This window comes from Aegilops tauschii, chromosome 2 (assembly GCF_002575655.3).
Source record: "Aegilops tauschii subsp. strangulata cultivar AL8/78 chromosome 2, Aet v6.0, whole genome shotgun sequence".
In the NCBI taxonomy this organism is placed as follows: domain Eukaryota; kingdom Viridiplantae; phylum Streptophyta; class Magnoliopsida; order Poales; family Poaceae; genus Aegilops; species Aegilops tauschii.
This window is the reverse complement of record NC_053036.3, coordinates 58,956,500-59,028,588: the sequence shown is the minus strand read 5'-3', so window position 1 is coordinate 59,028,588 and position 72,089 is coordinate 58,956,500.

Genomic DNA, 72,089 nt, shown 5'->3' with positions numbered 1-72,089 from the left:
CTTTTATTGATCAAATGCTAAAGATTATCCAAACATACACATTTTTGCTTTCTAGATGGTTATTCTGGTTTCTCTCAAATACCTGTGTCAGCTGATGATCAATCAAAGACCACTTTTACTTGCCCGTTCGGTACTTTTGCTTATAGACGTATGCCTTTTGGTTTATGTAACGCACCTGCTACCTTTCAAAGATGCATGATGGCTATATTCTCTGACTTTTGTGAAAAGATTTGTGAGGTTTTCATGGACGACTTCTCCGTTTATGGATCCTCTTTTGATGATTGCTTGAGCAACCATGATCGAGTTTTGCAGAGATGTGAAGAAACTAACCTTGTCTTGAATTGGGAGAAGTGCCACTTTATGGTTAATGAAGGTATTGTCTTGGGGCATAAAATTTCTGAAAGAGGTATTGAAGTTGATAAAGCCAAGGTTGATGCTATTGAAAAGATGCCATGTCCCAAGGACATCAAAGGTATAAGAAGTTTCCTTGGTCATGCCGTTTTTTATAGGAGGTTCATTAAGGACTTCTCCAAAATTTCTCGACCTCTGACTAATTTGCTACAAAAAGATATACCATTTGTCTTTGATGATGATTGTGTAGAAGCATTTGAAATACTTAAGAAAGCATTGATCTCTGCACCTGTTGTTCAGCCACCTGATTGGAATTTAACTTTTGAAATCATGTGTGATGCTAGTGATTATGCTGTAGGTGCTGTTCTAGGACAAAGAGTTGATAAGAAATCAAATGTTATTCAATATGCTAGTAAAACTCTAGACAATGCCCAGAGAAATTATGCTACTACTGAAAAAGAATTCTTACCAGTTGTATTTGCTTGTGATAAGTTCAGACCTTATATTGTTGATTCTAAAGTAACTATTCACACTGATCATGCTGCTATTAAATATATTATGGAAAAGAAAGATGCTAAACCTAGACTTATTAGATGGGTTCTCTTGCTACAAGAATTTGATTTGCATATTATTGATAGAAAGGGAGCTGAGAACCCCGTTGCAGACAACTTGTCTAGGCTAGAAAATGTTCTTGATGACCCACTACCTATTCATGATAGCTTTCCTGATGAACAATTAAATGTCATAAATGCTTCTCGTACTACTCCATGGTATGCTGATTCTGCTAATTACATTGTTGCTAAATTTATACCACCTAGTTTCACATACCAGCAAAAGAAAAAGTTCTTCTATGATTTGAGACATTACTTTTGGGATGACCCACATCTTTATAAAGAAGGAGTAGATGGTGTTATTAGACGTTGTGTACCTGAGCATGAACAGGAACAGATCCTACGCAAGTGTCACTCCGAGGCTTATGGAGGACACCGCGCTGGAGACAGAACTGCATATAAGGTATTGCAATCCGGTTTTTATTGGACTACTCTCTTCAAGGATGCCCGTAAGTTTGTCTTATCTTGTGATGAATGCCAAAAAATTGGTAATATTAGTAGACGTCAAGAAATGCCTATGAATTATTCACTTGTTATTGAACCATTTGATGTTTGGGGCTTTGATTATATGGGACATTTTCCTACCTCTAATGGTTACACACATATTTTTGTTGCTGTTGATTACGTTACTAAGTGGGTAGAAGCTATTCCAACTAGTAGTGTTGATCATAACACTTCTATTAAAATGCTTAAAGAAGTTATTTTTTCGAGGTTTGGAGTCCCTAGATATTTAATGACTGATGGTGGTTCACATTTTATTCATGGTGCTTTCTGAAAAATGCTTGCTAAATATGATGTTAATCATAGAATTGCATCTCCTTATCACCCACAGTCTAGTGGTCAGGTAGAATTGAGCAATAGAGAGCTCAAATTAATTTTGCAAAAGACTGTTAATAGATCTAGAAAGAATTGCTCCAAGAAACTTGATGATGCATTATGGGCCTATAGAACTACATATAAAAATCCTATGGGTATGTCTCCGTATAAAATGGTTTATGGAAAAGCATGTCACTTACCTCTCGAACTAGAACATAAGGCATATTGAGCCATTAAAGAGCTCAATTATGATTTCAAACTTGCCGGTGAGAAGAGGTTATTTGACATTAGCTCACTTGATGAATGGAGAATCCAAGCCTATGAGAATGCCAAATTGTTTAAAGAAAAGGTTAAAAGATGGCATGACAAAAGGATACAAAAGCGTGAGTTTAATGTAGGTGATTATGTATTGCTATACAACTCTCGTTTAAGATTTTTTCCAGGAAAACTTCTCTCTAAATGGGAAGGCCCTTACGTTATCGAGGAGGTCTATCATTCCGGTGCCATAAAAATCAACAACTTCGAAGGCACAAATCCGAAGGTGGTGAACGGTCAAAGAATTAAACATTATATCTCAGGTAATCCCATAAATGATGAAACCAATGTTATTGAAACCGTAACCCCGGAGGAATACATAAGGGACACTTTCCGGAACGTTTCAGACTCCGAAAAGGAATAGGTATGTGGTACGGTAAGTAAACTGACTCCAAAACAGTTCTAATGGCAATTTTTCTCTGTTTTGGAATATTTAGAAAAATAGAAAAATAAGAAGCAGTCCGGGAAGGACACGAGGCCTCCACGAGGGTGGAGGGCGCGCCCTACCCTACCTGGCGCGCCCCCTACCTCGTGGGCTCTCCGGACTCCGTTTTCTTGCACGATACGTATTTTGGTCGGTAAAAATTCATTATTTAATCTCCCGAAGGATTTGACTCCTGTATCACGCAAATATCCTCTGTTCTTGTTTCGATCTGTTTTTCTGACATATCTAGATCATCATGATGTCTCCAAGTGCCCCCAAGGACAAGTTCTTCGAGAAGGTCATCAATCCCTATCTTGCGGAGGTGCTGCAACACCCTCAAACCATTGAAATGCATGAGGGGGTGCTGCACATCCGCGATGTTGAGGGACCGAGGAAGACCCGAAGCGTGGAGACAAGGCTCGAGACAATGGAGCAACAAGTTTTCAAGGGCCAGGAGATGGTGGAGCGTGGACTTGACTCCAATCACATGATGATCGCGGAGTTCACCAACAACCACAAGCTAGATGCCAAGGACATTGGGGAGGCCATCTTCAAGCTCCACGAGAAAATCGAGCACCTCCAAGCCCAAATCTATGACCTGCAAAACCAAAACTGTGAGTATGAATATAGATTCAAGAGAATGAGTTTGGCTGCAGATTTGAGGATCCCAGAGACTCGATCATCCTTCTATGATGGTGATCCCATGCCTTGGAAGAGGGACGACAAGCCTGCTTCATCAACAACCCCATCACCACCACTTCTGAGGAAGGAAACATAATCACATGGGTATGGGCACTCCCCTTGGCAACTGCCAAGCTTGGGGGAGATGCCCCGGTATCGTATCACCACCACATCTCTATCTTTACCGTTTTTCTTAGTTCGATCCTATTAGTAGTATCTTGATCTAGTAGAATAAAGTTTTGGTATGGTCTAGTTTTGAGTTTTGCTTTATGATCTTTCTATGTAATCAAGTCCGTGAACTATATATAATAAAGATTAGTGTTGAGTCAAGGGCTTGATTATCTTGCTATGATCTTGAGGGAATAAAAGAAAGAGAAAAGGATAAAAAGAAACAAAGAGATCATATTGATTTTATGGAGAGTAATGACTTCACATAGAAAGAGTATGATGATTAAAAGTTGTTGAGAGTTGACAAACATAGCTTTGGTCATCGTTGCAATTAATAGGAAGTAATAAAGAAAGAGAGGTTTCACATATAAATATACTATCTTGGACATCTTTTATGATTGGGAGCACTCATTAAAATATGACATGCTAAAGAGTTGATGTTGGACAAGGAAGACAACGTAATGGGTTATGTTTTCTTATATCTGAGATAAAGTATATTGTCATGGATCATCCAACATGTTGAGCTTGCCTTTCCCCCTCATGCTAGCCAAATTATTTGCACCAAGTAGAGATACTACTTCTGCTTCCAAATACCCCTAAACCCAGTTTTGCCATGAGAGTCCACCATATCTACCTATGGATTGAGTAAGATCCTTCAAGTAAGTTGTCATCGGTGCAAGCAATAAAAATTTCTCTCTAAATATGTATGATTGATTGGTGTGGGAGAAAATAAGCTTTATACGATCTTGTGATGGGGAAGAAATAAAAGCAACAGACTGCATAATAAAGGTTCATATCACAAGTGGCAATATAAAGTGACGTTCTTTCGCATTAAGATTTTGTGCATCCAACCCTGAAAGCGCATGGCAACCTCTGCTTCCCTCTGCGAAGGGCCTATCTTTTATGTTTATCTTCTACCTTATGCAAGAGTCATGGTGATCTTCACCTTTCCTTTTTACATTTTATCCTTTGGCAAGCACAGTATGTTGGAAAGATCCTGATATATATAATTGGATGTAAGTTAGCATGAACTATTATTGTTGACATTACCCTTGAGGTAAAGGGTTGGGAGGCGAAACTATAAGCCCCTATCTTTCTGTGTTCGATTAAAACTTCGTAACCACAAGTATTGCGTGAGTGTTAGCAATTGTGAAAGACTAAATGATAGTTGAGTATGTGGACTTGCTAAAAAGCTCTGACATAGACTCTTTCTGGTGTTGATAAATTGCAATTGCTTCAATGACTGAGATTATAGTTTGTTAGTTCTCAATAAAGTTTCTGATTCATACTTTGCATTGTGAATAGATTATTACTTGAGCATAAGAAATCATATGACAATATCCATATATGTTGCTGTTATAAGAATGATCATGATGCCCTCATGTCCGTATGTTATTTTATCGACACCTCTACCTCTAAACATGTGGACATATTTATCGTTATCGGCTTTCGCTTGAGGACAAGTGAGGTCTAAGCTTGGGGGAGTTGATACGTCCATTTTGCATCATGCTTTTATATCAACTAGGAGAGTGGCCCGCTCGATGTGAGGGCTAGAATTTTTTAAATATTTTGAATGAGAATATTTTTTACTTTTTAAACTAAAATTGGAATGAAATGTGATCACATTCACAAATATGCTCCTTTTGCAAACATAGTCTTATCTTAGGTCAGTTTGGTTACCTTTAGTAATCAATTCTATTTTTGGTTGCATGGAACACCATATTATGACCATATATATCATTTTTAAATGATATTAGATCAATACATTGAGCTAATGTATAGACATGAGCTACTCAGCAGTTTTCTTGTAATGTTTAAAAAAAGACACGAAAGTTTATATTGCGGGTTTGTGTAACCTTGTAGATTGACCACTTATTCCAGGTTACAAAAATGAGTGTTTAGGAAAAAAATGTCTTCAATATGCAATAGATATGTATGTTATGAGTTATTACTATATATTTTCGCCAGACAATTTCTTGATTTGTACTTCTCTTTGACTAAAATATAAATGCTTGACTACTCCTGTCTAGTAATGGATTCCATTTCTTGACACCACATGATATACGACCATTAGTTGTCGCACATATAGCTTAAACCTATTTTCATGAAATTTATTTTTGTAAAAATTAACAAAATAAAAAGTGTTTATTACTAATCAGTGGTACGAAGTAGGAAAACATGGTATTCACGAATCAAACTAACGCCCACATCTGAGCTAGCAAAGCTGAAATAATAGATGGGCGTGTAAATTGACCACACATTTGAAAAATATGGCTGCACTTAATCGGATAGAAATTTGATGGCTTGAAGGTCATATTGCTTGCAAAAAAAAAAAGAAATGGTCCCTAACTTTGTTAAGTAGAGCTTCTATCTGCATAGGCATGATGACATACCAAATAGTATGATTTTGCACAAATGGAGGAGAAATCAGATCCGATACGCAACAAAAGTGAAATAAAATGATATAGCAAGTACTTGCTCTGTTGTTTCTAAAAGTTCTCTTTTTTTGACATATTTAGAGTTATCCTTGGGAACTTGAAAAGGATAGGCACAAATGTGCCGATGTCCAAAATGGTCTTTTTTTTTGTTTCACCTAAGTTGTGCCAATGCCCAAAATGGAATCTTTAAGACATACGAAGGGAGTAAGAATTAATCTAGTAATGTAATGGAAAGAAAAAGCTTGTATATAATGAATATTTGGGGCTAACTTATGCACGTGTTTATGCATGAAAGCATATTAGGATATTTAAATTATGAACTTTTATTCAAATGACATGTTAGAAGATCAATTTATCAATTTAGACTCACCCTTCTTCTGCAAAAGCCTATCCCCAGTTCCATCTATCCTTCAGCCGCAAAAAAAAGTTCCATCTCTCCTTAAATCAGCATCATGTAAAAAAGGAAACGAAAAAAGTTCAAGACTATTCAATCAACATGTGCTTTATGTGTGTCCAAGTACAGTATTTGTTACCGGCCATGATCTGAAGCAACAATGTTCGTGATGGGTGAATTGGCCCAGATTGCTGAGGCTGGATGGCGGGTAAGAGCAATGTGGAGCCGGCCAGCCCACTTGCATTTGGTAACCAGCCGGAGGCCCCACCTCAGCTCCACTAAGTTCAGCGTCTAACATAAACTTGCCTACATGAGTGAGATCGATGGTCCGGAATTAAATTCAAAGTACAATGAGAAAGACAAAATAAAGAAGAAACTAATTTACAGCTCAAGGTTTCAGGCTGACCCACTCATCATCTATATCACAGATGCCACTAATTGAAACCTCGATTTGTTTGTCCGGTCTATCTCACCAAACTCAGTCTTCCCCTTCCAGATTTTAACATGGATTGATTATTGTTCAGTATTCATTACCAAGTTTTAGGTGCAGGCAAGTCCAGTATTAATTACCCTGTGCTTTCCATGACGGCATGTCAACCATGCATAATACTGCAAATGAACTTTAGAAAATTGGTTGTTCGAGCACCTCTACCTGACCGCGAGGATGCAAATGAACTTCTTATCCACGAAGCGAGTAGTTAAGCAATTTCTGTCATGATGCAACTCTACGTCGATTATGAGGCTGCCAGTGAACTGCTCGTCCACAAGGCCAGGAGCTACAGAAATTCAGCATGTCCATGCGAGCTCTGGGCAACGGGGTCTAGAAATCTCGGAAACTATGGGCGAACAAACAGATAGAGTTGCAGGCTGGCTGGATCACTGCAACGGTGTCAAGAGAAAGGTTTGGGGCTAGATATGGCTTCTATGCACACCTTTTTTTCACCAGGTTATGCACACATGCCATGCATGCAAATGTAACGGGCACACATTAAAGTTTTTTCCCAGCTAAATGCATTCATGCATGCGTATTGAAAGCTAGGCATTAGCACACGCTCTTTTTATTTTTAACTGAGCAGGGCACGTCTTTTTTCTAGCTGCTCAGCACGTGTCCTTTTCTTTAACCTTCAGCGCACGTCCTTTTTTTAAGCTCCACGTCCTTTCTTTTGAAAGGTCCAGCACAGGTTCATTTTTTTAATGTCCAGCGAAGGTTATTTTTGTTTAGGTGAGCGCCCATCCTTTTTTGCGTTAGCTGGAGGGCTGAAACGTGAGCGCTCATCCTTTTTTGCGTTAGCAGGAGGGATGAAACGTTTTCTTTCCAATATAATTGTAATGGCATAGGTGGGTAATTTTTCTGACTTATTAGCTCATCTAATGGCTATAAAATTTAGTCTATTAAATTAACGGTTGGATGTTTTTAATTTTTGTGGTAATTTCTAGTCTATTTCTCTTTTTATTGCATTATGAGCTGTTATTACACATTATGTCACAATACTTATGCCTATTCTCTTTTATTTTACAAGGTTTACATAAGGAGGGAGAATGCCGGCAGCTGGAATTCTGGGCTGGAAAAGGAGCAAATATTAAAGACCTATTCTGCACAACTCCAAAAGTCCTAAAACTCCACGAAAGTTATTTTTGGAAATAATAAAAAATACTGAGCGGAAGAAATATCAGAGGGGGCCCACACCCTGGCCATGAGGGTGGGGGCGCGCCCCCTGCCTCGTGGGCCCCCTGTTGGCCCTCCGGTGCCCATCTTCTGCTATATGAAGTCATTCGTCCGAAGAAAAATCATAAGCAAGCTTTCAGGACGAGACTGCGCCGCCACGAGGCGGACCCTTGGCGGAACCAATCTAGGGCTGCGGCAGAGCTGTTCTGCTGGGACACTTCCCTCCGGGAGGGGGAAATCATCGCCATCGTCATCACCAACGCTCCTCTCATCGGGAGAGGGCAATCTCCATCAACATCTTCACCAACACTATCTCCTCTCAAACCCTAGTTCATCTCTTGTATCCAATTCTTGTCTCTAAATCTGGGATTTGTACCTGTAGGTTGCTAGTAGTGTTGATTACTCCTTGTAGTTGATGCTAGTTGGTTTATTTTGTGGAAGATCATATGTTCAGATCCTATATGCATATTAATACTCCTCTGATTATGAACATGAATATGCTTTGTAAGTAGTTACATTTGTTCCTGAGGGCATGAGAGATGTCTTGCTATTAGTAGTCATGTGAATTTGGTATTCGTTCGATATTTTGATGAGATGTATGTTGTCTATCCTCTAGTGGTGTTATGTGAACGTCGACTACATGACACTTCACCATTATTTGGGCCTAGAGGAAGGCATTGGGAAGTAATAAGTAGATGATGGGTTGCTAGAGTGACAGAAGCTTAAACCCTAGTTTATGCGTTGCTTCGTAAGGGGCTGATTTGGATCCACATGTTTCATGCTATGGTTAGGTTTACCTTAATACATCCTTTGTAGTTGCGGATGCTTGCAATAGGGGTTAATCATAATTGGGATGCTTGTCCAAGTAAGGACAGCACCCAAGCACCGGTCCACCCACATATCAAATTATCAAAGTACCGAACATGAATCATATGAACGTGATGAAAACTAGCTTGACGATAATTCCCATGTGTCCTCGGGAGCGCTTTTCTCTATATAAGAGTTTGTCCAGGCTTGTCCTTTGCTACAAAAAGGATTGGGCCACCTTGCTGCACTTTATTTACTTTTGTTACTTGTTGCTCATTACCAATTATCTTATCACAAAACTATCTGTTACCTATAATTTCAGTGCTTGCAGAGAATACCTTGATGAAAACCGCTCATCATTTCCTTCTGCTCCTCGTTGGGTTCGACACTCTTACTTATCGAAAGGACTACGATAGATCCCCTATACTTGTGGGTCATCATTGTATCATATGCTTTTGTCAACCATCCTCTGCTTCCGAACTTGAGTTATTTGCCACTGGAGTTTGTGGTATACGTTCCTAAGATGCCCCGATGGGTTGAACCTATACTTTCTCTAAAATCGTGTGAACCCGAAAGTTTTCACGAGTCATACTCTTCTGGTACTTCGCGAGATAAAATTTCAACACTACAACTTCTTCGAGGACGAGAAGTGAATGAAAGGTTATGCATTAACGAAGTGGGAGTCGACTTTGAACGTTGTGTTCATTGAGGGAGTCCTGGACTAAGGGGTCCTCGGGCGTCCGGCCTGTTATCCATGGGCCGGACTGGTGAGCTGTGAAGACATGAAGGCCGAAGACTGTACCCGTGTCCAGATTGGACTTTCCTTGGCGTGGAAGGCAAGCTTGGCGACCAGCTATGAAGATCCCTTCTTATGTAACCGACTCTATGTAACCCTAGATCCCTCTGGTGTCTATATAAACAGGAGGGGTAGTCCGGATAGCAGATACTCATTACCATAGTCATACAGGCTAGACTTCTAGGGTTTAGCCATTACGATCTCGTGGTAGATCAACTCTTGTAATACTCATATCCATCAAGATCAATCAAGCAGGAAGTAGGGTATTACCTCCATAGAGAGGGCCCGAACCTGGGTAAACATCGTGTCCCCTGTCTCCTGTAACCATCGATCCTAGACGCATAGTTCGGGACCCCCTACCCGAGATCCGCCGGTTTTGACACCGACATTGGTGCTTTCATTGAGAGTTCCACTTTGCCGTCGACGAAAGGTTAGATGGCCCCTTCGATCGTCTATAGTGACGCTGTCCAAGGAGAAATCTTCCTCCTCGGACAGACTTTCGTATTCGGTGGCTTCGTACTGCGGGCCAACTCGTTTGGCCATCTGGAGCAGATCGATAGCTACGCCCCTGGCCATGAGGGTGGGGGCGCGCCCCCCTGCCTCGTGGGCCCCCGGTTGGCCCTCCGGTGCCCATCTTCTGCTATATGAAGTCATTCGTTCGAAGAAAAATCATAAGCAAGCTTTCAGGACGAGACTGCGCCGCCACGAGGCGGAACCTTGGCGGAACCAATCTAGGGCTCCGGCAGAGCTGTTCTACTGGGGACACTTCCCTCCGGGAGGGGGAAATCATCGCCATCGTCATCACCAACGCTCCTCTCATCGGGAGAGGGCAATCTCCATCAACATCTTCACCAGCACTATCTCCTCTCAAACCCTAGTTCATGTCTTGTATCCAATTCTTGTCTCTAAGTCTAGGATTTGTTCCTGTAGGTTGCTAGTAGTGTTGATTACTCCTTGTAGTTGATGCTAGTTGGTTTATTTTGTGGAAGATCATATGTTCAGATCCTATATGCATATTAATACTCCTCCCGGAGACCTAGATTATGTTGTCTATCCTCTAGTGGTGTTATGTGAACGTCGACTACATGACACTTCACCATTATTTGGGCCTAGAGGAAGGCATTGGGAAGTAATAAGTAGATGATGGGTTGCTAGAGTGACAGAAGCTTAAACCCTAGTTTATGCGTTGCTTCGTAAGGGGCTGATTTGGATCCACATGTTTCATGCTATGGTTAGGTTTACCTTAATACATCCTTTGTAGTTGCGGATGCTTGCAATAGGGGTTAATCATAAGTGGGATGCTTGTCCAAGTAAGGACAGCACCCAAGCACCGGTCCACCCACATATCAAATTATCAAAGTACCAAACATGAATCATATGAACGTGATGAAAACTAGCTTGACGATAATTCCCATGTGTCCTCGAGAGCGCTTTTCTCTATATAAGAGTTTGTCCAGGCTTGTCCTTTGCTACAAAAAGGATTGGGCCACCTTGCTGCACTTTATTTACTTTTGTTACTTGTTGCTCATTACCAATTATCTTATCACAAAACTATCTGTTACCTATAATTTCAGTGCTTGCAGAGAATACCTTGCTGAAAACCGCTCATCATTTCCTTCTGCTCCTCGTTGGGTTCGACACTCTTACTTATCGAAAGGACTACGATAGATCCCCTATACTTGTGGGTCATCATTGTATCATATGCTTTTGTCAACCATCCTCTGCTTTCGAACTTGAGTTATTTGCCACTGGAGTTTGTGGTATACGTTCCTAAGATGCCCCGATGGGTTGAACCTATACTTTCTCTAAAATCGTGTGAACCCGAAAGTTTTCACGAGTCATACTCTTCTGGTACTTCGCCAGATAAAATTTTAACACTACAACTTCTTCGAGGACGAGAAGTGAATGAAAGGTTATGCATTAACGAAGTGGGAGTCGACCTTGAACTTTGTGTTCATTGAGGGAGTCCTGGACTAAGGGGTCCTCGGCGGCCTGTTATCCATGGGCCGGACTGGTGGGCTGTGAAGACATGAAGGCCGAAGATTGTACCCGTGTCCGGATTGGACTCTCCTTGGCGTGGAAGGCAAGCTTGGCGACCAGCTATGAAGATCCCTTCTTATGTAACCAACTCTATGTAACCCTAGATCCCTCTGGTGTCTATATAAACCGGAGGGCGTAGTCCGGATAGCAGATACTCATTACCATAGTCATACAGGCTAGACTTCTAGGGTTTAGCCATTACGATCTCGTGGTAGATCAACTCTTGTAATACTCATATTCATCAAGATCAATCAAGCAGGAAGTAGGGTATTACCTCCATAGAGAGGGCCCGAACCTGGGTAAACATCGTGTCCCCTGTCTCCTGTAACCATCGATCCTAGACGCATAGTTCGGGACCCCCTACCCGAGATCCGCCGGTTTTGACACCGACATTGGTGCTTTCATTGAGAGTTCCACTGTGCTATCGACGAAAGGTTAGATGTCCCCTTCGATCGTCTATAGTGACGCTGTCCAAGGAGAAATCGTCCTCCTCGGACAGACTTTCGTATTTGGTGGCTTCGTACTGCGGGCCAACTCGTTTGGCCATCTGGAGCAGATCGATAGCTACGCCCCTGGCCACCAGGTCAGATTTGGAATCTTGAATTACGTCGCGGATATCTGTGGAGACTTGATCTTCAATGGATTTGAGACCGCGGCAATCGCCCCCCCTCGCTCCGATGAACATGACTTAAATCTGTCATTGGACCAGAATCAGGAGATGGTTCCTGTAACTGCTACGGCCTTAGATCCGGAGCAGATTGCACCATCCGAAGCCACAGAGTCCGCGGAGTTGGAGCCGCACACAGACTCAACACTAGGGAATATCTGCGTCAATGGAATTCCGGACTTGTTTCCGGCTATAAATTCCGAACCGCAGATGCCTGCAGACACCGAGCTGGATCGGTCATCGATCTTCGAGTTTAGCACTGCAGACGTCTTCCAACACTCGCCCTTGGGCGATGTGCTAAATTCATTAAAAAACATGTCCTTGGCGGGGGACTCTCAGCCGAACTATGTACGGTTCGAACTGGAGGCTGATAATGGGGAATTTCACTTCCCACCCGCCACCCACTTCATAGCCACTGTCGAGGACTTAGCCGACGAGCTTGATTATGGCTCCGAAGACATCAATGGTATGGACGACGATGCCGACAAGGAGCAAGGCCAAGACCCGCCATTCACTGGACGTTGGACGGCCACCTCTTCGTACGATGTGTACATGGTTGACACACCTAAAAAAGCCAACGATGATGACAAAGAAGATCCAGTCACGAATAAACCTCCTAAGACACAATCCAGGCACCGGCGCCCTAAACGCCGCTCTAAGCCACGTCGCTCAAAAGATGGCAACACTGGCACCGGAGAAAATAGTACTCCGGACGACACCCAAAACAATGAAGACCCTGTTGGAGTAGCATCTGAATAGGAGGAACAAGACAACGGGCAAGTTAACCCTGATAAACAGGCCATGCCCAGTGACCCAGATGACAATAGTTATCATCCACTCTCCGAGGATGAGGAGAGCCTCGGCAGCAAGGATTTCATCATGCCCGAGGCACCCCTCGAACAGGTGCGCTTCAAGCGCCAGCTAATAATTACTGCAAAAAGCCTGAAGAAAAAGCAGCAGCAGCTTCAAGCCAATCAAGACCTACTCATTGATAGATGGACCGACGTCCTGGCAGCCTAAGAATACGGCCCCAAGCGCCCAGCCAAGAGTTACTCGAAGCGAAGAAGACTACCTCAGTTCGATGAGGAGGCACCGGAGCCCATACCTCCCTCGCGCAATGCGGAACGACCACCACGTGGTCGGGATAGTGCGGCGGACCGACCACCACGCGGTCGGGATAAAATGACAATTCAGGCCGAACAACAGCCCGCCCCACCGCCTCGTAAAAACAGAGACAAAACAACTCGGGACCATACATACGACCTTCGTCAGGACCTGGACAGTAGAGCAGTACACACCAGATCAATCTACGGATCACGAGGACGCTTCCCGACTCGAGATGACGGCTACCTATTCGGGAGCGACAAACCTAGTCACGCCCGGGCCGATAACCGCAGACGGAGTCCACCGGAGGTGCGCCGCGACGCGGCCCGATACAGAGGCGCCGCACACCCTCTCTGCTTCACAGATGAAGTACTGGATCACGAATTCCCTCATGGGTTCAAGCCCGTCAATATTGAATCATACGACGGAATAACCGACCCCGCAGTGTGGATCGAAGATTTTATTCCCCACATCCATATGGCCCGAGGAGACGACCTCCACGCCATCAAATACCTCTCACTAAAATTAAAAGGGCCAGCTAGACACTGGCTAAATAGCCTGCCTGAAAATTCCATCGGTAGCTGGGAGGACTTGGAAGAAGCTTTTCTTGACAACTTCCAAGGTACTTATGTCTGGCCACCAGATGCCGATGACCTAAGTCACATAGTCCAACAGCCGGGAGAATCAGCCAGAAAATTCTAGACTAGATTCCAAACCAAGGAAAACCAAATAGTTGACTGTCCGGATGCCAAAGCCCTAGTGGCCTTTAAACATAGCATTCGTGACGAATGGCTCGCCCGCCACCTCGGCCAAGAAAAGCCGAAGTCTATGGCAGCCCCCACGGCACTCATGACCCGCTTTTGCGCGGGTGAAGATAGTTGGCTGGCTCGTAGTAAAAACACAGTCAACGAGGCAGGCCCCTGCGAGACCAAAAACAACACCGGCAAGACTCGGCGCGATAGACACAAACGCCGAAGTAATGGCGATAACACCGATGACACTGCAGTTCACGCCGGATTCAGTGGCTCCAAGCCTGGCCAGCGAAAGAAACCTTATAAAAGGAACAGCGAGGAACCATCCAGCATGGACCGCATACTCGATCGACCGTTCGAGATACATGGCACCCCAGGCAAACAAGCCAATCATACCAACAAAGATTGCCGGGTTTTCAAGCAAGCCAGCAAGTCAAATACCGAGAGCAAGGAAACGGGATCGCAAAGCGAGGACGAGGACGAAGAACCTCGGTAGCCGAACACTGGGCGGCAGAAGCAATTTCCCCCTCACGTCAAAACGGTGAACATGATATATGCTACACACATACCCAAAAGGGAGCGCAAGCGCGCACTCAGGGACGTCTACGCGGTAGAGCCAGTCGCCCCAAAATTCAATCCGTGGTCGTCATTCCTGATCACCTTTGATCGTTGAGATCATCCAACTAGTATCCGTCAGGGCGGATCGGTCGCACTGGTCCTTGACCCAATCATCGACGGATTTCACCTAACACGAGTCCTAATGGACGGTGGTAGCAGCCTCAACCTGGTCTATCCGGATACAGTGCGGAAGATGGGCATTAATCCCTCACGAATCAAACCCACAAAGACTACCTTTAAATGAGTCATACCAGGCGTAGAGGCCCGTTGCACGGGCTCAATCATGGTGGAGGTGGTCTTCGGTTCTCCGGACAACTTCCGAAGCAAAGAGTTAATCTTCGATATCGCCCCTTCCGCAGCGGCTACCATGCACTGCTCGGATGAACCGCGTTTGCTAGATTCAACGCAGTGCCACACTACGCTTATCTCAAGCTCAAGATGCCCGGTCCACGCGGCGTCATAACAGTCAATGGAAACACGGAACGCTCCCTCCGTACTGAGGAGCACACAGCCGCCCTAGCAGCAGAGGTACATAACGGCCTTCTCAAGCAGAACTATAATCCGGCTGCCGAGCCTCCGAACATCGTTAAGAGGGTCCAGACTACACTGCAACAGGACAGCTAGGCTCGTAAAGAGCTTGATTAGCAATTTGGCCTCCGTCCCATGTGTACATAATTACGCGCCCAAAAATATCAACGGAGGTATAGCTAGCTCGCAATCCACAGTACGGCTAGACCGATCCCAGGATTTGCGTACCTTTTCTTTTCCATTTTAGGTCCCTTCTCTCTTTTCGAGGTCTCGTCCGACAGCCTGTTTGTCGGACACACCAAGGAGGCAAGGAGCTTTGGCGCACAAGGGAACCCCCAGGTGGCCTCTATTAACGATTGTTATACCTGTTTTACATACCCACACGCAGCTCGCACCTGGTCTTGGCATGTTAAATAGCCTTTTTTGCCTATCATATGGCATGTACAAATATGCCTAGACGTATTAATCACATTACAAAAACAAAGGGCAGCGTCAATTTATTACTTAATCCTCCCCTTTTTTCCTTTGTATTTATTACTCGTTGCACGCGTACATTCTGGTACGTATTACTACGCCAGGGGCTTCATCACGCCCCGCATTACGGCAACAAAAAGTCCGGACACTTTTACAGTACAGTTCGGCACCCCGAACTTATAGCATTATATGCATCGGCTCCGAATCATGTCTTTGGTCAATAGTTGGGTTGCCCGGCTCCTGTGTTTGCTACCTTACGTTCCGCTATATCGGCTAGGATTGTAAAGGGAGAACTACTGCGATTGTGTCCCGGTTCTTCCGGACGAGCACCTCAGTAGAGAAAGCCGAAAATTGACTGTCATGATGTGGCGAGAGCTGGTCAGCTGTTCGAGAGGTCTCAAATCCCTAGAGATTTTTTTTCCGCTTTATGCGAAGAATCGGTTTTTCCGATTAGGCGTGTATAACGCCCCTAGTTCGGCCTTCTGAACACTAGGGGCTTCGCCGAAATCTTCATGGTCAAACTCCTATGGCTAAGTGGGGGTAATAAAGGGCGTCTGATTGCCTTGTTCGTTGCGCTAAACACCTCCTTCAAGGACCACAATGTGGAGTAAAGAGTGTTTAGATTTATCCCGAACACCCCCGTACTATCTACCTGGGGGCAGAAGCCGACGACTGGTCAACCCTCGGATTTTAATAAATGGCCGCACATGAGGTAAAATTCAATCAGAAGCGTCATATTACATACCGATCTTGTTTCATATTACAGGACAACCCGAAAGTTTTCATGGGAATATCACATCCTTCGCACATTGTTCGGCCACAAGGCGGGATCCCTCCAGGATACCATCGAAATACAGCTCGGGTCGCCGATGCTCCTTGCCCTCCGGTGGCCCCTTGGTCATCAACTTCTTGGCATCCATCTTCGCCCAGTGCGTCTTGACACGCGTGAAGGCCATCCGTGCACCCTCAATGCAGACCGACCGCTTCACGACTTCAAGACGTGGACAGGCACTCACAAGCCGATTTACAAGTCCAAAGTAGCTGCCGGGCACGAGCTCGGCAGGCCACAGCCGGACTATTAGGTCCTTCATGGCTAACTCGGCCAACTTGTGCAGCTCGACCAGCTGTTTCAACTGGTCGATAAAGGGCACCGGATGTTCGGGTCCAAGATATTGGGACCAGAACAGCTTCTCCTTAGACATCCCTTCTTCGGCCCGGTAGAACTCGGCAGCATCCGATACGCTGCGGGGAAGTTCTGTAAATGCCCCTGGAAAACGCAAATTCGGGTAAGTTCAAGGACCATTTCCTTTGCATACTTGCCTTGCATAGTGACAGCTTTACCCGCTGGAATCTTCTTGGCCGCCTGGATTTCCCGGAGGGCGCTCTGGGCTTCGGCTCGGGCGTCCTGCGCACTCTTGCGGGCCTTAGCAAGTTCGGATTCTTGTGCTTTAGAGTCACACTCCAAGGACTCGTACTTCTTGACGGCATCCTGGAGCTCTTGCTGAATCTTGCTGACCCTAGATCTATCCAGACACGATGTTTGAGAATCCGAATGAAGCCTTTTAGCGTGTTCGGATATAGAAACAATGAGGATCACTGGTATCTTTACTATTCCTTTTTTTTCTTTCTTCCTTCTTTTTCCTTTCAGGTATCTTTTATACAGGCCTCCTTCGACGGCCTGATTACCGGTCCTATCAAAGGACAAGTACACCAGATCGGCACAAGGCACAAGCATACATGGGAAGCTCTAGAGGACAACCTAACGATCACCCTACTTGTTTTCAGTACCCGAATGCAGCTCTCCTTTGGTTATGGCATGTTAAATAGCCGGTTGCTTATCGCACTATTTGTATAAATACGCTTTGACGCATTAACCCAACTATAATGGAAATAGTTCACGGCCCAAGTCAAGGGGCCCCAGATACTACCTCTGCTCTCTTTCTGTTTTGCTTCGCCATTAATCACTTATATTTTCGCACCCAAGTACTTTGGTACGTTTCATATTCGCCAGGGGCTTCCCATCACCCCATAAAACGGCAACAAAGTCCGAACACTCCTTAAAGATAAGTTCGGCACCCCTAATTTAGCATTATATGCATTGGCTCCGAATCATGTCTTTGGTCAATAGTTGGGTTGCCCGGCTCCTGTGCTTGCTACCCTACGTTCCGCTACATCGGCTAGGGTAGTAAAGGGAGAACTACTGCGATTGTGACCTGGCCTAGACCAGATGAGCACCTCAGTAGAGAAAGCCAAAAACTGACTGTCATGATGCGGCGAGAGCCGGTCAGCTGTTCAGAGGTCTCAAATCGTTGGAGATTTTTTCCGCATTCCGCGAAGGATCGGTACTTCCCGATCAGACGCTGACAGCACTCCGGTCTGTATACCAGGGGCTGCGCCTATGTTTTATTATAAAACTCCTATGGCTAAGTGAGGGCGTTTAAGCCGCATAGTCTGATTGCCTGGTTCGTTGCACTAAACAACTCCTTCAAGGACCATATAATTGGGTCAAGATTGTTTAGATTCCATCCTGAACACCTCCGTACTACCTACGTGAGGGCAGAAGCCGACGACTGGCCAACCCTCAGATTTCACACAACACGGCCGCACAGGAGGAAACAATTAAAACATAACAAACATTATATTACAAACCGGATTTGTTCTCATCATACAAGGCAAACACAAAAAACGAATGCATTCATTCGAAAATAATGTCCTTCCCGCACTGCGCTGCTACAAGTCGAGATCCCTCCACGACATCTGCAAAATATCGCTCGGGTGTGCGGTGCTCCTTGCCCTCCGGCGGCCCATTGGCCACCTCGACGGCGTCCATCTTCGCCCACCACATCTTGCAACGAGCGAAGGCCATGCAGGCACCTTCGATGCAGACTGATCGCTTGACGACTTCTAGCCACGGACAAGCCTACATCACCCGCTTCACGAGGCCAAAATAACTGCTAGGTATAGCTTCGGCTGGCCACAGCCGGATTATTAAATCCTTCATGGCCAGTTCGGCCACACTATTTCAGTTGATCGGCAAAGGGCACCGGATGCTCTGGCACAGCATACTGCACCCAGAACAGCTTCTTCATGGAATTCCCTTCTCTGGCTCGGAAGAACTCCGCAACATCAGACACGCTGCATGGCAGATCCACAAAAGCCCCTGGGCAACTCCGAATCCGGGTTAGTAAAAGGTACTTCCTCTCCGCATACTTGCTTTGCATGTTAGAAGCCTTACCCGCTGCGATCTTCTTGGCCTCCTGGATCTCATGGAGAGCACCCCGGGCCTCATTCTGTGCGGCCTCCGCGCTCTGGCGAGCCTTGGTAAGTTCGGTCTCTCGAACCGACACTTCGCGCTCCAAAGCCTCACACTTCTTCACCGCATCCTGGAGCTCCTGCTAGATCTCGCCGACTCGGGCCTTGAGCTTCTTACGGGCGGTTTGCTGCTGGACAACCTTCCCCTCGGCTTCGGTCAGGGAATTTTTCAGGGCCTCGACCTCGGTCGCCGCCCCTGCACATATTAGGACACTCCGGTCAATACTCACCGCTTACTTTTTCCCAATATAAAGCAAGTCGTTACTCACCTTGCTTCTTGTGGAGCTGGATCCTCACCTCGCCGAGCTTGTTCTCGGCCCGCTCGAACCTCTGCTTTAGTTCAGAGACTTCGGCAGCATGCGAGGTCGCAGCCAACAGCGACGCCTGCTGTGACACCCAAAATTTTAATTTGGAATTTTCAAACTTTTATTTCTATTTGAGGAGGGTACTTGAAAAATTTTCTTTTAAAGGACCCACCCTCTCAAAAAAAAACTTTCTTTTATGGCAAGTGTTTTATTTGGATTCACCCAGGACTTGATTTTTGGTCTTGAAGGTTTGCCCTTTTTATTTGTACTCAAAACCAAATGCTTTTCACTTAGAAAAATTTCTTTTGAAATCTTTTAAATGGCACTATGGTATTTTTGAGTGATCTTTCCCCTTTTTCAAAAATCCCTCTTGCCATGACCCAAGTGGAAATCCACTCCCATAAACCTTTCCCCACCTTTGGATCATGTTGTACCTCAAATACAGCAAGTTGAACCTCTCCATACAATTTTTTCCATTTATTTCTTATCAAAAACAATTTCTGCCTTCTATCTTGATCCTTGGAGGTTTTCAAAGGAGCTACCCTTTCTGCTTTGAATTTTGCATCCAAACCAATTCCCCTAGCTAGTCCTTTGAACCCTCAACCAAGATCCATGAAGATCCACTGGTCTTCAGTTCAAATTTTTCAAACTATACTTGCTGCAAGTTTGGACCAGATTTGCCAAATTTGATGAAATTGATTTAAATCCTTCTCCTAAAAATCTGAGAAAAATCAGGCAGCCTCTGGGTGCATTGAGAGGTCACCTCACCAAGTCCCAGCCCCAGAAAATTTTTTCTTCTTGCCAAATCATTTCATCGAGCACCTATTGGACACTGTTGCTGTCATGTTCGGTTAAGTTCAGAGAACAGTTTCAGTACACTGTCGTTTTCTTCAATGTTCGTTGTCCATCTCGCCAGTGTCACTGTGGCACCTTGCTCCCCGTCCCCTCCCCCTTGTCCTCTGCACCGCACGAGCGCCTGGAAGGTTGCGGGCGTCGGCGACGAGCAGGAGGAGGTGCGCCGCCCCGTGACCGACGGCAGCGGCGGCTTTGCGGCCGCCAGAGAGGGGCGCAGCGTAGACGGTGCCACCCAGCGCCGCCCAAGCCACCGGAGGCCGCCGCGTGGCCACCCACTCCCCCGTGCGCGCTGCCACCCTCGTCGTGAACTGCCAGGCGCAGAGCGCGCTCTCTGCCGCCGCCGTGCCCGTACGGCCACCCCGTCGAGGACCGGCGCCATTATGCCAAGACCGACCAAGATTAGCGGGGGAACGGCACCAGTACACCTCCCTGATGCTGCCTGGCCACTTAAGCTCCCTGCCAAGCCACTGCCTCGCCGTAATTGCTCGCCGGAGCGATCCCGTTCACGGCCACCCCCTCGATCCGCCTATAAATAGGGGCCCCGAGCTTCGACTCGTACCCACACCACCTCTGCACTCCACCTAGAGCACGCCTAGGCACTGGTAGAGCCACGGGAGAGCTTTCTTCCCCAACTCCGGCCGCCGCGACCCGCCACGGGATCCAGCTCGATTCGCTCCCGTGCGTGCACCTCTAACCCCCAACTCTTGCTAGTAGCTCTCTTATGCATCCACTCTCCTGACCCACACTTCAATTCGGAGTTTGCAGCACCCACCGGAGTTCTCCACCATCGCCCGAGCCGCCGTCCGCCGGAGAAAGTGTCGCCATCGACGTGGTGCTCTCCGTCGGTCGAGTCCACCACCCACCGCCGCGGAAGGACACGCTGAAGCTCTTGGTACACTCCGATCTCCCTGCCTCGCCATGGTTCGATGCCGGCGACCACCGCAGTCTTCGGGCGCCGGCGAACTTTTTAAACCTGACATGTGGGACACCCACGTCAGCCTCTCTTCTTTCTCTCCCTCGAAACGTTTTCTGATGGCGCCTTCGGGCAGAATATGTTTTCCCTTTGGGCTGGCGCGTTTCTTTCCGAAGCGTTTTCTGTTTTCTCGGTCAAGTCCCTGGATCTTTTCTGTTTCATCACAGATTAGTCCCTGGACTAAAACACTTATAACTTTTTTAATAAAAAGTGATTTTTGAGTGATTCTTTTTCTGACAGTCCTATATTTTTGTCTAGTTTTTTATAGTATTTATTTGGAAAAATTTTGGGGCAACTTTTATACATGCGTTGATTTTCACGTTAGTATACGTTTTCGCTATACCGTAGGTTCCGGAAGAGGTGACGGAGCCGCGAACTTCGCCGAGCTAGACTCCGACTTCTCCGAACCAGGCAAGCATGTTTGAACCTTTGATATGACGGGTGTTTTGCATGTTTGCTTGATTGGTTTGTGCATGGCATATGAGCATCGGTGAGCATCTCGTTGCATGGTAAGGCAACTATCCGTGTGCTTCAAAGTTACTGTGACCTCTGATGAGAGATGGCCTAGTCATGTGGTGACATGAAAGGCAGTAAGGTGGCATTGTTGTAGCATGCCAGCCTTACGATATCCGATAAACTCCGACGTTAACGTGAACTGAGTCACGTTATCGTTCTTCCCCTTTCCGTGCCGCCACATGTTTTCTGCCAAGAATGCGGTTTAGTAAGTTGGTAACCTCTTTCCGTGTACACACCAAATAGAGGGGCCGTGATGAGGGTTCCATGGCCCTGGATTAAAGCCAGTCATCCGGTCAGGGGGCATGGGTGTTTCCGGTTGGGACCGAGAGGGGGGCACCCCTTAGAGCGCGCGTATATAAATTTGATCCGATGCTACGCGAGGTTGTAGCCTCCCGTCTCAAGGTTTTTCTTGAACGTTGCCGAGGGTGATTCCTGGCTTCGGAATGTTGAATGGGTGTGTACTGGTTAGATGTGTTTCTTCCAAAACACCGTAAACGGAACTAGTCCCCGTGACTACTGAAATCCGTTGGCTGTGGTTAAAGTACAAACTCTGCAGAGTCAAATCCTTCCAAGTCACCGTATCTATGGTCAAGGACCATGTCCAGTATATCCTTATCTATGTCAATCCTCGTGGTAAATCGCCGGTGAACAAGCTTGAGTGGTAAACCCAGTTTAATTGTTATTCCTGTGGATGGACTAACCTTTTATTTACCTTGTACTTGTAATGATTTATATTCTTGGGTTACTGAATTATTGAGTTAAGATATAAGCCCTTTATGTGATGTCGCTTCAGACGTCCGACTGTGGCACTCTTGTTATTTACTTTTGATATAAGCCCTTTATGTGATGTCGCTCAGACATCCGACTGTGGCAGGCACTGTTGTTTATTCTTTCAATATAAGCCCTTTATGTGATGTCGCTCAGACGTCCGACTGTGGCATGCACTGTTGTTTATTCTTTCAATATAAGCCCTTTATGTGATGTCGCTCAGACGTCCGACTGTGGCATGCACTGTTGTTTATTCTTTCAATATAAGCCCTTTATGTGATGTCGCTCAGACGTCCGACTGTGGCACGCACTGCCTATTTATATTCTATTATAAGCCCTCTATGTGGTGTCGCCTTGACGCCCGACTGCGGCATTGTTATTCTTGTATTTTCCTCTCGAGGAGTCATTCAGACACTCGTTTGGCCCTCAGCATTTATTTTGGGATTTCGGGAGGACTACCGCCCGACTTCTCTTTTATTTTCCCACGCATTATTGTCCCTTCGTCTGAGTGCACTTGATAATCTGTTCGCATGCATCATGTTTACATTTGTTATATCTTATGTCCGAACTGTCTTGCGAGTACTTTCATAGTACTCACCTGGCTTGTTGATTTGGCCAGATGTTGACGAAGGCGATCTCATGGATGAAGAGTTTGATAGTGAGTCCGACGCCTAGAGGAATCCCAGTCAGTCCCGTGCGATCCTGGATATTGGTCGCTTGTATCATATACGCTTCCGCCACCCGCAATAAGCCTCCTCGAGCCTCACTCCGACGCTCGAAGAGTTGTTAGTTTTCAGGAGTCTTATCACCCACTTCGCTGTGATATATCCACCACCGTTGTTATCGTGAGTTAGTAGTTATGCCACCCTATCCGCCGTTATGTTTTATCGGCGTGCATGTAATAAAATTGTTGAGCAGTCTCCGCTCAACCTTGTATTATATTCAGTACTTCTGGTATTTTTCTTCTGTGACCAAGGTATCGTCTACAAGTGAGAAGGAATTCTTCTCTACTGGCCTGTAAAAGGGATTGGTCTCTCAATAAATATTTTATTGAAAAACGGGTCGTGACAAGCTTGGTATCAGAGCCGGGCTGACTATAGGAAGCCACTAGGTGCGATCGCTAATCGGTTATTAGCGTCTTTTGCGATTGTTTCAGCATTTTGCAAATGTAGCTATTTTCTGTTGGTCATCATAAATTTATGACATGACTACTCAGAATTTTTGCCTACTTTTGTAGATGGCTGGCAGCAACTGCGAGACTCGGGTGTTCACTAATGTGCCCGAGGAGTTTGTCAAACTCCTCGTCTCCATCACCAAGCTCGCGATCGGGCCAGCGACTCGTCCGGAGTTCACGCTCTATCAGCACAAGCTCAGCGACGACGTGTCTATGCACCAGGCCGTGGTGCAATTCAAGGGAGGACGTTCCGCGTCTCGCCACTTCCGTTTTGTGGGAAGGGCCATGCCTACGGAGAGGCATGCCATGCAGATGGCCGCCCGTGAGGCGATAGCTCGCCTTCGGGACATTCTTCCTATGATGAAGACTCGTCGCTACAGCTACCTCCCATGCCATGTGCCATATACTTGTCACTATGCATTCGCCTGCCATAGGGGAGAGCGAGATGAAGCCATCGAGATGGTTGTGGAGTATCTCAAGGCTCTGGAAGAATATTTCGACAACCTCGTGGATGATCTTGTGGCTGCCCGCATGGACTTAGTTCGGGGCGGTCCTGCCAGCAGGAAGGAGCTTCTCCACACGGCACCGCCTCTGACATTCGTCTCATCCTCAGCATCTTATGCACCGGCCATTTTGGCCACTGCTCGCCGTCTGCCTACCACTGAGGAGTTCGACCGAGTCATCGCCCCTACTCCAGTTAGAGTTGCACCGCCTGCCGCACCCGCACTGCCTCCTGTCGCACCCGCGCCATCACCTCAGCGCAGTGCTACGCGCCTGGAGCCTGCTAGAGAGGAGGTGGAGGTGGATTCTCCTGCACCGCTGAGTCTTGCCCTCGGCAAGGGAAAGGACATCGTCACCATCTCCGACTGAGTGCGCCGAGTAGCCGCGCGTTATGTCTGCTTGTATGTTGTGTTTCATGTGTTTAAGCTTGTAGTAGTTGTGTACGCTGCTTTCCGGAGAGCTGTGCTAGTCTTAATAACATGTTAGGAATGTGTGCGCACATCCTGAGTGCTGTATCGTAGGTTTGCGTATTGCGAGTAAGATTTGTCTTTAAGCAGTCATTTCTCCGAGCAAAATCGTTTATGTTCTCTTGAAAAATCTTGAGGTCTTTTAAATTTTTGCCTTTGCAAGATTTTCCGGGTGCCACACAGTTCTTCTCATGAGTTTTTGCTAAATAATACCCCAGAGTGGAAAATGTCCCGTCCGTGGACTCGTTCCATGCCCAATCAGACAGAAGAAGCTTATGGAACACAGACCAGCAACAATTTCACTCAGGGACAGTCTAGTCAACAGGACAGCGAAGCGGCCTTATCGCAAGTATGCCGCCTTTTCGAACAAAGTCAGCAACAGCACCAAGAGATGATGAATCACGTCATCAATATGGGAAACCACCGTGAGCCCTATCAACCACACTCAAAGTTGTCTGAATTACAGAAGACTCGCCCTCCAACTTTTGCTCATACCGATAGGCCACTTGAAGCCGATGATTGGCTTCGTGATATCGAAAGGAAGTTAATTATTGCGAAGTATTCAGATCATGAGAAGGTACTTTATGCACCCCACTACCTTACTGGACCAGCTGCAGCATGGTGGGAAAACTTCCTACACATGCACCCCAGTGAACACAACATCACCTGGGAGGAGTTCAAGGAAGGCTTTCGTGGGGCACACATCCCCAGGAGCATCATAAAAATCAAGAAGAGAGAGTTTGATGACCTCAAGCAGAGAGGCATGTCAGTGACACAATACAACGGTCAGTTTACCCAGCTATCTCGTTATGCCTACGACGAGCATATGACTGAGAACAAGAGGATGGAGAAATTCTTGGACGGCCTGGCACCGGCGTTAAGATGCCAACTAGTCGTGCACACTTTCCCGGATTTTAAAACTCTGGTTGACAAGGCCATTACCTTGGAGAATGAGCGCCGCAGCCTGGAGGATATCCGTAAGCGAAAGAGGGACAAGACGACTCTTGCTCGCAACAACCGAAGCAGGACTGAGGTCCCGAGGACTGAAGCAAGGAAATCCACGACTACTGATCTAAAGCCAACCAGGCAGTTCCATTCAAGGGACAAGGACTTCACGTACCGTCCAGGGGTCACTTGCTATGCTTGTGGTGAAGAGGGGCACTATGCCAAACAGTGCCCAAAGCCGAGGAACGCGGCCCCCAAGCCAAACAATGGTGGGAACAATCCAGCCCCCAAGCGCAACAATTTCAACCCCAGCAACAACCACAGGAAGGGTCACCTGAACCATGTGACCAGGGAAGAAGCGCAGAATGCCCCAGACATCGTGCTCGGTACGTTCCCTGTCAACACAGTACCTGCCACGGTTTTGTTTGATTCTGGAGCTTCCCATTCGTTCGTTTCGAAGAGTTTTGTTTTACAACATGGTTTTTCGATACTTCCCTTGGAAAAATCTATGATCATCAAGTCCCCCGGAAATAAGCAGATCGCTCAGAGTTACTGCCAAGGAGTGATCATTGAGTTCGAAGGACTAAAGTTCCAAGCTAATCTCATCGTGTTGGAAAATAAAGGACTGGATGTCATCCTAGGGATGGACTGGTTGACCACCAACAAGGGATTTATTGACTGTTTCAATCGGACTGTGATCCTCACTCATCATCACGGCAAGACAATAAAGGTCACCGCTCAAGAAAGGCCATGGTCACGGCAACCAAAATTGAACAAAGTGGACATTTCAGAATTGAGAAAAGTTCCAGTGGTATGCGAGTTTCCAGACGTATTCCCTGAAGAACTACCAGGCATGCCACCAGACCGAGAGATAGAGTTCTGCATTGAACTAGCACCCGGCACCGCTCCCATCTATAAGAAACCTTATAGAATGGCACCCTCAGAATTAGTAGAGTTAAAGAAGCAGATAAAGGAATTATTGGACAAAGGTTTTATTCGAGCCAGCTCCTCACCATGGGGTTCGCCAGTATTATTCGCCAAGAAAAAGGATGGGACACTGAGATTGTGTATAGACTATCGAGCTCTCAATATGGTCACCATCAAAAACAAATATCCGATGCCACGGATAAATGATTTGTTTGACCAGCTCGCACAAGCCAAGGTGTTCTCAAAGATTGATTTGAGATCGGGATATCACCAATTGAAAGTACGGACAGAAGATATCCCTAAGACAGCGTTTACCTCCAGATACGGATTATATGAGTTCACAGTGATGCCTTTTGGACTAACGAACGCCCCCGCATATTTCGTCCACCTCATGAACAAAGTGTTCATGAAATTCATGGACAAATTTGTTGTGGTGTTCATTGACGATATTCTGGTTTACTCAAGGACACCAGAAGAGCATGCTGAGCATCTCAGAATTGTTTTGGGAGAATTAAGGAAACATCACTTGTACGCCAAATTTAGCAAGTGTGAATTTTGGCTAAGGCAAGTTGGTTTCCTAGGCCATATATTAACCCAAGAAGGCGTGGCCGTAGACCCAGAGAAAGTCAAAGCCATACTTGACTGGAAGCCACCAGCCAACGTGACAGATGTGCGAAGTTTCCTTGGAATGGCTGGATATTACCGGAGATTTATTGAAGGATTCTCCACTGTGGCAAAACCAATGACACAATTGCTCAAGAAGGACAAGAAATTTGTATGGACGGAAGCATGCGAGAAAAGCTTCCAAGAGCTCAAGAAGAAACTAACCACCGCGCCGGTCTTAACTGTGCCAGACATACACAAGAGTTTTGAAGTGTATTGTGACGCATCTCGGAAGGGCCTCGGATGTGTACTGATGCAGGATGGCAAAGTTGTCGCGTATGCTTCCCGGCAACTATGGAGGCATGAGGAAAATTATCCAACTCATGACTTGGAGCTAGCCGCAGTCATCCATGCACTCAAAGAGTGGAGGCACTTTCTGCTGGGAAATCGTTGTGAAATATATACGGACCATAAGAGCCTTAAATATATTTTCACACAGCCGGAGCTAAATTTACGCCAACGACGCTGGTTGGAATTGGTCAAGGACTATGATGTCGGCATTCACTACCATCCAGGGAAAAGCAAATGTAGTGGTAGATGCTCTTAGTCGGAACCCCAGCCCGAACAATGACAATCCGCAAAACTTGAGGCCTGAGTTTCAGCAGGAGTTCTCAAGACTCAACATGGTGTTGGTCACTGAAGGCACCGTATCGAATCTGGAAATACAACCCACCCTAATGGAGCAAATTAAGAAGGCACAACAAGGGCACCCCAGCATCGAAGGAATAAAGAGAAAAATGAGCCTTGGAAAGGCTTCAGAGTTCATCACAGACAGTGAAGGAATATTATGGTACGGGGACAGACTTTGCGTCCCGAACATTGAGGGACTCAAGCAACAAATCCTAACCGAGAGCCACACCGCTCCATACTCGATCCACCCTGGAGGAACCAAAATGTACAAGGACATTCAGGAAAGATTTTGGTGGCACGATATGAAAAGGGATATAGCAGCATTCATTGCTTGTTGCGATTCCTGTCAGCGCATTAAAGCTGAGCATCAAAAGCCAGCAGGGCTGCTACAACCAAACAGGATACCTGAGTGGAAATGGGATGAGATTGGGATGGACTTCATCGTCGGACTACCTCGATCGCAACGCGGAAATGATGCCATATGGGTCATCACAGATAGGCTAACCAAGGTAGCCCATTTCATTCCCGTAAAGACGACCTACTCCACACAAAGGCTAGCCAAGCTATATCTCTCTCGTATAGTCTGTCTACATGGAGTCCCAAAAACTATAATATCCGACCGAGGCACTCAATTTGTCTCAAAATTTTGGGATCACTTGCAACGAGCTCTGGGCACGCAACTAGCATTCAGTACAGCGTACCACCCTCAGACTGATGGACAAACGGAACGCGTAAACCAAATCTTAGAGGACATGCTGAGAGCCTGTGTGCTCACCTATGGATCCAGTTGGGAAGAAAGTTTGCCGTATGCCGAGTTTGCTTACAACAACAGTTACCAGGCCAGCCTGCAAATGGCACCCTTCGAAGCATTGTACGGACGGAGGTGTCGTACCCCACTAAATTGGTCAGAGACAGGAGACAGTCGTATCTTCGGCCCAGACATGCTCAAGGAGGCCGAGGAGAAGGTTAAACTGATCAGGGACAGACTCAAGACAGCTCAAAGCCGACAAAAGAGCTATTATGATCAAAAGCATCGTGAGGTCAGCTTTGAACCCGGTGACTCTGTATACCTACGAGTGTCACCTATGAGGGGCCTGCAACGGTTCAAAATTAAGGGGAAGCTAGCCCCGAGATTTATTGGACCATTCTATGTGACTGCACGAAGAGGCACAGTAGCCTACCAACTAGACCTACCCAAGGAGCTGTCAGACGTCCACGATGTGTTCCACGTCTCACAATTAAGAAATGTATGAGTAACCCGGAAAAGCATGTGTCACATGAAAGCATTGATGTGCAACCAGATCTCACCTACAGAGAGCGGCCAGTAAAGATTTTGGAAGAGTCTGAACGGAGGACCCGACAGAAAACAACTAAATTTTTCAAAGTTCAGTGGAGCAACCACACTGAGGATGAAGCTACATGGGAAAGAGAAGATTTTCTTCAGGCAGAGTATCCATATCTATTTCAGGATCAACAGTAATCTCGAGGACGAGATTTTTCCTAAGGGGGTAGGTGTTGTGACACCCAAAATTTTAATTTGGAATTCTCAAACTTTTATTTCTATTTGAGGAGGGTACTTGAGAATTTTTCTTTTAAAGGACCCACCCTCTCAAAAAAAAACTTTCTTTTATGGCAAGTGTTTTATTTGGATTCACCCAAGACTTGATTTTTGGTCTTGAAGGTTTGCCCTTTTTAATTGTACTCAAAACCGAATGCTTTTCACTTAGAAAAATTTCTTTTGAAATCTTTTAAATGGCACTATGGTATTTTTGAGTGATCTTTCCCCCTTTTCAAAAATCCCTCTTGCCATGACCCAAGTGGAAATCCACTCCCATAAACCTTTCCCCACCTTTGGATCATGTTGTACCTCAAATACAGCAAGTTGAACCTCTCCATACAATTTTTTCCATTTATTTCTTATCAAAAACAATTTCTGCCATCTATCTTGATCCGTGGAGGTTTTCAAAGGAGCTACCCTTTCTGCTTTGAATTTTGCCTCCAAACCAATTCCCCTAGCTAGTCCTTTGAACCCTCAACCAAGATCCATGAAGATCCACTGGTCTTCAGTTCAAATTTTTCAAACTATACTTGCTACAAGTTTGGACCAGATTTGCCAAATTTGATGAAATTGATTTAAATCCTTCTCCTAAAAATCTGAGAAAAATCAGGCAGCCTCTGGGTGCATTGAGAGGTCACCTCACCAAGTCCCAGCCCCAGAAAAAAATTTCTTCTTGCGAAATCATTTCATCGAGCACCTACTGGACACTGTTGCTGTCATGTTCAGTTAATTTCAGAGAACAGTTTCAGTACACTGTCGTTTTCTTCAGTGTTCGTTGTCCATCTCGCCAATGTCGCTGTGGCACCTTGCTCCCCGTCGCCTCCCCCTTGTCCTCTACACCGCACGAGCGCCTGGAAGGTTGCGGGCGTCGGCGACGAGCAGGAGGAGGTGCGCCGCCCCGTGACCGATGGCAGCGGCGGCTTTGCGGCCGCCAGAGAGGGGCGCAGCGTAGACGGCGCCACCGGAGGCCGCCGCGTGGCCACCCACTCCCCCGTGCGCGCTGCCACCCTTGTCGTGAACTGCCAGGCGCGGAGCGCGCTCTCTGCCGCCGCCGTGCCCGTACGGCCACCCCGTCGAGGACCGGCGCCATTACGCCAAGACCGACCATGATTAGCGGGGGAACGGCACCAGTACACCTCCCTGATGCTGCCTGGCCACTTAAGCTCCCTGCCAAGCCACTGCCTCGCCGTAATTGCTCGCCGGAGCGATCCCGTTCACGGCCACCCCCTCGATCCGCCTATAAATAGAGGCCCCGAGCTTCGACTCGTACCCACACCACCTCTGCACTCCACCTAGAGCACGCCTAGCCACTGGTAGAGCCACGGGAGAGCTTTCTTCCCCAACTCCGGCCGCCGCGACCCGCCACGGGATCCAGCTCGATTCGCTCCCGTGCGTGCACCTCTAACCCCCAACTCTTGGCAGTAGCTCTCTTATGCATCCACTCTCCTGACCCGCACTTCAATTCGGAGTTTGCAGCACCCACCGGAGTTCTCCACCATCGCCCGAGCCGCCGTCCGCCGGAGAAAGTGTCGCTGTCGACGTGGTGCTCTCCGTCGGTCGAGTCCACCACCCACCGTCGCGGAAGGACACGCTGAAGCTCTTGGTACACTCCGATCTCCCTGCCTCGCCATGGTTCGACGCCGGCGACCACCGCAGTCTTCGGGCGCCGGCGAACTTTTTAAACATGACATGTGGGACCCCCACGTCAGCCTCTCTTCTTTCTCTCCCTCGAAACGTTTTCTGATGGTGCCTTCGGGCAGAATACGTTTTCCCTTTGGGCTGGCGCGTTTCTTTCCGAAGCGTTTTCTGTTTTCTCGGTTAAGTCCCTGGATCTTTTCTGTTTCATCACAGATTAGTCCCTGGACTAAAACACTTATAACTTTTTAATAAAAAATGATTTTTGAGTGATTCTTTTTCTGACAGTCTTATATTTTTGTCTAGTTTTTTATAGTATTTATTTGGAAATTTTTTGGGACAACTTTTATACACGCGTTGATTTTCACGTTAGTATACGTTTTCGCTATACCGTAGGTTCCGGAAGAGGTGACGGAGCCGCGAACTTCGCCGAGCTAGACTCTGACTTCTCCGAACCAGGCAAGCATGTTTGAACCTTTGATATGACGGGTGTTTTACATGTTTGCTTGATTGGTTTGTGCATGGCATATGAGCATCGGTGAGCATCTCGTTGCATGGTAAGGCAACTATCCGTGTGCTCCAAAGTTACTGTGATCTCTGATGAGAGATGGCCTAGTCATGTGGTGACATGAAAGGCAGTAAGGTGGCATTGTTGTAGCATGCCAGCCTTACGATATCCGATAAACTCCGACATTAACGTGAACTGAGTCACGTTATCGTTCTTCCCCTTTCCGTGCCGCCACATGTTTTCTGCCAAGAATGCGGTTTAGTAAGTTGGTAACCTCTTTCCGTGTACACACCAAATAGAGGGGCCGGGATGAGGGTTCCATGGCCCTGGATTAAAGCCAGTCATCCGGTCAGGGGGCATGGGTGTTTCCGGTTGGGACCGAGAGGGGGGCACCCCTTAGAGCGCGCGTATATAAATTTGATCCGATGCTACGCGAGGTTGTAGCCTCCCCGTCTCAAGGTTTTTCTTGAACGTTGCCGAGGGTGATTCCTGGCTTTGGAATGTTGAATGGGTGTGTACTGGTTAGATGTGTTTCTTCCAAAACACCGTAAACGGAACTAGTCCCCGTGACTACTGAAATCCGTTGGCTGTGGTTAAAGTACAAACTCTGCAGAGTCAAATCCTTCCAAGTCACCGTATCTATGGTCAAGGACCATGGCCAGTATATCCTTATCTATGTCAATCCTCGTGGTAAATCCCCGGTGAACAAGCTTGAGTGGTAAACCCAGTTTAATTGTTATTCCTGTGGATGGACTAACCTTTTATTTACCTTATACTTGTAATGATTTATATTCTTGGGTTACTGAATTATTGAGTTAAGATATAAGCCCTTTATGTGATGTCGCTTCAGATGTCCGACTGTGGCACTCTTGTTATTTACTTTTGATATAAGCCCTTTATGTGATGTCGCTCAGACGTCCGACTGTGGCAGGCACTGTTGTTTATTCTTTCAATATAAGCCCTTTATGTGATGTCGCTCAGACGTCCGACTGTGGCATGCACTGTTGTTTATTCTTTCAATATAAGCCCTTTATGTGATGTCGCTCAGACGTCCGACTGTGGCATGCACTGTTGTTTATTCTTTCAATATAAGCCCTTTATGTGATGTCGCTCAGACGTCCGACTGTGGCACGCACTGCCTATTTATATTCTATTATAAGCCCTCTATGTGGTGTCGCCTTGACGCCCGACTGCGGCATTGTTATTCTTGTATTTTCCTCTTGAGGAGTCATTCAGACACTCGTTTGGCCCTCAGCATTTATTTTGGGATTTCGGGAGGACTACCGCCCGACTTCTCTTTTATTTTCCCACGCATTATTGTCCCTTCGTTTGAGTGCACTTGATAATCTGTTCGCATGCATCATGTTTACATTTGTTATATCTTATGTCCGAACTGTCTTGCGAATACTTTCATAGTACTCACCTGGCTTGTTGATTTGGCCAGATGTTGACGAAGGCGATCTCATGGATGAAGAGTTTGATAGTGAGTCCGACGCCTAGAGGAATCCCAGTCAGTCCCGTGCGATCCTGGATATTGGTCACTTGTATCATATACGCTTCCGCCACCCGCAATAAGCCTCCTCGAGCCTCACTCCGACGCTCGAAGAGTTGTTAGTTTTTAGGAGTCTTATCACCCACTTCGCTGTGATATATCCACCACCGTTGTTATCGTGAGTTAGTAGTTATGCCACCCTATCCGCCGTTATGTTTTATCGGCGTGCATGTAATAAAATTGTTGAGCAGTCTCCGCTCAACCTTGTATTATATTCAGCACTCCTGGTATTTTTCTTCTGTGACCAAGGTATCGTCTACAAGTGAGAAGGAATTCTTCTCTACTGGCCTGTAAAAGGGATTGGTCTCTCAATAAATATTTTATTGAAAAACCGGTCGTGACACCTGCTTATTTATGAATATCAAATTAGTCTCCTACAAAGGGTAGATCCTCTGTCCGGTCCTTCTTTCCGAATACCGGACCGTGTCTCAGGGGTTACTGTCAGCACGGGTGTTCTCTTTCTGCGTGACGTACCTCGAAACCTGTCAACAGATTGCTGCAGGCCTCGTTTAGCCCGCTCTTGGCAGACTGAACCTTCTCGATCACCGTACCCATAAGGACACGGTGCTCGTCCACAATGGAGGCACCTCGTAGTGCCTCCATCAGGTTATCCGGCGCCCCTGGTTGGACAGGGGCCATCGGTGTAATTTGCACACCTCCCTCCTTCGAAGGAAGGCGCGCGCCGGATTCCGGGGCCATATCGGTCCCCGGAATCGTATTCGGCTGAGGGCCGAACTGAATACGTCCCTCTTCGCCAGTCTCCATGGGGATCTGCTCCCCCATGTGTCTGGCAGCGAAGGTCTCGCCTTGCGGCGCCTCCTGGACAGCGTCCTGGGCCCCTCCCCGGCTCGGAGCGGTTCTCCGGCACAACACTTCGGTGTCGTCCTTGGCCTCATGGGAATAAGCGGGCGGCGGCGACATACTGACCATTTCCGCTGGATCCAACGAACCTCCGGATGAGGATCGCTGGATGCTGCCATGGGTCGGACTGCAATGGCACAATTAACCACGTCAAAACAATAAAAAGGAGAGGCCGGGTACACTCATGCACGAGAGTCATAGTACTTACACTACAAAAAAATACACTTCCGTGATGATACGTGTTTGTCACAATAGGTCGCGTTTTTTGTCATGCACTACAAAAAATTTTATGACAGAATCAAGATAGTCATACCTGTGCTGTCATAGAAGTGTTCCATGACATTACCAAAATTATCATCACGGAAGTGTCCACTTCCATGACGATAAATCACGTGTCACAGAAGTGGCATCCGCCGTAACGGAACGCCGTTAAGCTATCGGGTCGGGTGTTGGATCCAATAACCCGTTAACAGCCGCGACCAATGGGGATTTTCCACGTGTAAAATCATCACTAGCTGGAGGAAACACGTGTCGGCTCATTGTTGGGACAGATGTCATCCACTCATTGGACAGAAGGCGCCTATGATACGTCGACACATGGCACGGCCCATCAAGTTTAAATGGGCCGGCCCAACTATAGGCCCACAAGATTTTGCCCACCATAATGGGCCAGCCCAGCTAAAGGCCCACGAGATTTTGCGGACCATAATGGGTTGGCCCAGCTAAAGGCCCACAAGATTTCGCGGGCCATAATGGGCCGGCCCAGGTAAAGGCCCACGAGATTTTTGTGTGCCATAATGGGTCGGCCCAGGTAAAGGCCCACAAAATTCTTGCGGATCATAATGGGCCGGCCTAGCTGTAGGCCCACAAGATTTTGAGGACCCTAGTAGGCCGGCCCATTAACTGGCTGCCATGTTTTGGGCCAAATGACGACCCATATTTGATCCGGTCCATTAATGGCCTGCCACGTTCCGGGCCTAATAATGGCCCATATGTGATCCGGCCCGTTAAAAGCCTCCCACATTCTGGGCCAAATCATGGCCCAGATCAGGTCCGGCCCTTTAAGAGGCTTTGGCTTCAATTATGGCCCATATCAGATTGGGCCCGTTAACTGGACACTATGCTTTTGGGCCCACTTGCTAAAGGCCCATTTAGTAATTCGGCTTGATATTAGTTTGGGCCTGTTAAGGGCCCGTTTAACATTTTGGTCCTATATTAATTTTGGCCTGTTAAAAGCCCGTAGTTGGGCCTAACTACGACCCGGTTTGCATCCGGCCTGCTCGCAGCCGATATCTGATTGGGCCAAACAAGGACCGGGACAATTTTGGCATGTTAAAAGCCCGTGATTTGATTCGGACAATCATGGGCCGGGGTCCATTTCGGGCTGCTGCCGGCCCGTGAGCTGTTCGGCACGTTTCAGGCCCAACCTACTTCTCAGCCTCCTAAAAGCCCATTGAGTTTTCTTGCGTAAAGAGGGCCGGGGGTTACTCGGCCTATTAAAGGCCCGAATCTACTAGTGGGCCAGTTTGACGAGGCCCATGATGCGGATCATACATCGTGATTGCATGACGGCCCGATTATGTACCATAATTTTATGGTTTAGCCGGTTTACTGCGAAGACAGGATATATATACAATAAAATAACTGCAGCATCGTGAATAAGAAAAAACCTAGACTAGACAATAAAGAAATTACGGCATATTACATCCACTGGGCATCAAAGTTCGCCACTATGATAATAAAGCACAAGCAGACAGCAGATTACATACACTGGGCATCAAAGATCGCCACCAGTGCAAATAAACACGCCAAAAAAATAATATACAAAACCGACAGCACTTCAATAGATTTCAAGAAAGGTTAGCCCGGCTAGCGAGCTGCAGCGCAACCACCTGAGCAAGATGATGAGACTGCGCTTGTTCAACACTTATATCTTCCTCACTCTGAAAGATAAACAAGCAGACAGATGAAAGGTTTTGCACATAAAAGTATTAGTGCTGACAATTCATCACATTTCTTACTAACGAATAAAGTGACACAGTTTAAAATTGCATTAACACAATATGATATTGTTCAGGTCAAGACATGGCAGGAAATGACATTGTGAAGGAGTTGGCAGCTTCACGACACCACTGGATTACAGATCAAGAACTCATAAGTATCAATGGTTAGTGTGCTGTCAATTTATCCCATTTCAGATTGGCAAATAAAGAGACGGTTTAAATAATAGTAGAATGATATGACATTGTTCATAGTTAGGACAGTGCAGAATATGACATTGTGTTGTAGTGGGTAGGTTCACCACACCACTGGATTACGGATGAAGAACAAAAGCATACATGCAGTGCAAAACAAGATCACTTGCTCTGTATAGTTTAATTTACATGGTATGAAGAAGGAACTTGGTTGTACAACTGAAAACTTAAATTGAGAAGGACAAACTTTTGTTTATGAACTACATAATAAACTTTAAACATGCAATTTGATGCAAACACCAAAAATAAACAGCTGTTGCAGTCATGCCTAATCAAATATACACAACAAAGTTTGAAGGCTTGAGAAGGACAAACTTACATTACTGGTGAAGACAGGCTCTATAAAGCCCTTGTCCATGCTGATGGGGGGGGGGGGGGTGGCAATTCAAGAAGTTTACCACAGAATTTTCTTCATAAGCATTGCCTTTATTCTACATTTTGTTAAGAGTAAATATAGATGTGATAATATACGAAAAAATGGAGAATATTTAAGATAAGATGAAGAGTGATGCTACATAACCAAGTAGCTATAAATGTATTTGCAGCGATACAGGAAAAAGGCACAGCCAAGAGCAATGCACAGCTAAACTTCTTCAGTACCAACCTTATGGTAAGAGTAAATATAGATCTGATGTGTAGAAAATGGAGGGCAAAGGAAAATAAGCTGCAGAGTGATGGTACATGAACAAGTACCTGTCAATATAAGTACACTGATAAAGGATAGCATGTACTTACAAGAACAATGCAGAGCTAAAAAATCATTGGCATTGGATATATTCTACACTAATGTAACCATTCATACAGATCAGATAATTTGGAGCGAACAATTGCTAAGCAAGCTATCATGCATACTACTGTCACATAATGAACAAGGTATGTATGCAAGTACAGTGATATAGGACAATGGGTACTAACAAGAGCAAAGGAGCGGGTAGCATATTTGCGATATCCTGTCGTTCTTTTCAAACCGGAATTCTTCTTCGAGCAGATTTCCTGCAAAAAAGATCCGTAAGGCACATGCGGAAAAGTAGAAGTTCAAATTGTCTTTTGATTTCATAGACAGTACCTCATCCTGGGAATGGGACCAGTCCATAACAAGGTTTTTCCATTCAATGTCTTCTAAATTTAGCACAGGAGACTTCACCGGAAATTCGTTTATAGACTTGCCATCAAAGTGTGATTTCCTCAGGTAACATCGATACTGCTGCAATGCTTCCTTGAAAAGCACAAGCAAGCTTTGCTCATCATGACTATCCAGATTGACCCTCGCCTAGTTACAACAATGTAATGTAAATCATTGATGTGTTCGATCAGCAGAAAACAGGAAAATAATAACCATGAATAATAGCACTTACACGTAAGTTGGACAGGAAGATGTGAAAATGGTGTTTGTCTTCACTATAATCTTCCCATGATGGGAATATATGCACGTAGTCCCTAACAACATTGAAAGCATTGTCTTTTAAACTGGGAATAAATGGAATGGGTTCCAATCTGCAGGAATTGGCCGTCTCTGCAGTTGGGATAGGTCTTCGGCCGGTGGACTTGCTGTACATTTTGCTGGAGTGGGATTTTTCTGTGGTACAGCTGGTGCTATGGCAAATGAAATCGGTATACCTTTTGCTGGAGTGCAGGTCCTGTGTGGTGGGGCTAGTGGTGTGGCCAGTGAAGTATGGGTACAGTCTGCTGGAGTCAGTCCTACTTTTAGTGTCACTGGTTGTACAGCTAATATAAGTGGGGCGCTGTCTAATTTCTCCGGCACCACCATGTTTTTCAAGGACTTTGCTGGTGCTCCTTCAGGTTCGGCAATCACCCTCTTCCTTTTTGATATCTGATGCACAAGAACAGCATTTGAGTGAAAAAACATGGTATGATGATAGATGGAATATGTATTGATAATGGATGGGCATGGCATCTCGAGTTATATGATGAGTAAACTAAGCAGATGGCGGTGCAACAAAGTAGAAGAAATGCAAGACAACATATGCAAGATACGCACAATCAATAAAACCTTGGCAAATTAGAACATGGACCTTCATGGGTGAACAGGACAGGCCATCTGCCTTTGACTCCTCGAGGTTAGAATAGTCATTAGGATGATATTCTGAACAAGAATCAACAGGTGGGGAGCGTATGAGTTTCATTGCTTCCAGAATGGCACTCAATGCCTTGGTGCTAATTTTGTAAGTCATTGCAGGGTTCCACAATATTCTTCTGGTGCGTGGATTCTGATATTCACTGTAATTGCGTATAATATCTGAGAACCATGAAAACATAAATAGTTGTGAGATTATCTTTGTAATGCAGATGATATTCTAATATAGGGGCGCCCCTGTAAACACTTGTGTGCTATCACTGGATTCTGATGAGAGAGCTCATGTGTGCTGTAATATGGTGCGTGCATTTATATAATCTGGCACAAGTACACAAAAAAATAGGCTCCAGAAGTAAGGATAGCTGGCAGATGATAGGTTCATAATATACTATATAGAGAGGTTATTGCCAAACCATGATAACAAGAGCACACAACAACTAGGCAGATCATAGTGTACATAACAGGGGTACACCATAACCACGGTATATAAATCGGGAAGGTGGAACTGGCTTGAAAATACGGTGTTGTATTGCCGCTAGTAATTGAAAGCCTATCGATCACGTACAGGCCAGCTCTATCAGCTGTTGACTGCAGATGTCCCTGCGCCCCTTCCTGACAAGGAACATACTGTACGTACTAAATACAGAATAAACAAAGAGGAACATGTTAAAGAATAGAAGAGGAAGCATATTCTTGAGGTTCCGCTTCATTGCATACAATGTTGGTTGCCCACTCATGATGAATCACAGCGCCCAAAGAAATGCAATTCCATGCTGTCTCTCTATATGTGGCAATTTTGAACAAGAGTCATTAGGATCATATTCTGAACAAGAATCAACAGGTGGGGAGCGTATGAGTTTCATTGCATCCAGAATGGCACTCAATGCCTTGGTGCCAATTTTGTAAGTCATTGCAGTGTTTAGCTTCAAGAGTGGACTGCTGCTAGTGCGACACAAAGCAGCTACACAGATCATAGTGTAGATATACCGGGGAAAACTGTAAGCATCAGAGTAAAATCAGCAAAGTGGAACTTGGTGGAATATATGTGCTAGTATTGCCGGTACGGCTAGAAAGGCTTCGGATACCAGCTCTCTTCAAGTGAAGGTGCGGTACTGTTAATATCAGTGTTACTCTCAAAGACGACAGAGCTCCCCGCATTTCCTTGCTATTCTTATAGGATTCAAGTGGGCAGGTGACTACAAATCCTATTCCTATGTTTACAAGATCCTACGAATCAAAGAGGCTCAAAGTGTCCATCACATCCGACCGTATAGACCTCTACACTACAAAAGTCCCTGCTCATCTTCAGTACAAGGAACATACTGTACCACTATCATACTCCCCCCGTTCCAAAATATAAGTCTTGGTAGAGATTTCCACTATGGATCACATACAGATGTATCCAGATACATTTTAGAGTGTAGATTCACTCATTTTGCTCCATATGTAGTCCATGGTGGAATCTATACAAAGACTTGTATTTAGGAACGGAGAGAGTACATATTAAAGAAGAACGGAAGAGGAACATGGTAAAGAAGAGCAAGCAGATTTTGGATAATAAAATGTTGGTTGCGCAGTGCCCACACATGATGAACCAGAGCGCATTAAGAATGCAACTCCCAGCTGTCTCTCGAACATTTCAGGCGGTTGGATGAAGATCCTACGTCTCCTAACCCATCTTCTTCCTCATCTCTGATTCTTCCCATATAGAACACCGCACGGGCTGCCGGCCGGACCACCGGCCCCCGCCGCCTGTGTTCCTCCGCCACCCCCACCCCCACCCCCGCCCCAACCCCCACCCGCGTTGAGTTTTCTTCGTTCGGCGAGGCCCCACAACCACCCGAGCCCCTTCGTTCGCACCGGCGAACTCCGGCGAGCTCTAAAAAATCGACTGACCCAATTTTGAAATTTAGTCTACTGTGATTTAACTAGTGTGGAATATAAAAGGGGAAAACCATAAGCATTGGGAGTATAGTGTTGAGCGTGCCATGGCGGATTTGAAGGTGCAAACCGGACAAAGGCTACTTCGCAACCAAGACAAGAAATCATAGTAAAGCAGTGGCGATCTATTTTCTTGCCGCGATAAATAAGTTGAGCAGATATGAAAGAGTACCGCCTCTGGTGCGGCGCCGTGTACGCATCTGCAGAGAATTTGACGGTGCTGCGGTAGCGATGGCTGTCGGCGGCGTGGAAGCAGATCTAGGAGGGTAGACGGTGGCGGCGGGGCGCGGTGGACGAGACGGTCGTAGGAGCGGCGCCGGCAAGGTGGACGACGGCGGGGATGAAGCGAGAGGACGGGATGCAAGGATCCCGGTCCGAAGCCGTGGATGAGAGAGGTCGATCTCTTCTAATGGACGGCGGCGTCGGCGTATCAGCTTCGGCATGGTGGAGGACGGCGGTGGATGGGGTGGCGGACAGCGGCGGACGGAGGAGGGTGGGGTGGAGAGGGTGTTTTGGCGCCCACGGAGTACGAATGGGGAAAAGGGAGGTAGAGAGGAAGGGGGAACCATGCATGTATTCAGGGCGCGCTTGTCTCAAATGCGAGGAAATTTACAAACTTAGCCCCCGTTTCGAATTTCTACTACATCACAACAACATTAGTCGGTTGGGGATAGGACGGTAATCTCGCATACATCGAATATTTGCCGACGAGAGTTTGTTTTTGGCGCCCACCGTGTATGATTATGAATCGGGGAGGGAGTCGATTTCGGCCGAGGACACACTGTGTTTTGGCACCCACGGTGTATGAATCCGGGTGAGAGGCGGTTACATCATGTTTGGGTGAAATTACAAACCTACCCCTATCGAAACCAATAGAAATCCAGCAGATAGGCTTTGGGTGGCAGGGATAGGCAGTAGTGATTTCCATCTTGCAGATTTGGGTTTTGGGCGGTTACTGCGACTTTCCCCGCTTCGTTCAAATTTTGCAGAGTGCACGTTTACCGTGCCAACTCAATTCGAATCCCGTTTGTGTTCTATTTTTTTTTCGGGCGGGATCCATTTTCAATTGGAATTACATTCTATATACATCATTTTTTTATATATACTTTCAAAAGCACAACACCATTTATACATAAATATGGTTTACAAATGGCATGATCTCAGATTCATAAGGTTGTATCCATCAATTTGGATTTTCAAATATTTGAAACCACTTTATGTTGAAATCCAATGTATGCATTCCTCGCTAACTGTCTCCAATTAATGTGTGTTTCATGCGGGTTTTTTTACTTCTCAAACATGTATAATGTGTTTCACACACGCAACATATAGTGTAATCCCGTTTAGACATTAATTGCATATAAACCATGCATTGTTTGTAATTGAAGAATCTATGGATCACCAATATTGATAAACTATATAACATTACACGTGTGCCCAAATTCAAATGAATATGCATGTTTGATACACCAATTTGTGTTATGATATTATCGACATCGTGATCTCCAGTTTAAATATTTGAATCCCCTTTAATCCAGATATTCGTCTCATATAGCTATCACTCATGCTTATATAGGACTATCTCTCTGGACCTATACGCGTTCATCGTCTCTCAGGTATCTCTCGTGCTACCTGTATGTCGACAATGATCTTTTATCTTCGTAACACACTGACGGTACACTCTCCCTCGACCTTCAGCACTCTATCTCTCTCTAAGTATATCTCGCTCCCTGCTATGTGTCTCTAACTATGATTCTCCATGTGGAATCTCTTATTCTCACACAAACAGAAAACTTTGTCTCCCGGGGTCTCATTTCTCTCTACTATTCCCATGTGTGCCACTCCCACACCCCTCATACAGAGATGTCTTTCGCTCCTTAGATATGAGAACCTATGACTCTTCCTCTTCAATGTCTCTTTCTCACACACAAACACAAACTCTGTCTCCCAGGGTCTCATATTTCTGCATTGTTCTCTTGTATGTCGCTCACACACACCCTCTCTCCCTAGAGATATCTTGCGTTCCTCGTATGTCTCTCTAGCTATCACTCTCGTTGTGAAATATCTTTCTCTCTCGCAGACACAAAACTCCGTCTCTCTGGATCTCATTTCTCTCCGATATCTGTTTGTATGTGACTCACATGCACCCTCTCTCTATCTCTCTCACACCCACACACATAACCCAGCCTTCTGATCCACTCGACTCCTATCTCTAACGCACACTAGCTAGAATCTTTATCTTTCTATTTATCTGTTTCTCCATCAACCTTCTTTCTTGCCCTCACTCTTGATTCCTATCACGCACACTACATATGTTTCTCTCTACATGCAGTCAAGTGCCCTCTCACACAAATATATAACTTCACCCTTTGAACCACCCGACGGTCATCTCCAACACCCAAACTAGCGGATGTCCCTCTAGCTAGCATCTCCATCTCTGTATCTATCTGTAGTTTCTCCGTCAACATTTCTTTCTCGCACGGAGTCTTGCTTCCTATCACCCACACTATATATGTCTCTCCATACATATGCATTTATAGGTTGGTCTCTTTTGCACAATCGTTGCGCCTCACTCCCTCTGCTCGCCATAGATGCATGCTCCAGCCCACGCCACTATCTCTTAAAGACAAAAACACATGCTCAATTGTCGGGCCTTCTTCCCTGAATTCTCACATGCATGCATATTGTCATACTGATCCGTCTCTCCCATGTCGTTGATCTTATGGCTTATGTCTTCTTTCTTTTATCTCGATCATGCGCGCGCGCACACACACATCCCACGTATACATGTATACCTCTCACACATGCACGTTCAAGGTCTCTATGTCTCCATACGTAGTTAATTACCCTCAATCCTAATGCCACATCGAATCGTTCTCCTCTTTAATTTTGTGCACATAACTTCCGCCTGGATGGGTAAAACACACATTCACACTTAACAATCTCCTTCTAGCTACCCCCCGCCTCTCACTCTTCCCCTATATCCCTGAAACCAATAAGACCATCCCTTTGTTTAATTCCCGCCTACATGCACCATCGATATATAGTAGTCTTCCTCGGTGTCTCTCGAACAAACACGTTCTCTCGATGTCGACTCCTCTCACGCGTACACACCTTCTCTTCCCTCTCTACGGGCATTTTCTCTCTCGCAGCCCATCGTTGGTGGCCTCTGCCATACACATCACCTCTCTATGATGAAGCCATGCACACTTAAATTACATCCGCCATAGAGGACCCCGCGACACACACACACATGCACGCACGCACCCCCCCACACACAGTAAGACTCCATCTCTCTCTCTCTCTCACACACACACACACAAACACACACACACACGCACGCACGCACCCCCCCCCCACACACACACTAAGACTCCATCTCTCTCTCTCTCACACACACACCAACTAAGACTCCATCTCTCTCTCTCCTCTGTCTCTCTCTCTCTCACACACACACACCCCACACACACACACTAAGACTCCATCTCACACACACATGCTCTAGGCGTAGCATTTGTTCCTACCACCCTTCATCCAACCTTACCCGCATGATAAACAATCACCTTTATTTACTTGCATAACATGGAAAAATTCCACTTTACTTTAGTAGTCAGCAAACTTATCATCTGTACCCTTATAAAAAAATGAGTTGGCGGTGATGGTGTGCCTGCCATCTTGTAATACAGACCGTATGATCTATATCTGAGGATAGAAAGCAAACTATGATAATTTGACAAAAGATACCCGCACCTCTCTCCACATCATTATCTCCCATAACCTCATTGCTCAGCAACTAAAAAAGGAATAAGTCTCTGGATAAATCTAGCATGCATGGTGGCCGCTGCCGCCTGCCGGCGCCGTCCATCCCCATGCCTCCGCCCATTCCGACCACCAGTCACCACCACGCTCCACTCCTCCTCGCCTTATCTCTCATCTTTCATTTTTTCGATGACATTCTCGAGATACCAGTTTTCCGATAAAATTCTCGAGATATCATTAGTTTTTACACATGGGATTACTCCTGCATGGGTCAATCACAACAGGTGTTCTGTAAAAAAATGCATATTGATGTTCCATGCAATGCACGAGAATCTTGCTTGTAATTATATAACGCAAATCACGAGCAGGAAGTGACATTTTTTTGACACAACCACGTTAACATGGCCACGTAAATCACTAGCTAAAGTAAATACCATTATACTTATATCCCGATGCAAAAGGTTGAGTACATGTCCGAAGAGTAGAGTCGCACACACGCACTCTGTCTCTCAGAATCTCTCTCACACACACACCAGTTACGTGACGCCCACTTAAGCAGACACGTATGTTACAATTTGTGCACCCACGGGTACACGTGATGTTGCGCATTTATTTAAGCCGGAAGGCGAACCCAAACAGTAGCTGCATTCATTCCCCTCCCGCTGCCTCTTCTCTGGTCGCCGTCGCCCGGTAGCCATGGGCCGGCCTAAGGTAACAACATACGCTATACTCCCGCCGGAGCGGCGCTTTAATATGGAAATTTTAGTGGTCGTGCATGCATCTTTTTGTGCTAGCACTCCTATATAAGGGTTGATCGGTCGCTTCCCGCGGACGTGCGCGGGCGGTGGAAGAGGAAGGAGAAGGGAAGCGGGCTGTGGAGTAACGTTTTTTACCACAATTTCTTAGGAAACTGAGTGCAATAATTAAGTAGTTTTGCAAACTACCAGTACTACACCTGAAACGGTTCACAACCTATACTCCCTTGCCAGCGCGTGCTTCCCGCGTCAAATGGTCGGCGTCGCCCTGGAGCGTCAGTGCCGCATAAATGCCCGGCCAGAGCGGAGGTGACCTCTCACTGCTACCGGCATTGAAGTGGCACGACGGCCGAGAGAGCGCCGCTTCCCGGTGCACGCGACTGCTCCGCGTCGAGACTGGCCATAGGCCCTGTTTGGATCCATGGGTTAGAGTTACTTTGAGCTAGTTGGGGCTCAAATAGCCCTAAAATATCCAAGCATGAGGGTTTAAATTGGATCAAGTTGCACCGAACCCACTAAAAAATACTATCCCACCCAAGAGGTGCTAACTGGAGATAGTTCTCATTGGGACCACTGAAAAATCACTTTTCTCTCTCCATGAAGTGCATTTATTGTCAATCTAACCCTGTCACCCAAACACCTCTTTGGCTACAGTTAGTTCAGGGTTACTCATGAGTTAGTCTAACCTCTAGCTAAGTTAGAGTATCAAACATGAGCAGTATAGGACATGCAAGTTGCTCAAAGCATACAGGCAAATTCGTACGTGAAAGGATCTTTTTCTTTTTGAAAACGGAACGTGAAAGGAATTTTTTTAGAATGCTCTTGGCATGTCGCTAACATGTGATAGTTAACCGACCTCAATAGACGGCAGAAACGCCAGCCCGCCGCACTTTGATAGAGACTAGAGATAGGTGTCGCACGGAAGCCAAGAAATATGGTGATAGCGTGGGTTAGCCAGGTACTAGTATGATGTAACTACACTGGGCTGCCGTGTTTCGTACTCTTCGAGTCCACTGTGGAGATGATTGGTTAATTTTATATCGCTGAATAATATTAAATATTATGAGTGCAGACGCTCCACCACGAGGTTCCTTGCTCCTTCTCGGTCGTCCGGAATCTATGTTCTTCCACTCTATTTTTTTACGTGAGCTTTGTTCATCCTTTTGCCAACACGCGAGACATCTGGCATTAAGGTGCACGTGTTATGCAAGGATCGTTCCATCTATATGAAGAAGAGGTGGGACTGGAACTAAGAGACGGACATGTACCCAGGAGTGGACGTACGAACCTGAGTAATGTAGCGCAGTAAGTGAAGTAGAAAGGCACAAATGGTATGAACATGCGTGGCATATAGGGTGTGTTTGGTTGCGTTCTCGTCTCAGCATAGTTGTTCCCTCTTCATGCATGCTCTCTTCATACATGCTTCTAGTGTATTTGTGCTAAACTAGTGTGGACTCATGCACCCTCCATACACTCTACCAAACACCCAAAAGTAGGCCGAGAAGGGAACTCTTGGGCGGCATTTGTCTCTTACTATGTACTACCACTAAATGTTGTACGTGCAATGCACGGTGATGTTATGGAGTACGTGCCTAAGTACTCTACTACTACTATATTAGTTGGAGGCACATATTAACTTTTATATTTGTTTACGTGTGTGCCCCGAGACCTTCCAACTAGACGTGTCTTTATCTCTAGGTTGCACTTTGTATCGTTCATACCACTAAGTACTACTACGTGTGGTCTCCGACCCAGAAGTGGAGACGCTCTACCATGCTGTTTTTTTACGCTGGGATCTACCACGCTGTTCATGTCCCACTCCTTTCGCTGACATGTGGGACATCCAGCACGTGCCGTGTTTGGCACGCTTCGTCGTAAGAGTTGAAACGCTAGCATTCATCAAAAATAAAAAAATAATTATAAATTGGCAGTGATACTATTTTTTTGCGAACCAATCAGCAGTGATACTATACCACGCGGTTTCCTTGGTCCTCGATATCGAAAAGAATACTTCCGTTCGCCAACATGTGGGACGTCGACCATCCTGGTCCACTTGCCATGCACGCAGAACTCCAAGGGAGAGTCACCCAGGTCGTCGCGCCGCAGTAAGAATGACTAATGAGCCGTCAAATCACAGGCCCACTTCCCACTTTGAAGTTGCTCGGACGAAGGAACCATCATGGCTTCATTGAATTCCGCTTCTTGAAGAAAACTACTGTACCAGCAGTACTGCTAGCTATAGTAGTTACTCCAACAGAGGCCTCCTTTCGTTCATAGGATAGGAATATGAAAATCATAGGAAGTGAGATGACATGCATCTCAATTCCTATAGAGAAAGAGATGCCATTTGATGCTTAGGATAGAAATTTTTCCATTTAGTCTAGGCTAATGTACTGGTAATTTGCTCTAAAAACTACAATAGTAACTAGTAGTATTGGTACATGCTCATACTTAGACATAGACACACACACTAACTACTAGTTCTACTACTTCTCACATGCTGGCCAGACGCCGTCGTTCTCCTTCCCGGCTTTGTCTGCGACACGCCACCGTGCTTGGATCTCCGCCGACCTCTCCGCAGCAGCGCGTACGTCCTTTTCTTTCTTGCGGTGGCGGGCCTCTCTTTTCTTGAGTGCTTTCTGACTTTTCCGCTCCCTCTGTGCGGCTTTGGCCGCCTCTTGCTCTACCGCCCATTCGGCCTTGGCATCTTCAAATTCCTCCCACATAGTTGTGAGGTCGCGAGCGGCGACGAACTCGGCACGGCGGGATGCCATCGCTTCCCTACCATTTTGTGTGCGGTCTTGGGCCGCAAGGAACTCGGCGCGGCAGGATGCCATCGCTGCCTTACCGGTTAGTGTGCGGCGCAGTGGCATGAACAATGCTTGGTGAGAGCTCTGGGGTGGAGTGGCCGGACAACCGTATAGTGCATTGGTTTGTCAAGAGCTCAAGGACAGAAGATGAAGCAAATTTGGATTCCCCTTCAATCCTGGTCATTTATTACCGAGTAAAATGCATTGGCGGTCATCGAACTTGACTTGATAGCTCACTTTGATCATTGTATACGAGATATGGTGATTATACGGTTACTGGCTCAGCGTATAGCTCCGTATTTGTCTGGTTGACCAGTCAAATAGTCCGCATGCGCCTCATCAGCTCGTGTTCATTATCTATATACGCGGGCCTACCTGTCAATGGAGAAAGAAATACTGTAAAAACCAAAATTATGCGTATGTGGGGAATCAAACCACGGACTCGTCGCTGCAATGCACCCTCGTCAGCCAAATGAAAATGAAATACTTCGCGTCAGACACTCACGCTCACGCTGTCAAAGCATGCTAATGCATGCACGTCGCCCCCTAAATCAAAGTCCTGCTCATGGCGGAACGCAAACGGCGAGCCCATCACCTGCGCGCCCCGGCAGTGCCTGACATTACTGTTTAGACGTTTGATGGAGGCCTACGCGAACGCCGAGCGTGTATTCACTTGGCTCAACACCAACGCTCATACTCGGACCGCCTTGCTCATGTATATCGTCCATCACAATGACAATCTATAAAACAACCTAAGCTAGGGAGGGTACTATGGTAGTTTGGTACGGAGTATGTACTATCGTGAGCGACCGATCTTAGTGCCACTGCACACCGAAACCCCTTCCATCGCTAGCGCGCGCTTCCCGCCTGAAACGGTCACCGTCTCTCCAGAATGTGAATGCTGCATTCACCGGACTTAACTGCAGGTGCAATTGGTGTGTCACTGACATGCGGGCCAGATGCCCGTTGGGCCCACATGTCAGTAACCCAAACGCATCTGCAGTTAAGTCACTGAAGCAGCGTCCGCATTCACGCCCGACGAACCTACTCCGGCGCCAGTTGTCCATCCGTCTACCACGGCTCATTGCCATTCGCCCGGTATATTAACTTGAGCCCCAGCTCCCAGCCATAGCCAAAGACCCACACTTATTCTCCTCCGGTCCCATCCTTCTGTCGGCACCACTTCAACCATGGCCTCCTGGCGCTCCGAAGCTCTCTTGGACGTACTGTCGCAGGAGCAGACGAGGGACATCGGCGGCTCCGTCCGGGCGCGCTCCAAAGCTCTCTTCGACGTACTATCGCAAGAGCAAACGAAGGAGATCGCCGGCACCCCCCCGGCCGCCCTCCGCCGCCACGACCACGAAGCCGGCGCGCGTGCGGCGGCTCAGCCGGCAGCGAGGAAGAGTAGTACACGGTAGGTCGCCGTCGCTCTGGAGGAGGAGGTTATCGAGGCGGATGAGGAGGAGGCAAAGGCAATGGCCGGCTCTCTCGGGTTCATGGCCAGACATGGTGGTCGGGCGCCGGCGATCGTTTAGATTAGGTTTACAATAGGTTTTAGTACGGTTTGTGCGAAATATGTAATGAATTTCGTCCAGTTTGTAGGAAAAGTTTTTGAAATGTAATGAATTTCATCCGGTTAATTTGAAATTTGCTTTGTTTTCACGAATTTCGTCCGGTTAGTTCATATTGTTGTCGAAAGGTATGCGGGCAGCATCGGATGGCATCCATCAGTGTCCTCGGACAGATGCCGGTGTAAATTTGTGGGCCAGCGCTGGAGATACCCTAACTATCATGCTATAATCGCTAACAATCCACCATTATTTGGCTGGGAACAATTATCCCTCGATCAAAATCAGATCCGCGGTGTTTCGCACTCCTCCCGCGTAAGAGTGTGAACTCTTGCTTACATAAAAATGGAGCAAGTGGACGGCACTGTAGCACGTCATATCACTCGAACTAGCCCGCCTAACGAGCGGGAAAGCACCACCCTCGTCATTTTGTTCTGGATTTCTATCGATCGATCGCTCGAAAATGTTACGCTTCGCAAGTTCTAAAGGAAAAGGTGGCACACTTACGACTCGTACGTGTCGCAACCCCGACAGTCCGGCTCGCACGCCGCTCACCAGAGGGGACACACGTTGTCTTGCAATTTCACTGACATGTGGGACCGTAATTGAATAAACCGTCGATAGCCAAAATCTAATCGCTCGGCGGGCGTCGGCTGAGCATAGAGAAACGGGGGAGGGAGAAGAGATCGCCCACCCGCCGCGCACGGACTCCAAGAAATATATAGTGATAATGTGAGGTGGGCCATGCTGGAGTCCGGACCGCTTCCAGAGCCCGCTCTCACCGCCCTGGCCCCTCAAGACGCCAGCTGCCCGCCGCATGCATGCATAGCAAGTAGTACTCCTTATGTGGAGGAGAGAGAGGCATTGCCAAAGTCAAGGAGTGGGCTCTGCAAGAGCCCTTCTCTACACATGCTCCTTAGGTATAAAAATAATAATTCTAAAAAAGGCATAAAAAACAATTGTGTCTTAAAAAAAGAAAGGTAAAAAACATTTGAGAGGAAATAGATAGAGAGAAAGTGAGAAAAAGCTGTAACCTGGGCATTACATGAGGAAGGAGGGAGTGGTGCACATGCCAAGTTCACTGGGCTGCCGTGTTTCACACTCCTCCGTCGTAACAGTGGAGACAATAGCTTTCATCAAAAATAAACAATGAATACTCGTTGCTCGTCCTCTATATCGGAAAGAATACTTTCATTCGCCGACATGTGGGACGTCGACCATCCTGGTCCACCTGCCATGCACAAAATTATCCTGGTCTACCCCGGTCGTATCGTAGGCCCAACCTTTCCCACTGTAAGTTGTTCGGACGAAGGAACCATCATGACTTCGTTGAATTCCGCTTCTTCAAGAAAACTTACTGTAGCCGCAATACTGCTACCACACGCGAAGACTGGACGGCACTGTACCACGTCATATCACTGAAACCCACTAGGCCAAACTAGCCCGCCTAGGTCATCTATTTTGGAACGGAGGGAGTACGTCTCTGCACTGCTATGATTTTGTGTTGCACGTTCTCTGTACTTTTGCTACGATTTTCCTACCCTATGAACCAAATGAGGCCTGAATGTATGTCGACTATTGTCTGATCGATCGCTAAGCCTACAATTTTAGGAGCTAGGGCTATTGGTCGATCGACAAGGGATAAGTATAAGCGTACCACGAGCTCATCAGCCCCAACGTTTCTCTTCGGTGAGTGTTTTGCAAGTACTATAGCTCGCATAGTAGCTAGCCTACGAACACCAAGAATCATCAAACAAGCCCTGCTGATATGATAAACAGTTCAAACTTACATCTAAGCATGCCATATATTACATCAAAAGCTGGTGAGGATACATCTGTTTCCATAACTCGGAGAGGGTTCGCATGATTCATCGCATGATTCACTATCAAACAAAAGTAGCAAGATCCGCCCATACAAGACAGTGCACTAGCCCTAAGATGGTTTGATAATACGCATCATTCTGGTAATTAAACACAGGGCAATGCAAACTACCCTGAAGGATTAGCGCGACCAACTATTTCTTGTCATCGATCTCTCGGGCAATGACCACAGCACAGACAGCGGCATGGGAATCGATTTCTGGGGCGATGTCCACAGGACTGACCGCGACATCGGAATCGATCTCTGGGGCGATGTCCATAGGATGGACAGCGGCATCGGAATCGATCTCCGGGGCGATGCCAACAGGACGGGCCACGACATCGGAATCATCAAGGACGTCCACCGGCACCTGCACAACCCTAACATATTAGCAAGCACATTGCAAATAATCAAAAACCACAACTATGGTAATAAGCCATTATTTTTTACCTTGTGCAGCCTAGTCACTTGTTGAAATCTCTAGAAAGGCAAATAGTCCTTTCCGGTTTACAGGGCTATACTACTCCCTCCGTCTAGGTGTGTAAGTCATCTTACGAAAACCAAATAGTCCAAATACACTTAGGCGCGGTGCATTAACTTCTACCTTGTTTCTTGTTTGTTGACATATCAACCAATAAGAGATGAGAGGCGTGCATGCTTTTAATGACTTGCAATGGCTAGTTCATTGCATGCAATGCTATTAATTAGCAAATAAACATTGGTGACCCCAGGAGGAAACGGTGCTAAGCGCGTGGTCCTATGCAGAATGAGTATCAACCAATGGATAATGGAGTTTAATTGTTAAACAATAGCTATTTTGTCTCATGCAAGAGCCTGGCTAGTACTCCAAGGAACCGCACCACGCGAGTGTTCGCAACTGCCACGTTCGGGTTACGCTTGGCTCTTCGCCTCTTCGAGAAGAAGAACAATGATGTTACTCCTACTTCTACAGTATCGAATCCACTGCTGCATGTCCGTCCACCTCGTGCGGGAGGGATAGCGTGTAGCAAAAGCTTCTACTTACTGCTCCTGCCTTTGCGTCTATGATAGGTGGCCCCAACAGGTGGTTGGCCCTCCTGTCATGCAGCCAAAGGCAGGTGCAGTTAAGGCACCGGAGCTCAGTCCGCGAGGGAGAGGGCGTTGTAGTAATCAAATTTCTCGGTCTTGTACGAGTTGACGCGACACATCAAAGCACTGCACTCGATATAAGTCTTTTTACACATTTAAAATGGGCTACTTCGTATGTAGGAGTAGACATATTCTGCTTCGTATGTAGTCACTTGTTGCAATCTCTAAAAAGACTTATATTTGGAAACGGAGGGAGTACAACGCAAGCATGCATGCCGTGACTTTCCTTTTGATACTTGCATGTGTTGATTTGATGCACCTTGCCAAATTTTGACTATAAATTTAACTAACCAAATTTTCATGCATGTCACAAAAAATTAAGGGGCTGTTTGGATTGTGACTATGTTTGTCTTATGTTGCCACATTATTTTTCCCACATTTTCCACACTTGCCTAACCTGAGTTGCTCAAATTGTTAGACACACTTTGGCTTGCCTAAGGGAATCTTGCCACAATTTTTGTGTCTATGACATGTGGGTTCACTGCTAATAAAAAAATTCTTCTCTTAGGTGTGGCTTATAAAAAAGACTTATATTTAGGAACGGAGGGAGTAGAAAATATAAATAATAATGCATGTTGGGTCAACCCACGTTTCCGCTAATTTTAGCCGTGGGCTTGTTCACAATTTTTACGAGGGGTTGGTTGTTCATTTAATGGAGGGACTTGTAGTACCGGACTTGAACGATACAAAGTGCGACCAGGCACACCGTAACACTACTTGGAACAAGCGGGTAGCTATCTCAAAAAACAATCAACAAATAAAAAAAACCGCGACCTGGCATGTAGTAGTACACAATTTTAAACGATTGTTTTGATGGAGTGAAAAAAGAAAACTACCCCACTACGTATATATAGGCGGAGCCTCCGTGCTTGCTTGCTAGGGTTGCTCTATTCACGCACTCTCATCCTCTCCAGATCTAAACAAGATAGGGGTAGTAACACTGTCTTCCTCCCTTCAAAAAACACTGGCTTTCTATCCTCACCGCTGGTTACAGATCCGGACGTATCCCCCTCCGCCGGTGAAGGGGAGGAGGAGCAGCGTTTAGGCCGTCGTCGACAGCGAGGGAGGAGACCCACTGCCGGCCGCACCGTTATCTCTGGCCGAGCGCCGGTGCGGGAGGTCCGCCGATTCCTTCTTCATTGCCTGTGGGTAGATCCGGCCTCCCGCCGCCCACCTATCCACATCCCGACGACCTTCAGGTATATCTTCATTCGAAACCGCCTTAGCTCTACTTCCCCAGCTCACTACGTCGCTGCATGTGCATCATTTTCTACCTCTCAGCCCCTATCGATCGGATGGTCCAACGTCACATATTTTTAATTGTTCTATTGTTAGAGGTAAAGCTACTTCATGGAGTCGAATCTTGTACTCCCTCCGTCCGAAAATACTTGTCATTGAAATGGATGTATCTAGATGTATTTTAGTTCTCGACACATCCATTTTGATGACAAGTAATTCCAGACGAAGAAAGTACTTGGTTCAAACAAGAAATAAAGTGGGGGTGGGGGAATTTAGTATGTGTACATCGGACTAGGTACAAACAGGAAGGAAAGGGAATGAAAGTTGTACAGACTGGTCATCCAACCGGTCTCTTGGTCAAAAAGGGAAATATAGGGGTAATGTTGTACACAGTGGTATGACCAGGACTAGATTTGCTATCCACACATAGGAGTAGGTGGCTAGAGTGAACAAAAATGGGACCAACCCAGATATGTTTCTTGGATGTTTGTTTCTCGGGGCAACAAACTATGAATCACCACTTTATGCCCCTGTTTACGTACATGGTGCTGGACTGCTGGTGCACCCACTGTCCCATGCCCTTATACCAACCCAGATATGTCTCTTGGCTGTTCCTAATCTAATGTCCCTGGTAAAAATGAAGCCATGCCACTGTTATAAGCCATGACAAGTTTAGCCAAATGTTTTTGCCTGTAATTGTTTGAGACTCTGACTGTTTCCTCTGTGCCTTTTTGTGCAAACAGGGATATCCAATTCACCTGGTTGCTGTTGTGACCTTTTGGTGCACTGCACAAAACTCTTCTTAAAAGAAGTGACTTTTGTGCTGTTTAACTGGAATGTCAGAATGGAACAGTTGGTTCATTTTGGTGGAACTGCACAAAGGGAGATCTGTGTTCCAGTCCTCATCATCCATATTGGCGCCATAACCTTCCTTTAGGTAAGAATGATATTTAATGCATGTGTTCATCTCTATTTTCCGACTGCCATGAGAAAATAATGCTGTTTTTTACTAGTACACTTGTACTCCCTCACTGACAAAACCAATTCTGAATTAGAAGGACAATCATGTACTTGGTTTCACCAACTGGTGAGGAGAAAGAGAAACAGAGCATGAAGAGGAAGAAGAAGAAGAATAAACAGTGCCAAGGCGATCTTGCTGAAGCCAGAGGCCTCAGTCGAGGCCATTCAAGGGCTCCGGCAACGACTACCTTACATGTGAGACGATCCTCCAGGGAGCCCTTCCACTTCTGCTGTCTCACTTAATTAATTAGGAGTACTTAAGTACCACTAATTTATTACTGCCTAATTTTCCTGTTGGAGTTAAACAAATCTTTAGTAAGACCCTATGCTGAATCATGTACGTGTGCATGTTTGTCTATGGAGGTGAATCATGTAGTAGAGCAGGGATGGAATATTATTAGTGTCATGACATAATAGTGCTATTGTTTTGCATGTCAATTTATTGCCATTGGTTTAATGAGGCAATGTTTTGCATATTGTCCATCATGAATTTGATGCTACTGTTTGAGTAATATGCTAATGTCTTCCTATCCTTTCTCACTAAGCTAATGAAGGTTTCACCTTGTTCCTACTTGTGCAAACAGGGATCATATTGTGCCAATCATACATTTTAGTGGAACTACACAAGACAATACAATGAACTGTATCCCAGCTAGTGCTTTAACTCTGCTGGAAGTTCTTGATAATCTTTCGATAGAATCTCAGCACTGGTAAACAAGAGTGATTTCAACCATACATTTGAAGTGCACAAAAATATATACTATTGTGTGATTCCAGTGAGTGGTTTATCATCTCTTACGGTACTACATGAATAAACTTTTTTTCTCAGGTTGGTATGGGCCTAAGGCCTTCATCCATATTAGTTTTCTGTCATCTCTATTTGTATCGTGCTACTGTCATGAGAAACTCCTTTATCTTTGCACGTTAAAGTTTTGCAACCTATGATAAATGGCAATGCTTTGAGTGTTGAGTTGAGCTAATTGGCACTGATTAAATAAACTAATACCTCTCTTTAAGCAATACTACTAAGTTGCTAACTTTACCCATTAAGATAATGAGGGTGCTTCTATTTCTTAGTGTATGTTTCATCAACTAGTCCCACTATTACAGTAAACTCACTCTCTCAATATATGTGCCCACAGGGATGCTCGATTTTGGTGGAACTGCACAAAAACTTTGGGTGCTTCATTGCCTCGACAGCTTCCGTCCTTTCCTGTCAGTCGCTAATCTCCGCTTGCTTTCTTCCTTTGCTGTCAGTCGCTTGGCTTATCTCGGCTTCCAGTCAAAGGAAATAGTAATTGATATGCTACCTCACACAGGTTGGTACTGGTCTTTATCCTGATTATTGTGCCTGCCATATGTATTGGTAATTTGGTATTGTGCTACTGTTTGCCGATTTCATAAAGGAGTAATTTGGAGCCTGAACTCGCAGGCAAATCATTACATCGGGTGATTTCAGTAGAACTGCACAAAATGATCAGATGGACAGGTACTTATGCTGCTGCTATGTACTCCAAAGTTCACTCAGACAAGCATCGATGTTGACAAGAAGTGCCTATATTCATTCGAGTATCAACCGGCGTCAACCAATTTTCAAACTCCAAGTATTAGGAGAGTGAACGCCAAAAATATTGCTTGGTGCATAGCCCAGAAAAACGCAGTCCAGTCTTTGGTCCCAACTTGTGCCTTTTGGTCATCGGCACATATGGTAGAGAACTATATGGCATGGAGTCTAAAGATTCCGGACAAGTTGGTTGACGCGTATATTCATCTGGCACTTAATCAGTCTGCACGCCAAGGATGCTCCATTTCAGTTGAACTGCACAAAAAATTTGGGTGGTTCATTTTCTCAACCGCCTCCTTTCTCGTCTGCAATGTAGAATTTTGGCGAGATACAGGACCAAGATGAGCCAGTAAACTAGTTGGATGAAAGTAGTGGCCAAGTTGCTCAAACCTCCCTCGGCACGAGGCCACTATTTGAGGATAAACCTACAAGCAAAGTTCAGATTGTCTGTGCTGCCTCTTATGTACTCGAAAGTTTACTCGTACAAGAACTAATTTTAGCAAGAAGTACCTCCGATTGAACACCAATTACCAGTCTGTACCCTAGGTAATTAAAGTTCGTCCATGGATCATATTGGTTGTGATCTCAATCATTTGGATGCATAAACATACTGAACATGTGTATATCTGAATCTTTTTGTGAATTATGTATGAATATTGTCGTGTGATCTATCAATCATTTGGATGCATAGATATGCTGAGCTTGTGTATATATGAATCTTTTGAGTTGTTGATAGTGAATGTTGGCTATGAATATGAACGTGTCCTGTGAACCTGAGTTTGATATGAATGTTTACCTTTTCTGTTGTATTTGTGTGTGAACTTGTTAGTATGCCTACTGTGGGGTATAAAACGCAGGTCTCTTATAAAAGTAATGCTGTGTCCAATTTATGTTTTCCCTTCTAACCACATTATATATATTTATATTATTACTATTTTCGTATATTTTATAGAGACTTATATATACATTATAAAAACATCCCACGTGTTATTAACTTATAGAAGTAAATGTTTAACGGAAGTTGGCAAGGAAAATCCTGGTTGTTTTTGACTCACAGGCAAGGAAAATACTGGTGATTGCGTACAAAAGCTTGCGAAGATTTTAAGGACCAATTTAATAATAACACGCTCCTTTTTATTTTGAGCAATAACTCGCTAATTTCTTAATTATATATATATATAATGTGCCTCTCCGGTTTATTCTTTGATATTAATTGCTCCTTCTAACATAACATTATATATATAACGAGCCCACCTAATACGTGTATTTCGAGGAAGTGCAAATGGGATGGGTTTTCTTAGAAAATATAAATGGGCCTGATTGATGCGAAATTATTTGTTGACCCAGCCCAGCAAATGGACTGTACATTCTAGAAAACATGGGTTAAATATATGCCACATTTTTGCAGGCTGACATGTGGGCCAATAGGTCGAAGCCTACGCAAGGCGTTGTCAACTTGGTCAACAAATGATTGTGTCATCCACAGCCATTGGATTTATATCCAACGGCCGGCATGAACCTTCAATCTCTCGTATTTTTCCTCCAGCGTCGCAGGGACCGCCTGGTCCGGCCTCCGGCGGCTAGCGGCTCTGCTTAGCACGCATCGCTGTGAAGCGCTACCCCACCGCCGGCCAGGCTATCCCTCCACCACTCGACACCTCCTGTTATTCTCCACAAACTACAGCCCCACGCCGCAACAGAACCAGTTATAACCCTTCTCCTCCTCTCAATCTACGACTCCATTGTCGCATTTTCCCATCTCCGAGTCGTTCCCGTCCGGGGCCTCGCTGTCATCCACCGCCTCGCTGCGTTCGGTGCGGCGTGGTCAACAAACGAGAGTCATCGGAAGAGGACTGTATGTGGAGAGCCTGATGGCTGGGACCCACGAGGTCCATGGTCGCACGCAAGGAAAGTTCCTCCTTATTAAGCTGGAAAAAATGACAGCTGGGACCCACTGGCTGTATCTTCCCACGGAAGGAAGTGCCTTCTTGTTTTGCGAAAAAATTATTCATCCCGTTGACAGCTGGGACCCGTCAGATTTGGTGACTGACTTGTGGGCCTACTAAGCGGACGTGTACGCACGGCTTTCTCAACTTAATCAACAAATGATTCTAGTAGCTGGACCGTTGGATGTTAATCCAACAGCCGTGCTCCTTCTTCAACCTCTGTTCTTGCTCCTATCTCCCGTGGGCGGCACCGCGGCTGTGCTGCCGCGCACCCAAACCAGTGAAGTTTCCCACTCCTCTCCATCTGCGACTCCACTGCCCGGTCTTCCCCATCTCCGGGTCGTTCCAGTCTGGGTGCGCTCGGCACGGTGTGGTCAACTTGGTCAACAACCGAGAGTCATCGGAAGATGACTGTACGTGAGAGGCCGACAGTGGGGACGCACCACGCCCATCGACGCATGCATGCTACGGAACGCGGCGAGGTCAACGTGGTCAAGGAACGACTTCCATCGGAAGTATACTGTACGTGGAGAGTCTCAGCTGGGTCCACGGCCGCAGCAAGTAAGTGCCTCCTTATTACGTGGAAAATAATGATTCCACCAACTGACCATAGGGACCCACTGGACGGGCCACCGTATTTTGTGAAAAAAATGTTTACCCCCTGACTGCTGGGACCCACCTGACGGGCCACCGTATTTCGTGAAAAAAACGTTCCCCCCGCTGTCAGCTTGGACCCACCGGAAGTGCCTCCTTCTTACGCACAAAAAAATGAATACTCCCCTGGCTAGCTGGGACCCACCTTGGTGGGAGGCTGACTTGTGGGCCTACTGAGTTGACAGGGATGAAGGGCTTTGTCAACTTAGTTAATATGAATGATTCTAGCTCCAGTGACCGTACGATGTCTAACCAACGGCCGTAGTGCTTCTTCAACCTCTGGTCTTCTTGCTCCAGCCGCCCAAAGTAGCGCCGGTCGTGCCGCATGCTCCTGCCTCCCGTGGCCGGCTGTGCTGCCGTGGAGGCCTCACCGCCCCCTACTATTCCCACCGCTGGCCAGGCCCTGCGGTGACGGCAGCCTCACACCGCAGCCGAACCAGTGAACCCTCATACTCCTCTCCGCGCGGGCTTCCACTGCCGCGTCTTCCCCGGCTCTGCGTCGTCCCCTTTCTAGGCCTCGCCGTCCTCCACCGCCATGGTGCTCTCCGCGCGGCGTGGTCAACGTGGTCAAGGAACGACTTCCATCGGAAGAGTACTGTACGTGGAGAGGCTGACAGCTGGGTCCACGGCCACAGCCCAGTTTTTTTTTGTGATTTGCCAAGTAAATTGCTTTGTCATGCTTGTTGGGCTGCAAATCTTTCAAGGGGAGGAGAGCTTTCATTCGGCTGGCCGAGAAAATGGCCCATCAGTAATGAGAAATGGGTTGTACATTTTTAAAACACATCAAACCGGCAATTATTTTCAAATAACTTTTTTTTTCATTTCGAGATTTTAAATTACATTAATTTTTATGCGTGGAGAATTTGTTGGATTTTATATTGATATACATTTATTTTTTAAATCAATTTGAATGTGAGTCGAAATTTCGGGATTAAAAACAGTTCGGACCGCACCGAAATATGCAATTAGGTATAATTTTTTAACCGTGGCCCCAATATGGGCTGTAATGCTAACAAAAAGAATATGGGCTCCAAAAAAACCTTAATAATTAGCAAATGGGTTGTAAATTATTAGAAATAATGGCAGATGGGCTGTATGCTGTTTTCCACAGATTTGAGGCTTTCCTAAAAAAAAGGTTGATGCACAAGCAGTGACTGTTGGATGGCCATCCAACGGCCGTCGTGCTTCTTCAATCTCTGCTCTTGCTGCTCTAGCCGCTCAAACAAGCGCCGGCGGGACTGCCTGCTCCCTCCTCCCCGCGGCTGGCTCTGCTGCCGCACAGGCCTCACCGCCCCACCGTACTCCCATCGCTGGCCTAGCCATCCCTCTACTCAGCCACACCTGGTGTTATTCTCCGGCGACGGCAGACGAACCAGTAAACCCTCGTAGTCGTACTCCAATCCGCATGCGAAACAACTGCCGAGTCTTCCTTGCCTCCGTGTCGTTCCCTTCCTAGGCCTCGCCGTCGTCCACCGCCCTGGTGCTCTCGCCACGGCCTGGTCAACGTGGTCAACGACCGACATGCATCTGAAGTGGACTGTACGTGGAGAGGCCGACAGCTGGGTGCACGGTCGCACGCAAGGAAATGCCTCTTTATTACGCGCAAAATAATGATTCCTCCACCTGACATCAGGGACCCACCGAAAGGGCCTCTGTATTTCACGAAAAAAACGTTACTGCCGCTGACAGCTCGGACCCACCAGCTATATCTTCGCACGCAAGGAAGTGCCTCCTTATTACACACACAAAAAATGAATACTCCCCCTGCTAGCTGGGACCCACCATGGTGGGAGGCAGACTTGTGGGCCTACTAAGTTGACTAGGACGGGGGCCTTTGTCAACTTTAGTCAATATTAACGATTCTAGCTCCAGTGACTGTACGATGTCCATCCAACGGCCGTAGTGCTTCTTCAACCTCTGGTCTTCTTGCTTCAGCCGCCCAAAGCAGCGCCGGTCGTGCCGGATGCTCCTGCCTCCCGTGGCCGACTGTGCTGCCGCGGAGGCCTCACCGCCCCCTACTATTCCAACCGTTGGCCAGGCCCTGCGGCGACGGCAGCCTCACACCACAGCCGAACCAGTGAACCGTCGTACTCCTCTCCGCCCGGGCTTCCACTGCCGCGTCTTCCCCGGCTCCGCGTCGTCCCCTTCCTAGGCCTCGCCGTCGTCCACCGCCGTGGTGCTCTCCGCGCGGCGTGGTCAACGTGGTCAAGGAACGACTTCCATCGGAAGAGTACTGTACGTGGAGTGGCTGACAGCTGGGTCCACGGCCACAGCCCAGTTTTTTTGTGATTTTCCAAGTAAGTCGCTTTGTCAGGCGTGTTGGGCTGCAAATCTTCCAAGACGAGGAGAGCTTTCATTCGGCTGGCCGAGAAAATGGCCCATCAGTAATGAGAAATGGGCTGTACATTTTTAAAACACATCAAATCGGCAATTAGTTTCAAATATCTTTTTTTCATTTCGAGATTTGAAATTACATTAATTTTTATGCGTGGAGACGTTGTTGGATTTTATATTGATACACATTTATTTTTAAAATCAGTTTGAATGTGAGTCGAAATTTCGGGATTAAAAACAGTTCGGACCGCACCAAAATATGCAAAATTTCGTATAATTTTTTAACCATGGCCACAATATGGGCTGTAATGCTAACAAAAAGAATATGAGCTCCAAAAAAACCTTAATAATTAGCAAATGGGCTGTAAATTATTAGAAATAATGGCAGATGCGCTGTATGCTGTTTTCCACAGATTCGAGGCTTTCCTAAAAAAAGATTGACGCACATGTAGTGACTGTTGGATGGCCATCCAACGGCCGTCGTGCTTCTTCAATCTCTGCTCTTGCTGCTCTAGCCGCTCAAACAAGCGCCAGCGGGACTGCCTGCTCCCTCCTCCCCGCGGCCGGCTCTGCTGCCGCGCAGGCCTCACCGCCCCACCGTACTCCCATCGCTGGCCTGGCCATCCCACTACTCACCCATACCTGGTGTTATTCTCCGGCGACGGCAGACGAACCACTAAAACCCTCGTACAGTAGTACTCCCCTCCGCGTGCGAAACAACTATCGAGTCTTCCTTGCCTCCGTGTCATTCCCTTCCTAGGCCTCGCCGTTGTCCACCGCCCTTGTGCTCTCAGCACGGCCTGGTCAACGTGGTCAACGACCGACATGCATCTGAAGTGGACTGTACGTGGAGAGGCCGACAGCTGGGTCCACGGTCGCACGCAAGGAAATGCCTCCTTATTACGCGCAAAATAATGATTCCTCCACCTGACATCAGGGACCCACCGAAAGGGCCTCTGTATTTCGCGAAAAAAACGTTACTGCCGCTAACAGCTCGGACCCACCAGCTATATCTTCGCACGCAAGGAAGTGCCTCCTTATTACACAAAAAAAATGAATACTCCCCCTGCTAGCTGGGATCCACCATGGTGGGAGGCTGACTTGTGGGCCTACTAAGTTGACTGGGACGGGGGCCTTTGTCAACTTTAGTCAATATGAACGATTCTAGCTCCAGTGACCGTACGATGTCCATCCAACGGCCGTAGTGCTTCTTCAACCTCTGGTCTTCTTGCTTCAGTCGCCCAAAGCAGCGCCGGTCGTGTCGCATGCTCCTGCCTCCCGTGGCCGACTGTGCTGCCGCGGAGGCCTCACCGCCCCCTACTATTCCCACCGCTGGCCAGGCCCTACGGCGACGGCAGCCTCACACCGCAGTCGTACCAGTGAACCCTCGTACTCCTCTCCGCGCGGGCTTCCACTGCCGCGTCTTCCCCGGCTCCGCGTCGTCCCCTTCCTAGGCCTCGCCGTCGTCCACCGCCGTGGTGCTCTCCGCGCTCCATGGTCAACGTGGTCAAGGAACGACTTCCATCGGAAGAGTGCTGTACGTGGAGAGGCTGACAGCTGGGTCCACGGCCACATCCCAGTTTTTTTGTGATTTGCCAAGTAAGTCGCTTTGTCAGGCCTGTTGGGCTGCAAATCTTCCAAGACGACGAGAGCTTTCATTCGGCTGGCCGAGAAAATGGCCCATCAGTAATGAGAAATGGGCTGTACATTTTTAAAACACATCAAACCGACAATTAGTTTCAAATATCTTTTTTTCATTTTGAGATTTTAAATTACATTAATTTTTATGCGTGGAGAATTTCTTGGATTTTATATTGATACACATTTATTTTTAAAATCAGTTTGAATGTGAGTCGAAATTTCGGGATTAAAAACAGTTCGGACCGCACCGAAAAATGCAAAATTTCGTATAATTTTTTAACCGTGGCCACAATATGGGCTGTAATGCTAACAAAAAGAATATGAGCTCCAAAAAAACCTTAATAATAAGCAAATGGGCTGTAAATTATTAGAAATAATGGCAGATGGGCTGTATGCTGTTTTCCACAGATTTGAGGCTTTCCTAAAAAAAAGGTTGACGCACATGCAGTGACTGTTGGATGGCCATCCAACGGCCATCGTGCTTCCTCAATCTGTGCTCTTCCTGCTCCAGCCGCTCAAACTAGCGCCGGCGGGACTGCCTGCTCCCTCCTCGCCGCGGCCGGCTCTGCTGCCGCGCAGGCCTCACCGCCCCACCGTACTCCCATCGCTAGCCTAGCCATCCCACTACTCACCCATACCTGGTGTTATTCTCCGGCGATGGCAGACGAACCACTAAAACCCTCGTACAGTCGTACTCCCCTCCGCGTGCGAAACAACTGTCGAGTCTTCCTTGCCTCCGTGTCGTTCCCTTCCTAGGCCTCGCAGTCGTCCACCGCCCTTGTGCTCTCGGCACGGCCTGGTCAACGTGGTCAACGACCGACATGCATCTGAAGTGGACTGTATGTGGAGAGGCCGACAGCTGGGTACACGGTCGCACGCAAGGAAATGCCTCCTTATTACGCGCAAAATAATGATTCCTCCACCTGCAATCAGGGACCCACCGAAAGGGCCTTTGTATTTCGCGGAAAAACGTTACTGCCGCTGACAGCTCGGACCCACCAGCTATATCTTCGCACGCAAGGAAGTGCCTCCTTATTACACAAAAAAAATGAATACTCCCCCTGCTAGCTGGGACCCACCATGGTGGGAGGCTGACTTGTGGGCCTACTAAGTTGACTGGGACGGGGGCCTTTGTCAACTTTAGTCAATATGAACGATTCTAGCTCCAGTGACCGTACGATGTCCATCCAACGGCCGTAGTGCTTCTTCAACCTCTGGTCTTCTTGCTTCAGCCGCCCAAAGTAGCGCCGGTCGTGCCGCATGCTCCCGCCTCCCGTGGCCGACTGTGCTGCCGCGGAGGCCTCACCGCCCCCTACTATTCCGACCGCTGGCCAGGACCTGCGGCGACGACAGCCTCACACCGCAGCCGAACCAGTGACCCCTCGTACTCCTCTCCGCGCGGGCTTCCACTGCCGCGTCTTCCCCGGCTCCGCATCGTCCCCTTCCTAGGCCTCGCCATCGTCCACCGCCGTGGTGCTCTCCGCGCGGCGTGGTCAACGTGGTCAAGGAACGACTTCCATCGGAAAGTACTGTACCTGGAGAGGCTGACAGCTGGGTCCACGGCCACAGCCCAGTTTTTTTGTGATTTGCCAAGTAAGTCGCTTTGTCAGGCCTGTTGGGCTACAAATCTTTCAAGACGAGGAGAGCTTTCATTCGGCTGGCCGAGAAAATGGCCCATCAGTAATGAGAAATGGGCTGTACATTTTTAAAACACATCAAACCGACAATTAGTTTCAAATATCTTTTTTTCATTTCGAGATTTTAAATTACATTAATTTTTATGCGTGGAGAATTTGTTGGATTTTATATTGATACACATTTATTTTTAAAATCAGTTTGAATGTGAGTCAAAATTTCGGGATTAAAAACAGTTCGGACCGCACCGAAATATGCAAAATTTCGTATAATTTTTTAACTGTGGCCACAATATGGGCTGTAATGCTAACAAAAAGAATATGAGCTCCAAAAAAACCATAATAATAAGCAAATGGGCTGTAAATTATTAGAAATAATGGCAGATGGGCTGTATGCTGTTTTCCACAGATTTGAGGCTTTCCTAAAAAAAAGGTTGATGCACAAGCAGTGACTGTAGCATAGCCATCCAACGGCCGTCGTGCTTCTTCAATCTCTGCTCTTGCTGCTCTAGCCGCTCAAACAAGCGCCGGCGGGACTGCCTGCTCCCTCCTCCCCGCGGCTGGCTCTGCTGCCGCGCAGGCCTCACCGCCCCACCGTACTCCCATCGCTGGCCTAGCCATTCCACTACTCACCCATACCTGGTGTTATTCTCCGGCGACGGCAGACGAACCAGTAAACCCTCGTACAGTCGTACTCCCCTCCGCGTGCGAAACAACTGTCGGGTCTTCCTTGCCTCTGTGTCGTTCCCTTCCTAGGCCTCGCCGTCGTCCACCGCCCTGGTGCTCTCGGCACGGACTGGTCAACGTGGTCAACGACCGACATGCATCTGAAGTGGACTGTACGTGGAGAGGCCGACAGCTGGGTCCACGGTCGCACGCAAGGAAATGCCTCCTTATTACGCGCAAAATAATGATTCCTCCACCTGACATAAGGGACCCACCGAAAGGGCCTCTGTATTTCGCGAAAAAAACGTTACTGCCGCTGACAGCTCGGACCCACCAGCTATATCTTCGCACGCAAGGAAGTGCCTCCTTATTACACACAAAAAAATGAATACTCCCCCTGCTAGCTGGGACCCACCATGGTGGGAGGCTGACTTGTGGGCCTACTAAGTTGACTGGGACGGGGGCCTTTGTCAACTTTAGTCAATATGAACGATTCTAGCTCCAGTGACCGTATGATGTCCATCCAACGGCCGTAGTGCTTCTTCAACCTCTGGTCTTCTTGCTTCAGCCGCCCAAAGCAGCGCCGGTCCTGCCGCATGCTCCTACCTCCCGTGGCCGACTGTGCTGCCGCGGAGGCCTCACCGCCCCCTACTATTCCGACCGCTGGCCAGGCCCTGCGGCGACGGCAGCCTCACACCGCAGCCGAACCAGTGAACCCTCGTACTCCTCTCCGCGCGGGCTTCCACTGCCGCCTCTTCCCCGGCTCCGCGTCATCCCCTTCCTAGGCCTCGCCGTCGTCCACCGCCGTGGTGCTCTCCGCGCGGCGTGGTCAACGTGGTCAAGGAACGACTTCCATCGGAAGAGTACTGTACGTGAAGAGGCTGACAGCTGGGTCCACGGCCACAGCCCGGTTTTTTTGTGATTTGCCAAGTAAGTCGCTTTGTCAGGCCTGTTGTGCTGCAAAACTTTCAAGACGAGGAGAGCTTTCATTCGGCTGGCCGAGAAAATGGCCCATCAGTAATGATAAATGGGCTGTACATTTTTAAAACACATCAAACCGGCAATTAGTTTCAAATATCTTTTTTTCATTTTGAGATTTAAAATTACATTAATTTTTATGCGTGGAGAATTTGTTGGATTTTATATTGATACACATTTATTTTTAAAAACAGTTCGAATGTGAGTCGAAATTTCGGGATTAAAAACAGTTCGGACCTCACCGAAATATGCAAAATTTCGTATAATTTTTTAACCGTGGCCACAATATGGGTTGTAATGCTAACAAAAAGAATATGAGCTGCAAAAAAAACCTTAATAATTAGAAAATGGGCTGTAAATTATTAGAAATAATGGCAGATGGGCTGTATGCTGTTTTCCACAGATTTGAGGCTTCCTAAGAAAAGGTTGACGCACATGCAGTGACTGCTGGATGGCCATCCAACGGCCGTCGTGCTTCTTCAATCTCTGCTCTTCCTGCTCTATCCGCTCAAACAAGCGCCGGCGGGACTGCCTGTTCCCTCCTCCCCGCGGCCGGCTCTGCTGCCGCGGAGGCCTCGCCGCCCCACCATACTCCCATCGCTGGCCTAGCCATCCCTCTACTCACCCACACATGCTGTTATTCTCCTGCGACGGCAGAAGAACCAGTAAACCCTCGTACAGTCATACTCTGGATGGCCATCCAACGGCCGTCGTGCTTCTTCAATCTGTGCTCTTCCTGCTCCAGCCGCTCAAACAAGCGCCGGCGGGACTGCCTGCTCCCTCCTCGCCGCGGCCGGCTCTGCTGCCGCGCAGGCCTCACCGCCCCACCGTACTCCCATCGCTGGCCTAGCCATCCCACTACTCACCCATACCTGGTGTTATTCTCCGGCGACGGCAGACGAACCACTAAAACCCTCGTACAGTCGTACTCCCCTCCGCGTGTGAAACAACTGTCGAGTCTTCCTTCCCTCCGTGTCGTTCCCTTCCTAGGCCTCGCCGTCGTCCACCGCCCTTGTGCTCTCGACACGGCCTGGTCAACGTGGTCAACGACCGACATGCATCTGAAGTGGACTGTACGTGGAGAGGCCGACAGCTGGGTAGACGGTCGCACGCAAGGAAATGCCTCCTTATTACGCGCAAAATAATGATTCCTCCACCTGACATCAGGGACCCACCGAAAGGGCCTCTGTATTTCGCGAAAAAACGTTACTGCCGCTGACAGCTCGAACCCACCAGCTATATCTTCGCACGCAAGGAAGTGCCTCCTTATTACACACAAAAAAATGAATACTCCCCCGGCTAGCTGGGACCCACCATGGTGGGAGGCTGACTTGTGGGCCTACTAAGTTGACTGGGACGGGGGCCTTTGTCAACTTTAGTCAATCTGAACGATTCTAGCTCCAGTGACCGTACGATGTCCATCCAACGGCCGTAGTGCTTTTTCAACCTCTGGTCTTCTTGCTTCAGCCGCCTAAAGCAGCGCCGGTCGTGCCGCATGCTCCTGCCTCCCGTGGCCGACTGTGCTGCCGCGGAGGCCTCACCGCCCCCTACTATTCCCACCGCTGGCCAGGACCTGCGGCGACGGCAGCCTCACACCGCAGCCGAACGAGTGAACCCTCGTACTCCTCTCCGCGCGGGCTTCCACTGCCGCGTCTTCCCCGGCTCCGCGTCGTCCCCTTCCTAGGCCTCGCCGTCGTCCACCGCCGTGGTGCTCTCCGCGCGGCATGGTCAACGTGGTCAAGGAACGACTTCCATCGGAAGAGTACTGTACGTGGAGAGGCTGACAGCTGGGTCCACGGCCACAGCCCAGTTTTTTTGTGATTTGCCAAGTAAGTCGCTTTGTCAGGCCTGTTGGGCTGCAAATCTTTCAAGACGAGGAGAGCTTTCATTCGGCTGGCCGAGAAAATGGCCCATCAGTAATGAGAAATGGGCTGTACATTTTTAAAACACATCAAACCGACAATTAGTTTCAAATGTCTTTTTTTCATTTCGAGATTTTAAATTACATTAATTTTTATGCGTGGAGAATTTTGGATTTAATATTGATACACATTTATTTTTAAAATCAGTTTGAATGTGAGTCGAAATTTCGGGATTAAAAACAGTTCGGACCGCACGGAAATATGCAAAATTTCGAATAATTTTTTAACCGTGGCCACAATATGGGCTGTAATGCTAACAAAAAGAATATGAGCTCCAGAAAAACCTTAATAATAAGCAAATGGGCTATAAATTATTAGAAATAATGGCAGATGGGCTGTATGCTGTTTTCCATAGATTTGAGGCTTTCCTAAAAAAAGGGTGATCCACACGCAGTGACTGTTGGATGGCCATCCAACGGCCGTCGTGCTTCTTCAATCTGTGCTCTTCCTGCTCCAGCCGCTCAAACACGCGCCGGCGGGACTGCCTGCTCCCTCCTCGCCGCGGCCGGCTCTGCTACCGCGCAGGCCTCACCGCCCACCGTACTCCCATCGCTGGCCTAGCCATCCCACTACTCACCCATACCTGGTGTTATTCTCCGGCGACGGCAGACGAACCAGAAAACCCTCGTACAGTCGTACTCCCCTCCGCGTGCGAAACAACTGTCGGGTCTTCCTTGCCTCCGTGTCGATCCCTTCCTAGGCCTCGCCGTCGTCCACCGCCCTGGTGCTCTCGGCACGGCCTGGTCAACGTGGTCAACGACCGACATGCATCTGAAGTGGACTGTACGTGGAGAGGCCGACAGCTGGGTCCACGGTCGCACGCAAGGAAATGCCTCCTTATTACGCGCAAAATAATGATTCCTCCACCTGACATCAGGGACCCACCGAAAGGGCCTCTGTATTTCGCGAAAAAAACGTTACTGCCGCTGACAGCTCGGACCCACCAGCTATATCTTCGCACGCAAGGAAGTGCCTCCTTATTACACACACAAAAAATGAATACTCCCCCTGCTAGCTGGGACCCACCATGGTGGGAGGCTGACTTGTGGGCCTACTAAGTTGACTGGGACGGGGGCCTTTGTCAACTTTAGTCAATATGAACGATTCTAGCTCCAGTGACCGTACGATGTCCATCCAACGGCCGTAGTGCTTCTTCAACCTCTGGTCTTCTTGCTTCAGCCGCCCAAAGCAGCGCCGGTCGTGCCGCATGCTCCTGCCTCCCGTGGCCGACTGTGCTGCCGCGGAGGCCTCACCGCCCCCTACTATTCCGACCGCTGGCCAGGCTCTGCGGCGAAGGCAGCCTCACATCGCAGCCGAACCAGTGAACCCTCGTACTCCAATCTGCGCGGGCTTCCACTGCCGCCTCTTCCCCGGCTCCGCGTCATCCCGTTCCTAGGCCTCGCCGTCGTCCACCGCCGTGGTGCTCTCCGCGCGGCGTGGTCAACGTGGTCAAGGAACGACTTCCATCGGAAGAGTACTGTACGTGGAGAGGCTGACAGCTGGGTCCACGGCCACAGTCCAGTTTTTTTGTGATTTGCCAAGTAAGTCGCTTTGTCAGGCCTGTTGTGCTGCAAAAGTTTCAAGACGAGGAGAGCTTTCATTCGGCTGGCCGAGAAAATGGCCCATCAGTAATGAGAAATGGGCTGTACATTTTTAAAACACTTCAAACCGGCAATTAGTTTCAAATATCTTTTTTTCATTTTGAGATTTTAAATTACATTAATTTTTATGCGTGGAGAATTTGTTGGATTTTATATTGATACACATTTATTTTTAAAAACAGTTTGAATGTGAGTCGAAATTTCGGGATTAAAAACAGTTCGGACCTCACCGAAATATGCAAAATTTCGTATAATTTTTTAACCGTGGCCACAATATGGGCTGTAATGCTAACAAAAAGAATATGAGCTCCAAAAAAAACCTTAATAATTAGCAATGGGCTGTAAATTATTAGAAATAATGGCAGATGGGCTGTATGCTGTTTTCCACAGATTTGAGGCTTCCTAAAAAAGGTTGACGCACATGCAGTGACTGTTGGATGGCCATCCAACGGCCGTCGTGCTTCTTCAATCTCTGCTCTTCCTGCTCTATCCGCTCAAACAAGCGCCGGCGGGACTGCCTGCTCCCTCCTCCCCGCGGCCGGCTCTGCTGCCGCGGAGGCCTCGCCGCCCCACCGTACTCCCATCGCTGGCCTAGCCATCCCTCTACTCACCCACACCTGGTGTTATTCTCCGGCGACGGCAGACGAACCAGTAAACCCTCGTACAGTCGTACTCCCCTCCGCGTGGGAAACAACTGCCGAGTCTTCCCTGCTTCCGTGTCCTTCCCTTCCTAGGCCTCGCCGTCGTCCACCGCCCTGGTGCTCTCGGCACGGCCTGGTCAACGTGGTTAACGACCGACATGCATCTGAAGTGGACTGTACGTGGAGAGGCCGCCAGCTGGGTCCACGGCCGCACGCAAGGAAATGCCTCCTTATTACACGCAAAATAATGATTCCTCCACCTGACGTAAGGGACCCATCGAAAGGGCCTCTGTATTTCCCGAAAAAAACATTACCGCCGCTGACATCTCGGACCCACCAGCTATATCTTCGCACGCAAGGAAGTGCCTCCTTATTACGCACAAAAAAATGAATACTCCCCCTGCTAGCTGGGACCCACCATGGTGGGAGGCTGACTTGTGGGCCTACTAAGTTGACTGGGACGGGGGCCTTTGTCAACTTTAGTCAATATGAACGATTCTAGCTCCCGTGACCGTACGATGTCCATCCAACGGCCGGAGTGCTTCTTCAACCTCTGGTCTTCTTGCTCCAGCCGCCCAAAGCAGCGCTGGTCGTGCCGCATGCTCCTGCCTCCCGTGGCCGGCTGTGCTGCCGCGGAGGCCTCACCGCCCCCTACTATTCCCACCGCTGGCCAGGCCCTGCGGGGACGGCAGCCTCACACCGCAACCGAACCAGTGAACCCTCGTACTCCTCTCCGCGTGGGCTTCCACTGCCGCGTCTTCCCCGGCTCCCCGTCGTCCCCTTCCTAGGCCTCGCCGTCGTCCACCGCCCTGGTGCTCTCGGCGCGGTGTGGTCAATGTGGTCAAGGAACGACTTCCATCGGACGTGGACTGTACGTGGAGAGGTTGACAGCTGGGTCCACGGCCGCAGCAAGGAAGTGCCTCCTTATTACGCGGAAAATAATGATTCCTCCACCTGACAGCTGGGACCCACCGGACGGGCCACTGTATTTCGCGAAAAAAAACATTTGCCCCTGACTGCTGGGACCCACCAGCTACATCTTCGCATGCAAGGAAGTGCGTCCGGGCAAAAAAAACGATTCGCCCCCTGACTGCTGGGACCCACCAGCTACATCTTCGCAGGCAAGGAAGTGCCCGACAGTCGGGACTCACCTGGTCGAAGCGTACGTAGCATTGTCATTCTGGTCGCGAACGTGTACGTACATACTGGTCGATGTAGGGCCGCGCACATGTCGTAGTAGAGGCCCGCACGTAGCATGTACACGTACGTACAACGGCCAGTGTGCAAGAAAGAAAATACGGCCACGTACGTACATACGGGTAGGGTCTCGAACGCCTACTCGCGCATACGTACGGCCAGGGCTCGTGTACATGGCTGGCTCAGAATGGAGAAACAGCGTCGTCGTCGTGTTCATGGGGAGCCAACCGGCTGGGTCGGAACGGAATGCATCGCCGTGTTCATCGGGAGGGCTTTGACGGAACAGCCGATGGAAGCAAGGCCTGGCGTACCGCAGAACGGAGGAAAGGGCCTTGGGTTCGACCGGCCACATTTGAAACGGGATCCTGTTCGTCGGGAGGGGTCTGGCGTACCGCAAAACGGAGGAAACGGACCTCCTACGGTCAAAACGGGGGTCCTCTTGGTCGGGAGGGGTGTGGCGTACCGCAAGACGGAGGAAACGGACTTGTGTTGGAGCGCTACGGTTGAAACGGGGGTCCTGTTCATCGGGAGGGGTGTGTCGTACCGCAAAACGGGACTCCACGGGACACTGTTCATCTCCACCGTCAACCCCCTCCCGCCTCCACGGGCTACTGTTCATCCACCGTCGACCTCCTCCAGCCTCCACCTGCGACTGTTCATCCATGGGCTCTTGTTCATCCAGCCTCCAGCACGCGCTACTCCACCGGCTACTGTTCAACCAGCCTCTCCACGGGCTCCTGTTCAACCACCCCTCCACGGGCTACTGTTCATCCAGCCCTCCATCGTCTACTGTTCATTCTGCCCTCCATGGGGTGGTCCTGTTCATCCGGCCCTCCACGGGGTCCTGTTCATCCAGCCCCAACCAGCTCGATCGATCGGGGTCCTGTTCATCCAGAGGCAACACCACGGGGTCCTGTTCATCCACCCCCACCAGGAACTGTTCATCCAAACCCCCCAAGCAACGCTCACTATTCATCCAGAGGCAGCATCGATCGGCTTCAATTAGCAGCAGTAGCGAAGGAATCGCTCGATCGGGTTTAGTTAACAGCCATCGATCGATCGCTCGGGTTCAGTAACGCG